The 72089-nt window shown below is 35.2% G+C and overlaps 3 protein-coding genes across 3 annotated transcripts in view; 2 read left to right on the forward strand and 1 right to left on the reverse strand.

Moving 5' to 3' along the window:
* Positions 1-5257: 5257 nt before the first annotated feature.
* Positions 5258-13686, reverse strand: LOC131867422 (replication protein A 70 kDa DNA-binding subunit E-like). Its single transcript, XM_059215512.1, has 7 exons — positions 13575-13686; positions 13305-13367; positions 13004-13066; positions 12575-12713; positions 12487-12493; positions 12299-12355; positions 5258-6361 (listed from the first exon to the last, which is right to left on the reverse strand). Exons 1-7 carry the CDS (start codon positions 13684-13686, stop codon positions 5258-5260), a joined length of 1545 nt encoding a protein of 514 aa, XP_059071495.1.
* Positions 13687-27311: 13625 nt separating this feature from the next.
* Positions 27312-28390, forward strand: LOC131867423 (flavonoid 3'-monooxygenase CYP75B3-like). The gene is made up of 3 exons (XM_059215513.1): positions 27312-27676; positions 27757-27817; positions 28022-28390. The coding sequence occupies exons 1-3, from the start codon at positions 27312-27314 to the stop codon at positions 28388-28390; spliced, it is 795 nt and encodes a 264-aa protein (XP_059071496.1).
* Positions 28391-70415: 42025 nt separating this feature from the next.
* LOC131076235 (cytochrome P450 750A1-like) overlaps positions 70416-72089 on the forward strand; it is a 1751-nt gene continuing 77 nt past the window's right edge. Inside the window, exons 1-2 of the mRNA XM_058013310.2 lie at positions 70416-71375; positions 71473-72089. The exon at positions 71473-72089 is cut by the window's right edge and continues 77 nt beyond it. Coding sequence (XP_057869293.2) covers positions 70416-71375; positions 71473-72084 — 1572 coding nt within the window. The 3' untranslated portion in view covers positions 72085-72089. The remainder of the gene's footprint in view (positions 71376-71472) is intronic.

Here is a 72089-nt window from a genome sequence, read left to right on the forward strand (position 1 = left end):
AAGTAGTTTGGAAGCTGTATCATAGACAATTTGTTTGATTTGACCCAAAGCACCATTTACAAGGCCAACTTCTATCCATAAATTTGCAATAAGCATAATTTCATGGTCTATATAAAGAAGAATTTCAAATGCTAGTTGTTCTTCTTGGTGTGCCTGCTTATCTCTTTGATGCGCAATGATTGATGTTGCACGCGAAATGGGTGAGTGCAATTGTGTTAACATTTTTATGTTGTGTGCACTTGAAGCTACATTTGTTGCAAACAAATGCTTTTGTTGGCTAAAGTGATTATTCTCATCAAGTGTCAAAGCATGGGTTGATCGCAACTGCAGGGATTCCCAGTCTGTTTGCAATGGTGTTGAGTTGTGGATATTAAGCAATATTTCATGAAATCTTATCTGTGAAGAACTTGTGCCTTGTTGACGAAATGGAATATCCAAGGTCAAAACAGTATTGAATGTGTGCCATAGAGCCAGTGTCATTGAGTGAGATGTATATAATGGCCTATCCATAACTAGGGGAAGCTGTGCAAGATCACCAACCAAAATGACTGAGATACCTGCAAATGATTCATGTTGTCTGTTGGGAAAAGCTTCTCACAATCTTTTATCAATCTTAATGGGTAATTGAGGGCCAACAAAGCTCATTTCATCTATTAAAATGTAATGTAAGTGTTTGCATTACTCTTGAAACATTAATAGGGAATGGCCTGTTAAGGGTTTGTATTCTTGAATGGGTATACAGAGGGCAACATGGATTGTGGTTGCTTGGATATTATATGTGGAGATACCTGTTGGTGCTAGTACAAGCAAAGGGTATTGTGCATGTTCTAAATTTGAATTTAACTGTCTGCGTATGCAGTCAATAAGAAATGATTTTCCTGTGCTTGTTGTGCCTTGAATGATTAATCATAATGGTGAAGAATGTAGGTTCTATTCAACATGAGTTTTAATAATATCAAGTGCAATAATTTGGTTTTGTGCAAGCTCATAGTTAGTAGGTGCATTTAAATGCGGGTTGGCAAGATTGTGGGGTGCTTGGCTTTTCTCTGTAAAAATAAAGTGAGATTCTTTTGAATGTAGTGGTTCATGAGGCATAGAAGCAGTCCAATCAAATTGTAGATCAAAATCACGTTTGCCAAGCATTTGAAGAGCAACAATGTCAAAGTTGTTTGATGCTCCCACTTGTGACAAGAACTCCCATTTGTACAGATCTTCATGAGTTGATTGACAAATATCTTCTGGTTGTAGCTCTTCACCATTTTCTGTGGTAATGTGTTCTTCAAAACCATTTACATGCCACCGGATGTATTCTGTACTTTGAAGATCTTGCCAATTTATGATAATTTCTTCAACTGAGTTCCCTATATGTAGAGGAATGATTCGAAATGGTTTGTAAAGAAGCAATTCACTCCAACAGAAACTTTCAAAACTGTTGTCCTCTTCTAAAGCTAAAGATTTGTGTTGTGGGTAGACATTTACAATTATGGGTAGCTTTATTTTCATCCATTTACATGATTTATGTTGCTCAGAGTATGTATATAGCTGGGCTAAACAAAGCAGAGTCAGGTTTGCTAATTTTGATGGTCGTTTCATTTAGTTTGAGATGTAAGATATTGAGGTTTGAGATTCTTCATCACAATTAGCTATGTGTTGAAAGATTATTTTACCAACATTGAGTGTTACAAATTGGCGTGTTCAAGATATCAATGGGAGTTTAAGCAGCATGTGACAAGTTTCTTGTGCGCTAATGTCCCTATCAGCAACAATTCCCATGAGCAGTCTTTGGTATGCTAAGAGTATTGTATCATCTGAATCTATTGATTCAACTATATGTTTCAAGATATCAATATAACTTTCTGATTTTTGTTTAGTTTTGGATGCGTACTTTGAGATATATTGTAGAACTACTTTTTTGGAGCAGACAGGCTGACAGTCAACACTAGCCCTCCATATGGCGAGCATTGTTGGGTTGTGTACATTCAGACAATTATCATTCCTTGTTGGTTTGTATGATGGGTTATTGTTGTGGTCTAATATCAATGAGGATTTGGGTTGTTCGGGCCAAGGAGCTTTGTACCAGCACTGAAGGGTTGAGATTTTTTTCCTCAAGCAGGTATACTCTGAACACTTTGTGTGCCATTGAACAACATTGAGTAACTCAGTATAATAAGTGCAAGGATTCGACTTGGATATGATCTCTGTATCTGCAAGACATGGATCTGAAATTGCAGGCATATATTGCATGTTCAAGCGAGCTTCTTCAAGATGTGGATTCCATGTTGTGATGTACTGGTCAAAGAAGTGTTTAACTGATTGGATACTTGCATGATCTGACCAGTCAAGGTTATCAATATTTGGTGGTTTTGGCAACCAAAGAAAGCCATGTATATGTGCAAATCCTCGGTGTTGCCATTGATATCTATACCAGTGGTCAATGGTTTTTAGTTCTTTGATAATGACTTCATCACGAAAGATTTGAAATCTTAAGTGCAAGTATAAAGCTACAATGTGGGGATTATTGACTAAATTTTCAGTAAATTGTCTTATGTTGTTGGGTATAGTAGCTGACTTTGTTTTTGGCAATAACTTATGCAAGTCTGGCCATTTTGTAATAGTTAAACTTAAGGTGAAGAACAATGTAGGTGCACCTAACTGTTCTATCATTGATGTAAGGTCACATCGGGACTCGCTCCAAAATGCTCATGTACCATGCAATGAGGCTGCATATCGCATGATATGATTTGGTAATTCACTTGACGGTGTCTTTTGTAAGTATTCCTTTAGGCCATGAAGATTGTGTGGAAGACTATCTTGTAGATTAGTCTTAATGAAGACAACAGCTGATTGCTGGGATCGATGTCTCATCATAAGATTGTAGATATAATATCTAAAGTGAACATGTTGCCCAAATCTTTGATCAAAATATTTGATCAGGTGCAAAGCATATTCATGTAAATGTACTTGCCTTGTTCTTTGTTGTAGTGGTAAAGCTATTCTAGAAGGGAATAGTTTTGGGAATGCCATGGAAAGGAGGCCCTCGGTATTGTATTCATTGATAGGTGATGTACTAATTTGTGGCCAAGGAACAACGTTGTTGTTGTTGTTATCTAGAGGGAGGATGTTTTTTATTGCATCAAGTTTTGGTATTGATGATGGTAATTGTGGGATAAATGAGGAACTATTCTCCCTGATTTGTTCTTCATTGTTAATATTCAGCAGAGTGGAAGTATCTTGAACAAGATCTTCTTGCAGGGAATCCATTGAATGCAATAGCTGTGTAATGTCAGTGGTTTGCTCTGGCAATAGATGCACTGCATCTGGATCAATGACTACATCATTGTAGTATTGATCATGTTTCATTTTGTAAGCCAATGCATTCATCACATGAAATCTATTCACATAACAGTCATAAGTTAATCCTTGCAAATTGGTTCTACGGACAATTAGAATTTCTAATTGCTTAATATGGTGAGGTAATGTTATTGCAATTTCAGAAATATCTTGTGGGAAGTTTATTGTATGGCCAGAATATTTGTATTTCCCTCCCCTTGCATGTGTTACTTGTAAAATAGGGGCAATTCTTGATATGAGCATTTCTTCTACTTGAGAGAGACACTTTAAAATAGAAGGTTGCTCACCTGGGTCCATATTGTTTGATAATGAGAAGTGGTGCAGGCCTTTTTCACCATAACATCTCATACACATAAGTAAGTGATTGAATTTTTTAATAGTCATGCCCACATACATTTCTTTGCAAATAGAACATGGCTGTGTGACCTCGAACATATCAATCTTTTTGCGGAAATTAGACAACATATTTTGAAATGAAGCAGTCTTCACAGCAAGTTCAGGAGCAGTAGAATATGTTTGATTGAGATTAATTTTCTCAAGATCATGGTTTTATGTTTCTAATAACTTTCCTGAGTTATTGCAAGGTGTATGTAGTGCATGATGTCTTAGTTGTCGTTTCTTGGAGATATTGGCTCTGTTCTTTGCATAGTAAGTTCTATTTGTCTGGCTTCTCTTCAATTTGATAGGATCAATTTCTTGAGGGCACGGCTGGATAGATATCTAATATTTCAAAGAGAGCAGAGGTATGTCATAATTTTCATAATTGAAGGTAGTTAACTTAGGACTATGTATCAAGAATGTATGAGAATTGAAAATTGCTCCATCTATGGTAATGTGATTTTAGAGGATTTATTTTGTATGTAAAGTGCTTTTGTTGTGTTTATTTTTTGCTCTCGTTCACTCAACTTATATGTACACATATTTATATACTTGTAAATGACTTTACTTGAAATGTATGGGTTCTTAAAAGTCATAAATTGACTTTCTAGTATTGTTCTGCGTACACTTGTTGTTGTTAGCAACTTGGTTTTTCAAAAGTAGCATTGTAATATAGGTATGCATAGATATAGTAATTTTTGATACATACACACATGTATATATACATATGAATTAAATATTCAAAGTGCTGCATACAAACATATGCACATATATAACTACACATGTATATATCAAAAAAACTAAGACTATGAATAATTATAGTATATATATATATATATATATATATATATATATATATATATATATATATATATATATATATATATATATATATATATATATCAGTGTATATATGTACAATTGTTTGTTGTTCTTAGTTGTTTGTTGTTTTTAAAAGAATCATTCTAATATAGGTATGCACAAATATAGTAATTTCTGATACATATAGATGTATGCACACATATACACATGTATATATACATATCATTTAAAAATTCAAAGTTTTGTATATGAGCATATGCACATATATAACTACACATGTGTCTAGCAAAAAGACTATAACTATGAATACTTATATATAGTTATGTACATATATAAGTATAGTTGTATATCTACGGAATTCTATAAGTATGAATAATTCTAGTGTTGTATAATTATACAAATAGATATTAGTCCAGAAAAAAATGATATACGTGCATATATGTATAAATTTTCTGCAAACAACATAGAGTTCAGCACATTTAAAAGTAATGAGTATGAGTGCAAATAACTTATGTCAGGAGGAAAAACTTTCAAAGAGATAAGAGGTAGATGTAAGAAATGTGCATATACATTTTTCTAGAGGCAGCCTTATGTTCGTAAAATGTAATTGTTTGTATATGTAAAACTATTAAATATGTAAATTAGCTAATGGTATAATTGTATTGTAAACTGAAAGTTTAATAATTAGAAAAGATGTGTTATAATTCTAAGTCCGTGTACTTAGGTGGCCAATTTCTGCAAGTAGTGCATGACACTCAGCTTTGAAATCAAGAGGAGCGACTTTATTGACTATCACTTTCATCTTTGATTCTGAATTATATGTCTCAGTGGAAACCAACAGTGTGAATGAATAGTGATGTGACAGTAGTCTCTTAAACACCGAGGAAGGTGTCTCTATTGTTGTTGCATCATTTTGTAGTGCACAAAGTTGTTTTGCAGTTTTGTGTAGCAAGTGAATGCTACCCTCATCAAATGCAGTGGCCCATAGAGTACTTGTGGCATCTTGTAACTTTAGTGGCAAGAGGTAACTATAATTATAGTCTTGCATAGTCATTTGACATCTAGAGAAGAACCAAGAATCATCAACTTGCTGTGTACATTTTTTCTTGCAAGGCCGTCCATTGACTATTAGTGGACAGGATGCGTAATAGAAATTTTGGTCAGTTACATTTACAAAGCGTAGACCAGCTAGCAAAGGTGTCTGAATTGTTTCTGGTTTGATGCTCATCTGATCACGGATTGAAGAAATAGTCATTCTAGTATATTTTCCATCTATGTGGATAGTTTTTGCAACAAATGGTACAGCAACCAAAGGGTCCTTTCCTCTTAATATTAGAAGCTCTGCTTCTGGAAAAGTTGGGTTGATATGTAATGTGGTTGCAGCTGTTATGTTTATAAGCTTCCCATTGAAATAGCCAGCACAAGCATTACGCAAAGCAAGGATAACCACACTATCATTGGTCAACATATTTTTCAATTCTAGGCCTTTTTGTTCTGCCATTGGACCCCATAGGTTGATGTCAATTGTTGAATCAAATAGATCATTAATTTTCACAACATGTTTCTGTGTTTGACTGCCATCTATCCTGTGTATTGGAATGATATCTCCAACATATAGAACAAGGCCAATTATGTCAACCAATGTGTTATTTTTTAGATGAAACAATTCATTAATGGGCGTGAAAGGAGGACCTTGTTGATCTGCTTGTTCTTCATTGGTGTAGCATTTCAGTATTGATGCATTAGACAAGGTGATTTCTAAATGATTGTTTAGTTTTTTATACCTTGCATTTTCCTCCTTAATAGATCCCTTTGAAATAATATAATTTTAACCTATGTCCACACAGTTAAAGTGTAACTTAGCTATCTCATCAAAACATGTAATTCTAATTTCAGAACCTTCACAATCAACAATGTCAAAGCTAAACACATGGCCATTTTTTGTGGCTGTGCTTTATGCCTTAATAGGGCGTTTATGAGTAACTCTCCCTTTGATTGTCCATTTATTTTGGTATGGATTCAAAGTTTTGATAGGGCTTATATTTTCAGAAGTTGTCGTTTGCGGGGATGGCAATTCAGTGATAAATTGAAGAGATCATTTAGATGTTGATGGTCTATCCTCAAACATCATTTCTAGTTGTTGTTCTTTGAATGGGTATACCAGTTTACCAAAGAACAGGCAATCACTTTGTTTCACTTCGAGACTAAGTATTACAATAGTCCCATGAAAACAAAAGACTTCTTTTTAAATTACTGTTGATTATACATAAACAAAATTAAAAAAAGATGAAACATATTGTATTTGATAACCATAGTTGATTTCCTACCTTGTGTTCCATATGTATCGGCATGTATAACTTGATAACTGGACTATTGTGCCTATTTTTAGAATATCTGAATCTACCAGAGTAGCATATTTAGAAGGCAAGATTGCCAACTGCATGTATTTCCATTAGATAACACTAATTTATGTCTGTTAGTATCATCTGTGTTGTTCTGCATTTTCTGAAATGACAAAACTTGTAGCAATGTTGAAGGAAGGTCATCCCCAGCATTGATAGATTGAATTGCAAAAGGGGTAGGGACATACTCTTGGGTTTTTGCCTACAAAAAATAATATGAATATAGAAGATTTAGTTTTAACGGCAAGCAGCTCATATATTTGCTTACTTGTTAACGTAAAGCTTGTGTTAGTAAACTCTGTAATCAAGCTATGTTATCTATAGAGTATGCATTTACTTTTGCACTATGCTATGAAAAAAGGATGCATGTAGTAATGAAAAGGATGGCATGGAAAAGAGAGATGAATTGTCCAAAAAAAGAGCATAAAAGCTTTGTATTTTGAAAAGATTTGATAATTTAGCTTACCAAATTATCAGTAGTGGAGTGGTCTATCGATTCAGAGGTGGCTGCTGAAGATGTCATTATGCATATATACCTTTTGAGAATTAAAAGTAAATTATAAGCATGATGAATTGTAGATCTTATATCAGAATACAATCACAACATGATGTAAGCTTATCAAAGGTATATATGCACAAGCAGAGCAAAATTAACTGAGCATAGAGTAACGTTGTTACAATTTAATTTTTGTTTCAAATGGTAATGAATTGATCATAATGTGATTGAAACATGCAATAAAAATGATAATTGGTCATATGCTGATAAGCTTAAAAAACATAAAGTATGACATCATGATTTACATATTTGAGAGCATATTGACAAAATATGAGTTCATCTCATCAAAGACCTTTGAAAATATGGGATGCTTCTATCTGTTTTGAATATTAACCAAAATATGAATGTAACTTTTCAAACATTGAATAATTACAACAACACAGGATCAATCCAAGCAACCCATCCAAGCTCGTTATCAGTCCATTTAAATACTTTGTCTCCCAATGTGAAAATAATCGTTGGATCACCTAATTGTTTAGTACTTGGTATTGGTAGAGGTGCTAATTCAATACTATGTATGGTTGTTATAGCACTACAAGATGTAGAGAGGTTGACTATTGTTTGGTTTGGTGATTTATGTTCGTAGTGGTCAATTATCTTTCTGAGGTTTCTCTTTAACTTGTTGCTTTCTCGCAACATGCTTTCAATTACATTGTTGATGTTCTCTGTTGCTTTCAATCTTCTATCCATTTCAAAATTTGATTGTGTTAGTGTGGCTATTTTCTGTTGGAATGACAGAGTGGAAATGCATTACTAAAAAAACTGAACATACAAGAATAATATAGTAAATCTTTAAGTACATCACATTTTTTTTTTGTGAATCATAATGAATTTACTATTAGCTAATTATAAAAAACTTGTAATAATTAGGTCAATACTTTAAGTTTTGTAAATTGACTAATGAGTCAACTTACAAAGCTTTCACTCTGCAAGACAAGTGCTTAGTTGCATTTATTTTAGAGTATGTGTATATATATATATCCATGTGTATATATACAGCTATACATGTCTATATCAATGTACATACACGTATACATATACATCTATATCTATATATATACATGGATATATATTTAAGTATGGGCATGAATGCTTTCACTCTGCAAGGTAAGTATTCAATTTTATTGTTTGAAGGATCTATGACATGAATACAATAACAAAATTAAATACACTTGTGGACTTGGCTGGCGAGGAAAACATTAAAGACAACATCACTTCAAAAATGAGAATTTATTATTAGTAAACTAAAGAACGTAACTATGTTATGTAATAAGGTGGTCACAAAATTAGAATTATAGACATCAATTGCAATATATTAATGTTCTAAATATGGAACATTTGTTAGTGGTTATTTATCTTGGAGATTAAAAGCCTTCATGTGCACAAAGTCAGTTATCTGATTTGTGTGACTCTGACCAAATATTTTGTGAAGCAACGTTGTGTTTAATGTTTTCTTGTGCGTGATGTATAATCCTGCTATGAAAACACTTTTGATTTGTGTGCATTTTGTTGTAGGTTAAAAGGGTTTTACTTTGTGTTGATGTGTGCCTTGCTTGTGGTCGTCTTCGTGCATGCGCTCTGTTTTCGAAGCGACGCTATCTTTAATGATTTCATCCCTGAGGCTATGCATGAATGTCGATGTTCTTTATGGCTGCTTTCAACCCTAAAATCTAATCTATTTTGTTGTTGTTGGCAATATTTCACTCTGCAATTTTCGCTCTGGAAATTTTCGCATAAGGTTGTTAGGTTTTGTTCTCGTTGTGACTGTTTTACTGGGCTTCTTTGTGAGTTTGACTGCGTGAATGGTTTGAATTTGCAAGGTAAGGTTTCATTTTATTTAAATGTCTCCATCTACTTGCAGGGTTGTTGCTTTGTTTCTGTTGTTTAATTGTTTGTGCGGGTGGCTACTTCCAGTTTGCAAGGCATTTTCGAGGCTGCTCTGCCAGTTTCAGGTCGTGAATGGTTTGAATTTGCAATGCAAATTCTGGTTATATTTATATTCTTTTTCATTTTGTAATGCATTTGTTTGGAATCTGTTGTGAAAATTTTTGCAAATAGCTTTCATTTTATTTAAATTTATTTTTGTTTTGTAATGCATTTTTTTTATATTCTGCTTATTTTCTCCTCCCGTGTGCTTGTAGGGTTGTGGCTTTGTTTATGTTGTTTAACTGTTTGTGGGTATGGCTACTTCCAGTTTAATTGTTGTAGGCAATATTTTGTTCTGCAAATTTTCGCATGAGGTTGTATATAGTCATGGAGTTAGGTTTTGTTCTGGTTGTGACTGTTTTATTGGGTTTCTTTATGAGGTTCACACCATGAATGGTTTGAATTTGCAAGGTAAGCTTTGGTTTTATTTAAATTCTTTTTTGTTTTGTAATGCATTTTTTAATAGTCTGCTTATTTTCTCCTTCCGTGTCCTTGCAAGGTTGTCACTTATGCATTTTTTTATAGTGTGCTTTTTTTTTTGCGTGTTGCACTTGCAGGGTTCTTAGTTTGTTATGGGTGCTTGAAACTATAAAATATAATTTCTTTTGTTGTTGTAAGTATTTTGCTCTATAAATTTTCTTGTAACATTCGATTTAGTTGTCGAGTTAGGTTTTCTTTTGGCTGTGAGTGTTTACTTGATGGGGTTTGTAAGCTGCTCACTGCAACGTAACTATTTTCTTGTTGTTGTAAGTATTTTACTGGACAAGGTAACTGTTTACTAACGTTTGTGTTGCATTGGTGTTAATTTACAATGGTATATATGTGATTACTATTGTGTGCACATGAAGGCTTTTATTCAATAAGATAAATTGATATATATATGTACATCATGTGTATATATATGGACATGTATATATATAATTACATTTGTATATACATGCATACATGTATATATATATATATAGAAGTGTTGGTACTATAAAAATTCCTTTATGCTTGCAGGCTTACTACTTTGTTTATGTTATTTAACTATTTGTGGACATGACTACTTTCAGACTACAATACAGAGTGCCCTATGTATATATACATACACACATGTCTATATGTACATACATGCATATATATGCATACATGTGTGTATTTATATACATGTATACATGCCTATATATATATATGTGTGTGTGTGTGTGTGTGTGTGTGTGTGTACATATGTGTATGTACATATACATATATCAGCATTACAAAGCATTCTAAGAAAAACAATTATATATACTTTGTTTATGTTATTTAACTGTTTGTGGACGTGACTACTTTCAGACTACAACGTAGACATGTATCAACAAATCCTACACACTTTAGAATGGAGTTATTAAAATAGAGATTTAATAAAACCCTATATATATATACATATATATATATACATATGGGTATGCACATATACATATATCAGCACTACAAAGCATTCTAAGGAAAACAATTATAGAAATACTTTGTTTATGTTATTTAATTGTTTGTGGACGTGACTACTTTGAGACTACAACGCAGACTTGTATCAATAAATCCTACACACTTTAGAACATAGTTATTAAAATAGAGATTTAATAAAACCCCATATACATATACATACACACGTGTATATATACATACATGCATATATATATGCGTACATGCGTGTATTTATATACATGTATACATGCGTATACAAACATGTATATATATATACATATGTGTATGTACATATACATATATCAGCACTACAATGCATTCTAAGAAAAAAAATTATATATATATATATGTACATCATGTGTATATATATGTACATGTATATATATACGTACATGTGTATATGCATACATATATATATATATATATATATATATATATATATATATATATATATATATATATATATATATATATATATATATGCACAGGCTCGGGGACAAAATCATTAAAGACAACAGTGTTTCAGAAACAGAGCACATGCATGGAGACGACCACAAGAAAGGCACACGTCACCACGTGGGCCACGCAATGAACACGAACGTACTGGAGGGAGAACACTGAGGGAAAGACATTCTGGTGGTCGCCGGATTGTCTTACACTTTTCCGGTGGCTTTCTCCTACTAAAATCCTATCGGCTTAATAAACGTTACAGCCTTCAGAATGGAATTGCATATGCATAATATATGTGTGCATGTGTGTATATATATAGATGTATACATGTGTATACATACATGTATATATATATGTACATATACATATACATATATCAGGACTACATATATATTCAGGCTGAGGAAAAATTATAACCAAATTTCTCTACAACAAGATCATTTACTTTATACATGCCTATGCATATATGTAAGTAGTCAAGACAACAAATAGTTAAATAATATAAACAAAGTGACAACCCTGCAAGTACACCATGCTAAAAAAATAAACACCCTATAAAATAAAGCACTACAAATTTGGAAAACTTGAAATTCAATACTGAACGTTTGGTGAAAATTTTCATAGCAAAATATTCTTGAGAACAACAAAAGAAATTACATTTTAGGGTTGCAAGCGGCCATAAAGAACATTGGCATTAGTGAAGACAATAAAAATATTTACAGAATCCAAAACCAAACTAAAATTCTTTTAACCTAGACCAAAATTTAATCGGCAACAGAATGGTCAAAACCTAAATACCTGTCAAAGTGAACAGATACGTTGTAGACAAAAATTAATCACCTCCACAAATAGTTAAATAATGTAACCAAAGTAACAACCCTGCAAGCACGCCATGGCCAAAAATAAGGATGCTATCAAATAATGCATTACGAATTTTGAAAACTTAAAAAATAAACTAAACAAGTACCTGGCAACCTAAAACCGTTAACGGTGAGAACCTCAGAAACAAGCCCAACAAAACAGTCTGCATTGGTGCACATCACCAGGGATGAAAAGATTAAAACAAATTAAGAAACTTAAATCAATAAATATCTGCAAACAGCAAAACCCAACTAAAACCCTTTTAACCCACAACAAAATGCACAAAATACCAACCTTGCAACTACACCAAACCGGGAAATAAGCAGACTATAAAAAAATGCATTACAAAACAAAAAAGAATCTAACTAAAACCAAAACATACCTTGCAAATTCAAACCATTCACTCAGAGCCACAACAAAACCTAACTCGACAACTATATGCAAAGTTATGCGAAAATGCCTTGCAAACTGGAAGCAGTCACGCCCACCAACAGTTAAATAACATAGACAAAGCAACAACCCTGCAAGCACACGGAAGGAGAAAATAAGCAGACTATAAAAAAAATGCATTACAAAACCCAAAAAAATTTAAATAAAACCAAAGCTTACCTTAAACATTCAAACCATTCATGGTGTGAAGCTCACAAAGGAGCCCAATAAAACAATCACAACCAGAACAAAACCTAACTCGACGACTATATGCAACCTTATGCAAAAATTTGCAGACCAAAATATTTCCGACAACAATAAAACAAATTACATTTTAGGGTTCCAAGCGGCCATAAAGAATCTAAATAAAACGGGAACCTACCTTGCAAATTCAAACCATTCACGGCATGAAACTCAAAAAGCAACATCGAAAATCCCTTGCAAACTGGAAGTAGTCACACCCACAAACAGTTAAACAACATAAACAAACAAATAACCCTACAATCACACAGAAGTAGAAAATAAGCAGAGTATACATTTAATCCATTACAAAACCAAAACAAATTTAAATAAAGTTCTTATTGGCAATAAAATGGACACAACCAGAACAAAACCTAACTCCACCACTATATACAACCTCATAAAACAAATTAAATTTTAGGGTTGCAACCAGCCAAACTTACCTTGCAAATTCAAAGCATGCACGGCATGAAACTCACAAAGTAGCCTCGAAAATGCCTTCCAAACTAGAAGTAGCCATGGCCACAAATAGTTAAACAACATAAACAAAGCCACAACCCTGCAAGCACACGGTAGGAGAAAATAAGCAGAATATTAAAAAAATGCATTACAAAAAAAAAAAAAGTTTAAATAAAATGAAAGCTATTCACAAAAAATTTGCACAACAGATTCCAAAAAAATGCCTTCCAAACTGGAACTAGCCTCGAACTTACCTTGCAAATTCAAAGCATGCACAGCGTGAAACTCACAAAGCAACCTCGAAAATGCCTTCCAAACTGGAAGTAGCCACAGCCACAAATAGTTAAACAACATAAACAAAGCCATGACCCTGCAAGCAGACGGAAGGAGAAAATAAGCAGATGATAAACAAAATGCATTACAAAAGAAAAACACATTTAAATAAAATGAAACCTTACCTTGCAAATTCAAACCATTCACGTTGTCAAACTCACAAAGAAGCTAACAACCTTATGCAAAAATTTCTAGAGTGAAAATTGCAGAGTGAAATATTACTGACAACAACAAAACAAATTAGATTTTAGGGTTGCAAGCAGCCATAAAGAATGTCGACATTCGTGCACAGCCTCAGGGATGAAATCATTAAAGACAGTGTCACTTCAGAAACAGAGCACACGCACGAAGATAACCGCAATCGAGGCACATGTCAACACGTGGGCCAGACAATGAACACACAGGCACCAGAGGGATAACGTCGGCGACAAGACATTTCGGCAGCCGTCAAAATGTCTTGCAATTTTCTGGCTACTTTCGCCCACTAAAAGCCTATCGGCTTAATTAATTAAGGTTATCACTTGTTAACAAGTAACTTCCAACAAGATTTCCTAGAAACCACATATAGACCCGACACTCACTTGGAAGCCACTTCCCCTAATATACTCCTATGATCTAGGGTAGAAAACCAATTAGCAAAATATCTTATAATCATCTATAATGCATGATCCAATGATTCTCATAATACAAACTAAACCATAATTTGATTTTCCAAGAGCAATATAATTTCCAAGAAAGCATAGCATATGCAATATCAAAAAATTGATCCAAAAGACCAATAAATCATTCTAGAAAAAGCATCACAATAATCTCAAGTCCAAAAATCAAGTCCATGGTCTGACACAAACTGGCAAGAATAAAAAAAAATGTCGAAATAGCTCTGATACCAATTGATGAAATAGGGCAGACTGAGAGGGGGGGAGGGGGGGGGGGGCGTGAATCAGTTGTCTCAAAAAATCAAGCAACTTAAACTTATTCTCAAATCTGATAATCAAACATAAAAGAATAAATTAGCAACACATCATAATCACATATAACACCAAGATTTTTGACATGGAAACCCGGTTTAGGGAAAAACCACAGTGGGGATGAACCCACAAAATATGTATACTTTGTTAGAAGTATTACAATGGGGAATACGCATGCATTTAGGCACACTGCCTAGAGCTCATTACTCAAAATAAGAAGACTTACTGCCCAAGGAAGGCTCACTGCCTGTACAAACAATCATGGATCACATCCAGAAATAATGAATTCAGGAATAGCATCTCAATGCCTGGTTCAGTTCCATTGAAGCACAAAACAACTTTCCTCTTCACACTTCTTCTCTACCTTCAGAGCATGTATACATTCAACGCACATATACTCATCCACATCTACCACCCATACTCGAATACAAGGTTATTATATTTATTTATACATGACATCAACCTTGGAGAAATCATCAAGATCAACTCAACACTCACTACCTAAATACAAAAATACAACCATACTCAATGCAATATTACATGCAGACCAAGAAATGTTGGTCAAGACATAGCACAAACCCAAATCTTTCACCTCGAACATGTTACAACTCCAAAAACTATGCCTCGAACATCCACAAAATGCTACAAGCATACAATCGGCTAAGAACATGAATACTCCAGTATACTGAAGAAAAACATTAATTACGAGCTCAACAATCAATGCGGACCACCAACACAAAAGGCACATGATCTAGAAACATCTGCAAGCATCATGAATTACCATAGCAACATCCGCACAAACATAAATTACTAGAATCACCAACATCTTCATATTGAACCTTAGGAACACTAACTGCAATGACTGTCAACCTTGAAAAATCACTTGCAGACCTCCAAGCCACAAACCACTTGAATTGAGGACACACACCAACATCCCAAACATTCCTCCAAATCCACAGAACAAGATATTACAATGCGGAGCAATGCAGATCAAAATATTATCACTTTGTCACCACTGAACAACTAAAATACTAGCCACAACACAGATACCCATAACTCAATCAAATCTCCATGTGGACCTCTGAAAATTGAGTTCAATCAACTATAGACAACCCTCTATAAACCCTTTAATCCACAAACTCTGATCTTCATCATTTTGAACAAACTAACTCACTGAACTTTACTGCATCACTGTCACAGATAGAGAAATATGTTGACAACAATGACAACTTATCTCTCAAATATCTCTCAAGCATATATTTGCAACCTTCTTCCAACAATCTCCCCCTTTGGCATTGATGGCAACATATGATGAGAAGAGTTGACACAATCAATGACAAAGAATCAATAGCTCACCCTTAGACCTACTACATTTATTAACAGTTTTTCACATGACTCTCTTCCCCTCTGACATCAATGGAAAAGGCATATATTTTCAATGAAACCACAAAATTAATTATCTCACCCCGAGTCTAAACATCTGACTCACAAAATTGACTACTCCCCCTGAGTAGCAGCCACCAATCATCAATCTGGATTACAAGATAGGATTGTGAAATGAACCAGACTGATGCATCTCAATTCTAATCAGGAGGGGCAATCACCCCTAACTTCCCTCTAAGATAATCAAAAGTATCTTTAGGAAAACGCTTCAAGAAGATGTCTGCAATTTGTTCCTTAGTAGGCACATACTTCAATCTGACTTCCTTCTCATTTACCTTGTCTCTTTAAAAGTGAAACTTGATGGATATATGTTTAGTCTTTGAATGCAACACCGGATTCTTATAAATGTTCATTGCACTTGAATTGTCATAGTAGATAGCAATAGGTTCATCATACACTACTCTGATATCTTTCAGTTGCTTCATCCATACCACCTGAGTACATTTGTTTGTTGCAGCAATATATTTTCCCTTTGCAGTAGATAGAGAAATAGAATTTTGTTTTTTGCTCAACCATGAAACCAATCTTTTTCCCACTAAAAATACACCACCACTAGTACTCTTTTCATCATCCACATCTCTTGCCTAATCAGTGTTAGTAAAAGAACTCAAAGTAAAATCATCATCTTTAGGGTACCACAAACCAAAATCAACAGTTCCTTTCAAATATCTGAAATTTTTTTTTACAGCTAGAACATGAGACTCCTTAGGATTAGCTTGAAATCTAGCAACAAGACAAACTGCATTCATGATATCAGGTTTGGTCTTAGTCAAATGGAGCAATCCATGAATAATAGATCTGCATCTAGTCTAATTTTCCTGAGGGGAATCATCATCTTTAGTTAACTTACATCTAATCACCATAGGAGTAACAACTATCTTTAAATCTTCCAAACCAAACTTCTTCAACAACTCCTTTACATACTTGGATTGAGATATAAAGATTCATTTTTCTAAATGTGTGATTCGCAATCCCAAAAATAATTCCATCTCTCCAATCATAGACATTTCACATTCATTATGCATTTCATTAGCAAACTTTTTTCACAAACTATCATTTCCTCCAAAGATAATATCATCAACAAAAACTTCAACAATTAGAATATTATCATGATCAATCTTGAAGTACAGATTACTATCAGCAGTACCTTTATTAAATCCTAGCATCAATAGATACTTGTCCAATTTGGCATACCATGCTCTTGATGCATGCTTCAATCCATACAAACCTTTCTTCAACCTGCAAACCACATCTCCTTGATCAGTCAATTCAAATTCATCTAGTTTCTCAACATACACCTCTTCTTCCAACTCACCATTCAGGGTTGTTGACTTAACATCCATCTGATAGACTTTGAAATCCTTGTAAGAAGCAAAAGCAAGAAACAATCTTATAGCTTCAATCCTTGCCATAAGCGAAAAAGTTTCTTCAAAATCAATTCCTTCCATTTGTGAATATCCTTTACAAACAAGTCTTGTTTCATTTCTAACAACTTCACCTTTCTCATTCAATTTCTTCTGGAAGACCCATTTGGTTCCAATTACATATTTTTCCTTAGGTCTGGGAACAAGATCCCATGTATTATTTTGTTCGATGTGCTTCAATTCTTCTTCCTTTGTTTTTACCCAATGTTCATCATTACATGCTTCATTCACATCCTTAGGTTCAATCTTTGAAATCAAACAATACTCAACTTGATCTTTAGCAATTCTTCTTCTTTTTTGAACACCTTTATTTCTATCCCCTGTGATCTGACTTTTAGAATGATTCAGTCTTACATACCTAGGAGTCTTAGGATTTTCTTGAATTTGAGACTCTTGTATTTTTTCTTCAGCACTTGCACTAGTTCCTTCTCCTTGAGGCACTGGATTTACCAGAATAATCTAGACTAGATTTTGTGTTTGTGGCTGCTTCTCATTGTTTGCATTGTCATTCTGATCATTTGAATCATATCCACAAGGTTTGGATTCTCTCTCATTTTTTTCATCAACCTTAATATTTGCACTCTCAACAATCTTCCTCGGTATCTTATTATAACATCGATAGGCCTTGCTTTTGGTAGAATAACCAAGAAATATTCCTTCATCACATCTAGCGTCAAACTTTCCTAGATCTTCATCCTTTTGATATAACATTTGCTTCCAAAAATTCTAAAATATTTAACACTAGGAGCATGACCAAACCATAATTCTTAAGGATTCTTATAGGTATCATCTCTGATATGCACCCGGTTAAGAGTGTAAACAGTAGTACTCACAAATTCTCTCCGATAGAGATGCGAAAAATTTCCCTCCAACATCATTATCCTGGTAGTTTCTTGAATGGTTTTGTTCTTCCTTTCTACAACTCCATTTTGTTGAGGGGTTCTCGGAGCAGACAATTGTCTTCTTATCCCATGTTCTTAACAAAATGCATTGAACTCACCAGAAGTGAATTCAACACCTCTATCATATCTCAAACACTTTAGTTTCAAACCTGTCTCTGTCTCAACCATAGCCTTGAAAATCTTGAATTTGTCTAGAGCTTCAGACTTCTCCCTCAAGAAGGTAACCCACATCATCCTAGAATAGTCATCAATCAACAACATGAAATATTTGTCTCCTTGCAAAATTTTGACTCTAAAAGGACCACATAGATTAGTATGCACAATATCCAATAATCCACTTGAATAATGCTTCTTACTCTTGAAAGTAACTCTGGTTTGTTTTCCTAACTGACATTCCTTGCACATAGTGTTAGCAGGTTTCATCAACCTAGGAAGATCTCTCATAGCCTAAGTACAACTTATCTTAACAATGTTATCAAAATTCACATGACACGTTCTTCTATGCCACAACCAACTTTCATCTACCTGAGCAATCAAACATCTTTTGCTAGCACTATTTAAATGAAAGATATTACCTTTAGTCTTTGTACATGATGCAATCTTAATTCCGAAGCTACTCAAGATTCTACACTTTTCATTCTTGAATTTAAGATCATATCCCTTGTCAACCATCTGTCCAACACTCAAGATATTATGCTTTAGACCTTCTACATACAAGATATCATCAGTATTATACTTACCATCAAGAGAAATGGGTCCTCTACCATGGATTATACTAGCTTTGTCATCACCAAACTTCACAATGCCACCTTCATACTTTTGAAAACTCACAAACTTACTCTTATCACCTATCATATGGTGAGAGAATCCACTATCAATCACCCATTCATCTTTCTTGTCAACTTGTGCAGCCAAATCTCTTTCCGCATTCATGCAACTAGTAGACTTAGCAGGCATTGGATCATCTTCCTTGATAGCAATAAACATGCATTCATTATCACTCAAACCTCCTTTATCAAATTCATCATTTATCACACCTTTATTAGCAGCATAATAAAATCTCTTATAATATTTAGGTTTGTAAGGTTTTGACTTAGGAACTCTTTTTGAACACCTTGAGACAAAATGACCTATCTTATTGCAAGAAAAATATTTAAGAGGCAATTTTCCTTCATACTTACCAACACATTTGGGTAATATCTTGGCAATAAGGGCTTCAAGATCCTCAAGCTCTCACTCTTATTCTTCAATTTCCTTCCTTGCCTTCTCATATCTATACATTCCTCTTGAAGAACTTTCTCCTGAATCATATCTCTACTTATCCTTTCCAGAAACAGTAGCCTTGAATGCAGATTCTACCTTAGGAAGAGAATCACCAAACTCACTCAACTCAAAAGTTGAAAGCTTACTAATCAACATGTCCCTAGTTACATCTGTCACAGTTCTAATCTCCTTAAAGGCAATAACTTTGTGCTTGTAGGATATAGGTAAAGATCTGAGCACTTTAGCAACAATCTCTTATTCTTCCAACTTCCCATCAACACATCTGATATTGCACACCAGTTCATTCACCTTCTGCATGTAAAAAGTGATGTTCTCTTCTTCGCTCATCCTCAACATCTCATATTTTCCTTTTAGGATATGTAATTAGGAAATCTTCACATAACTATCACCTTCATACAAAGTTTTCAACTTCTTCCAGATCTCATGAGCAATCTGCAATTCCATAACATTTGTCCTCTCGGAATCAGTTAGAGAATTCAACAATGCTTCTTTAGCCCTAATATTGTATTCAACACTTTTTATCTCATCCGAAGTTGCAGGACCATTTGCAGGAATGGTATACTTTCTTTTAGTAATATCCTAGTCAGGTTCACCAATGCATCTTAGATGACACTCCATGTGACTCTTCCAAAGAGAGTAGGTACCATCAAATCTCGGACTGTCCTTCTTGTAAGTTGCCATCCCAAATCAGCTCAAGTGATTAAGCTTCTTTGGAGGAACCTACTCTGATACCAATTGATGAAATAGCTCTGATACCAATTAATGAAATAGTCTGATACCAATTGATGAAATAGGGAAGACAACTGAGAGGGGGGGTGAATTAGTTGTCTCAAAAACTCAAGCAACTTAAACTTATTCTCAGATCTGATAATCAAACATGAAAGCACAAGTCAAAAACACATCATAAACACACATAACACCAAGATTTTTGACATGAAAACCCGGTTAAGGGAAAAACCACAATGGGGATGAACCCACAAAATAGGTATACTCTGTTAGAAGTATTACAATGGGGAATCCACATGCATTCAGGCACACTGCCTAGAGCTCACTGCTCAAAATAAGAAGGCTTATTACCCAGTGAAGGCTCATTGCCTGGGGAAGGCTCACTGCCTATACAAAGATTCATGGATCACATCTGAATATAATGAACTATGAAATATCATCTTAATTCCTAGTTCAATTGCATTGAAGCACAAAACAACTTTACTCTTCACACTTCTTCTCTACCTTCAAAAGATGTATACATTACGCGCACATACACTCATCCACATCTATCGCCCACACTCAAATACAAGATTATTACATTATTTATACATGACATCAAACATTGGAGAAATCATCAAGGTTGGCTCAACACTCTCCACCTAAATACAAAAATACAACTATACTCAATGCAATATTACATGCGAACCAAGCAATGTGAGTCAAGACATAGCACAGATCCAAATCTTTCACCTCTAACACATTACACCTCCAAAAATTATGTCTCGAACATCTACAACACTCTACAAGCATCTGGTCGGCTAAGAACATGAAGAACACCAGTATACCAAAGAAAAACATTAATTATGAGCTCAACGATCAATGCGGACCACCAACAAAAAAGGCACACGATCCAGAAACATCCACAAGAATCATGAATTACCATAGCAACATCTGCACAAACACGAATTACTAGAATCACCAGCATCTTCAAACCAAACCTCAAGAACACTAACTGCAATGACTGTCAACCTTGAAAAACCACTTGCGTACCTCCAAACCATGAACCACTTGAATTGAGGACACACACTAATGTCCCAAACATTCCTCCAAATCCACAGAACAAGATATTACAATGTGGAGCAATGTAGATCAAAATACTATCACTCTATCACCATTAAACAACTGAAAAACCAGCCACAACATAGATACCCATAACTCAATCAAATCTCCATGTGGACCTATGCAAATTGATTTGAATCAACTAAAGACAACCCTCTACAAACCCTTTAATCCGCAAACGCTTATCTTCATCATGTTGAACAAACTAACTCACTGAACTTCACTGCATCACTATCATAGACAAAGAAATATATTGACACCAATGACAACACATCTCTCAAATATCTCTCAAGCACATATTTGTTGTTGTCTTCCAACAAAAATAACCCAGAAATGCAAAAAAGCACATATAACATAGAATAGCACATATAACACAGTGGTGCATATTACACAGTAATGTGTATAACATGAATTAGTGCATATATAACACAAAGTCACGCATTTATAACACAAAATGGTGCATATATAACACGAAATGACACACTTATAACACAGTCCAACACTTTTATTACACAGTATGGTGCATTTCTTACACATGTTAGTGTGTACGTTGTGTGTTTTAGCGCATATAACAAATAAAATAGTGCACATGAAAAATAAGATAGCACACACATAAAAAGATACTATGCATACAGAAATTCAATGCAAGCATAGGGCTCACTCGAATTCCACCTCCGAAAACAAAGAGACAATAATTAAAAATAATAATTCCTACATAAAACTTCCAATTAATCAATAAAGCTAAATTTTTAAAAAAAAGAATAAATAATTAATTAGCAATTAAATATAAAAGCTCCAAATAAAATAACCAACTAAAATCCCATTTAAATATAAAATCTCTAAATAAAATAAATAAATGAATAACAAATAAATTTGCGAAGGACTCCAGCAAATTATTCCAATTAAAATAATTTATTTAATATCATTAAACTCACAATGAATATTATTTATTAATGACACAATTAAACTTATAACATTATTAAGGATACCGTTGATGGAGATTTTGAAATCGCAACTCCTACCTAGTTCTCCCGCCTACACCCCTGTTGTTTCTCTCCCCACCAAATCGGATCAGGCTACGGCTGATCCTGAGCGCGCTAGTCCATCTTGGGCGTCAGTGGCCACTGATGGATCTTGCCTCGACTCTACTCAGGTTTCGAGGATTCCATCTTCATTTTTTCACAGAGGGGATGGATTAGGGTTTATCGTTGTCTCATGCGCCACCTTTATCAATGTGAATGAGGAGTCTGAATAGGAAATAGAGAACAATGTGATGATTTTTACAGAGCATAGTATTATCTATAGATTCAAGGGTATCTGGCCCAGCCTCTCAGAGTTGTATAAATGGATCTCCCAGCACAGGAATCTTGTCATTTCTAGTACTGTTCACATTTTCCCTATGGCTAAAGGTTTCTTTGTTGCTGCATTTGGGAATGCAAAGGATAGTAGAAAAATCCTATGTCAAATTTTTTTCTATGAGAAAGATAAAATGTCATTTTTGGCCAAACCTTAAAACTCTGATTTTAACCCCCTTTCTGAGAAGTTCAACAAAATTCCATTTTGGATTAGAGTTCCTTACCTTCCTCTCCATTTGTGGGTTGATTCTCTCTTTCAATAAATTGTTGATGCTATTGGGAGCTTCATTATGGTGGATAATGACTCCTTTGGGCTTTACCATACTACTTTTGCTCGCATTATGGTTGAGCTAGATGTTTGTAAGGGACTGCTAGCTGAGATTGCCATTAATTCCTCTTCTGGCAGCTGGGTCCAATCTTTGGATTATGAAGGTATTCATTTCAGGAGTCGTAGATGCTTTAAAACCAGCCATGTGGCTTAGAATTGTGGACCTGAGAAGAAAAATCCTATAGCCTCATGGTGGTTGGGGGCTTCTTGTCGGCATTACACGATTAAGAAATCTTCAGATACTTCTAAAGAGTCATTGGGTGTTGGATTTTCTACTTTGGCTGGCTTGAATTCTTTATTGGCAATGAATTCTTCGGACGCCACTACAGATGTCCCTATGATTAAAGATCTTGTTATACAGGTTGATGTTGTCTCTTCTGCTGAAAATGGTTTGTTGTCTCTTACCCCGCCAACTTCTTCGCAATGTGTTGGCACAACTTCTTCCCCATCTATTGGTTATGATCTTGTGCCCACGACAGTTGTTGTTCCTTCTTTAGACACTCTTTTTTCCAGTCCAAAAGGATCGGTGTTGGGCCCTTCGGATTGGTCAGTTGTGATAGCTAAAGTTAAAGATGGATGGATTGTTGTAAAGGGGAATCATTCAAAGATGTTCAAGCCTTCTTTTGATATGACTCTTCGTTCCCACAAGGCCAATTGCAAATCTTGAGGGCCCTTATAGTTGGTTGTTTGGGCTGGTTTTGTTGGCCCTTTCTTTGTATGGGTTGCATGTTGTCTTTAGGGGCAGTCCCTAATTTTTTTTTTGTTCTATCTAGTTGGTCTTTCAATGCTTTATCTATTTTATAATCTAATGTAAAGGGTTTCGGGGCCCCTTCAAAACCTTCTTTTAACTTAATCAAAAAATTATAACATTATTAATAAATTAATTACCACAATATAACCAACCCATATAATAATTAAATAAATGGCACATGACAACTTAACCAAAGTACTAGAACTGACAAGGTATCGACTAGGCCTAGAATGTGATAGGACATTGTATCATTCTCCATTATCAAATTTCCATTGGGATTAGAGACACGCCTAGACCTGTGAAGCCAGGTGGAATCGATGTCTAGTACGTGGAATCCTACATAACACCAAACATCTATGCACAACATATATATATATATATATATATATATCAACATATATATATATATAATACAGTCACGAAGTAGACACACTAGTGGTAAGAGAATCGCAACATCACACCCCACTCGCAATGAGTGGCATGACATCATCTCATCCACGTACATACAATGCATCATAATGAAGACACAACATCAATAACATCAAGATCATCATCATATCCAATATAATCATGAGGTAAAGTTAACACATAATATCATAAGTAAACATAAACCACTGAATATGCATAAATATCCAAATATAAATCTCAACATCAACACAGTCCATAATATATCATCATCCATATAAAGCATAATGTATCATTTGTCAACATGTAATAACTATCATCTACATGTAACATGATCAAAACCATAAGCATCTACTAAGAGTATTATAGACGTATCTCAACAAGTCCATGAATTTCTAACAATGCATCAAAATAAAAGTGTATCAAGGAAGGACACTACATTCTACTATTGAACTTGCATATTTGGAAATTGCTACAGTATTTGCTGATATTATTTTTATTGTTGTAACAATTGTTGGTAAATTTGGTTTTTCTGGATATTCATTTATTGTTGGGCTAGGATTTTACTCACTTGGGGAACCAAGATATTCATAGTATTTGCAGCAACTTTAGGGTTAACAGATACATGATTATGCCTCAGTGCCTGAACATTTTGATGATTCAACTAAAGTATTGGATGAATTTATGGAAAAGAGACAATGGGCACATCAATCGATGAAGACACAGTAGGGATGGATACATTTGTGGTCCTATGAGTCACATTCGAGGGTTGTGTATTTTCACTAGTTAATAAATCAGCAATAAGGGATCCACTAACATTATTGGGACTAGGCTTTGGTGACAATAAAGGCTTATCACAAATTAAGGTGTAAGAAGTCGAGTTCGCCAAAATGTAATGGGTGAAAATTAGAGTTTCACCATAAAATGTAATAAAACCACTAATTTTATTTAATTTTCCATTACATTAGGGAAGAATGGAATTTGGTAGAATCTAAGCCTAATAAACCAAGATTCTAATCAAATTCTAGGCCTCCTAAATGGGGTTCTTCATTTCCTAAGATTGAATTAAATTTGAATTATTTAAAGATTAGGGTAAATTGGTGAGTTACTGAAGCAATTTGATAGAAACAGTAAGTTATAGTCATCATATGTAGCCACAAACCTAGATCTGAGAAGAAGATGAAAGTTCAAATTTGTCCTAAAAAAATTGGCCTGATTTGTTAGGGCCATGGTGGTGGTCACCTTGGTCCAAATTTTTCAATTCTCAAAAGGTGAACCTGTTCATCTTTGTGAACCATGTCGATCCTATGAAACGCGGCTTTGTATTTGTTCCTGCACATAGTTAAAAATGGAGAATTATTGGGAATAGGGGTTTGCCTTAGGTCAAACCTCAATTTTGGAATTAACCATGAAATTGAATTGAAAATGTAAATGAAGTACTGCAGTAAAATACTTTCCTTCTGAGGAAAAGGCTAAAATGAATGAAAACCTAATAATATACCTTTAATGAAGTTTTGTTTGTCTTGACAATGAATTAGGGTTTCATGTAGATAGTCTTCATAAGAAATAGAACATGAATGTTATCTCCAATGCTTGAATCTTTACTTCACTTCTGCTTCAATGCTTGATAGAATACTAATTGCAAGTGCTCACTTGAATTTGCTAGAGTGTAATTGAGATCTTGAATTCATTCGGTGATTGCTTATATTTGAAATGAGAGGTGTAGTCCTCCTTTTATATTTGCTGATGGAAAAACAAATTGAATTTCCAACATAAGCTGACACAGGATCTAGGTCCCCACCCAAATTAGGTGACCATTATGAGGCCCCAAGATGGGCCCTTTTTGAGAGGACCATAGCGTTGGGCATCATGGTGCTATAGATCAAGGCTCTAGGATCTTAGGGAGTTAGAAAAGATAGTAAATAAATGTGTTTGATACTTGGTCTGAGTTGAATTAGTTCTTTAATTAGGCCTTAGAGGAAAAATGCCAAAGTGGGGCCTAAATGAGGACAAAATTGTAGGTGAGTACAATTTAGGACACTACAACAATAAACACCAAAATATACTCACAATTAATGCATAAATAACCCAACTCAATCAAAAATAGAAATAAGAAACATAGTGTAATATAAAGTGTGACAAGAATACACACTTTAATGAAGCAACAAAAATCACCAGCATTCCAAAAAGTGGTCCTTGTCTCCTCAATCGACTAGGCGATGAAACAAAGAAATTATTTCTATGTTGGGTTGACCACACAAGAAGTTTGATTCATTTTAGAAAAACTTGATACGAAGTTTTCTCGGCTTCATAGCTTATACTATGTTACTTATATATACACATTCTATTACTACTAAGTCCATAAAAGATTAAATTGTTTGTTTTTTCCTGTGTCCAACAAACTACAATGTAATTGTTAGTATAAAACTTAGGCGATTAGCCAAATATCTAAAATTATCTTTTTCATAACATAAGATAAATTTAGGCAACAAGGAGATCTTTGGCCCTCTCCTCCACAATCCTTATCGTTGATTCTTCTTCTTAAATTGATCTTTTCATTAACCAACAAAATAGATTAGTTCCCTTGCAATTTGATAATGCAACCTGTATTTTTTATCCTTTTAAATGTATTAAATATTTTCTCTTTTTATGGTAATTAGTGAAAAGAAGGCTAATTGGAAAACAATGGAAATGGACATAAGAGAGAACATAGAAACTCAAAGTAGAGATAGCATGTGGATAGCCGTTGGGACCAAATATGTCTACACTAGGTGGGCTTTGTATAGATTTAGCGTGCAAAGCCAAAATACATCAAGATCGAGATTAGCCCCTAGACCATTTCCATGGCCTATTATTGGTAATCTGAAAAGACTACCCCATCGTGATCTTCATGAACTTGGTAAGAAATATGGGCCCATTATGATGTTGAAATTGGGTTTTGTTCCCCCTGTTGTGGTTTCTTTCTTCTACTATGGCCAAGGAGTTCTTGAAAACCCACGATAAGTTTATTGCCAACCGACCTCTTACTGCTGTAGGAAAATATATTGGCTATAATTTCAAAGATCTAATATTGTCTCTTTACGGGCCTTATTGGAGACACATGAGGAAGCTATGTGTGGTAGAATTGTTGAATACCAAAAGGATCGATTCCTTCAGATGTACACAAGAGGAAGAAATGCTTTTGGCTATTCATTCAGTGTGGGAGATGTCTAGGCAGGGTGAGAAACTTGTTAATCTCACCAACTTGTTTTCATCGTTTATGCAGGCAGTCATGTGGCGAATCCTTTTCGACACTAAAATTTTTTCTCATAGTCACGCTAAAGTGGGTGGTAATGGGTAAGAAATAAAGAAGCTTTCCTTAGAGGTTGTAGGTAAAGTAGGAGCTGTCAATATTGGGGACTTCATTCCTTACATAGACTAGATGGGTTTGCAAGGCGTGTAGCGGCAGCTGAAAAGGTACACAATTTGATCGCGCAAGTGATTAAAAAGATAATAGAGGCAAGGAGCAGAATATTGCTACTAAAGGCCTCATTGACGTGCTCTTAGAAATAGAAAGCCTTGATGGAAGGGCAATCACACAGGAAAATATTGAGGCCATTGTTTTTGTACGTATCTATTTTTTTTTTTAATTCATAATACAATCCCTAATATAACTTTTTCCAAGTTTGTTGGTCTAACAAGGCTATACAAATTCTACATGATATATTCTTGGCTGGAGTTGAAACGACGTCTGCTACAATAGAATGGGCAATGAGTGAGATTCTTAGAAACCCTGGTGTGGCTAAGAAAATGCAAGAGGAAATAGTGTCGGTGGTCGGCAGAGAAAGGACAGTATGTGAGCGTGATATAGGAAGCTTAGAGTACATGCAGTGTGTGGTGAAGGAGACGCTGAGGTTATATCCTGTGTTACCCTTGATTTTTCCGCACGAATCCACAAAAGACTGTACAGTTGGGGGATACTTCATTTGGGCTATTGGAAGAGACCCATCGTTGTGGGAAGATCCTCGGAATTCAAGCCAGAGAGATTTATGGACAAAAATGAATTTGTGAACAAACCTCCATAAAAAAATGACATTTAATTTGAAAATAATAAATATTTTATTATTTAAATAATATTTAAATATTAAAACTGTTATGAAGAATAAATTACATTTCTATAATATTGAGAGCTTCTTTTAAAAATTCTTCTCGTTTGATTTAATTTCATTTAAAATAAATTCATTACATTATATCATTTTTATTATTTATAGTCTAAAATTGTTTATCAATAAAAGTATTATCTTTATAATTATTGATAGACTTTTTTTATTTTTTATAGTTTTTAAATGACATGCAATTTTAAGTACAAGAAATGTCATTCTTATTGCATGACTTAATTCTAATACAACTAAATAATGGATACTAAAAATCCTCTATTCGGGCTATTAGAAGAGACCCATCCATCTGGGAAGATCACCTAGAATTCAATCTGGAGATATTTTATGAGCAAAAATGTTGATATTGTGAGAGATAAAGAGTTGCTTGATAAAGAGAGGGTGCCCAGGTGTAGCCATGGTTGATGTAACATTAACCATATTTTGGCTTAACTCATTCATTTCTTTGAGTGGAGCATGGATGGGGATTCGTATATGATGGAACTCTTTGAAGCCACCACATCAATGAGGTTTAGACTTCTCCATCTTGAATTATAGCTATCTACCAACCCTTAAATTTAATTAGAGTGCTCTAGAATACTTCATAATACTTATACTACTCATATAAGGTCTTTGTACCCTTATATAAGCTCTTTGTACCTTCTAGTCATGCTCTTGTGACCTAATATGTATGATTTCAGTTTTACATGTAGATAATTATGAGAATTGTCTATTTATTTGTTTAAGATATTATTATATAAAAGGAGTTGAGTCTAAACTTAATAATAAAATATAGAGTTACATGACAGCCAAGAACCAAAAGAGGTTGTAACATAAGGTCAAAAATATATAGATGGAGGAGATTGCATTTCTCAATTCAAACCATAGTAGCTAACAACAAAATATACTACTTTTTTAGTTGTACATAACATATATGTAGAGAGATAAAAAAAAAACATTACTTACAACACCAAACAACAGCATTATAAACTTTACATAAACCCGAGGGTTATATTTTCTCCTTAACCTTCAGGTAAAACTTGTTCTTTTGCAATGGCAATATTCTCTGGAACAACATAGGTATTTAATACAATGGAGCATTAGGAGATATCCAACTTGAGTGAGAAGGAAGTTGATAGAATGATAAATCATTGTATGTGTTCAATCTTCTTAGAGCACAATTCTTTATGGTGAATACAAAGAGCATTTTCCATGAACATTCAATTCTAGAATTGGAAACCGCTCTTAATGGCTTCAAAAATATAGATTTAAGCCTTATTCTTCTTTTAGAATGTTCACAAAACAAGACCCCCATCAATGATTACTTTAAGAAACCGCCCCCCCCCAAAAAAATATAAAGTCTTAATGAATATTAACTTTTTTGAAAAAATAAATAAACATTTTTATTGATGAATCTTTCATTTTTTTAAAGAAAAATATTAACTTTTTATAGGCAAATTTTTTAACATAAATTTTTTTTGATAGAAAACCTTGGCGAATCTTAGAAAATAATAAGAGTATGTACTAATTACTATTGCAAATACATTCTTCTTGTTGCAAGGTGTGCGCCCTTGGCCTCCTTATGTTGTACAGTGCAACACTTGGGTTTGTGACATGGCTTAACTACCTCCTATGGATTCTATAAGTCTATTGGTTGTATCGAGCATTAACAGGTCGATCTTTTGGTGCAACGAAAACCACACTTGTAACAAGTGGTATCAGAGCTTGGTCACAGGTTTAAACCCCTCACTTGCGCTGGGGGGGATTGTTGCAAGGTGTGCACCCTTGTTCTCCTTGTGTTGTGCAGTGCACCACTTGGGTTTGTGCCATGGCTTAACTGCCTCTTGTGGATTCTATAAATCTAGTGGTTGTATCAGACATTAATAGGTCGATCTTTTGGTGCAATGACAACCACACTTGTAACAGTTCTAGAAAACAAAAGACCTAAAATTTAATGTAAAATTTTTTTCCTATAAAAATAATTTTTTTTTTTTAAAACGAAAGATATGCTAATAAAAATGTTGCTTTAAGAAAATGGAACACATACAAAGATTTATCATTCTATCAACTTCCTTCTCACTCAAGTTGGATATCTCCTAGTGCTTCATAGCAATAAATATCTACAAATTGGAATGCTCATGGTAGTTGAAATTGCTTTTTAATTGTTGACCTCAATGGAAATCAACTGCCTAAAAACAATTTTGTGCCCCATGAGTATTAAAATTTTAGTATTAAAAATAATTTGTAGGTACAATTTACATCATGGAATACAATTATGGTCATTAGATTATATTTTAAATCAATGGTGGCAACTAAATATCGTTGATATAATCCTAAAGTAACTAATAATTATGATATATTATTGAAAAAATAATTTATATTTCTACAATAAATTAGAAAATTTTGGCAAATCTAACCTAATCATGTATCAAATATTGTGGCAAATCTTTGAGTTTAAAAATCTAACAAAATAAACTCTCTAGCGATTTAAATAAGGTTAAATAAAAAAATTAAAAGTGTGGTGATTTAGGTCACCTTAAAACTTGAACTATTAGCCAAATTTCAAAAAATAGTTGTTGAAACTTAGTAGCTTCGGTAAGATAAATGATTGAATGAGAGACTTCATTTATCTCTCATTTAATCATCTACCTTATCGATATAACTACAATTAAATATATAAACCTCATAATCAATAGCATTACTCATGTTGTGATTAGACTAGAATTATAACTACCATAGCTATCATATGATAGCATCAATTAAATGCTATCATATGATAACTATAATAGTTATCATTCTAAAAATGCATGTTAAATACCGATCATTTATTTGTTAACTTATCCCGATCATTGATCGGGCATCTATACTAATTCATGTTGCCCCGATCATTAATAGTTATCGGCACATTAAATATCGTGACCAATAGCTATCGGCATAACTCACGATAAAAGGAAATGACATGACCGATAGTTATCGGTGTTAACATATGCTAAGCGTGAATCTTAGTTGAAACTGTGTCTATGCACCGATCAAGACATGTCTTGATCGGGCATGTCTAAAAGACATGACCGATCAAGGCATGCCTTGATCGGTGAACCATAGGACTATAAATAAATGCAAATGGAGTGTTGAGGATGCATCGAAATTATTAATGTTATCTTCAGCAACTTGAGGCATAAGAAATAGAGAATATCAGTAAAGAATTAATAATATATAACACTTCAGACTTGAACATAAATTTGAGGATCATCAACATGGTATCAGAGCCACAATGATCAAACCCGAGGCATTCAAATTTGAGAAGTTCAAAACTAAAGATATAAACATCATATTTCCCATGGCTAACTTTATCAGATTTGAGGATAGACTTGAAGGAGGCGACAATTTCTCAGCATGGAAGTTCAAAATTAAAATGATTCTAAAAGAAAACAAGGTTGAGTCATTTATTAAAGTTGAATCTGAAGAACCAGACGATGAACCTGACAAATCAACATGGGTCGAGCGAAATGAAAAAGCTATGAAGATTATAGTCGATGGAGTAAGAATCACATCATGCCAATAATAACAAAACATGAAACTGCCTATCAGATGTTCAAATCACTCAAAAGTGCATTTGAAATAAATAATGCAAGTAGAACCCTGGCTCTAAAAAGAGAAATAAATCATATAAGTATGAACAAAGGGGAGTCAATCAATGCATACTTTATGCGGATATCATCCCTAAGGGTTGAAATAGCAATGCTTGGATATGAGATCCAGAGCAAAGAGCTAATGCTCATTGCTCTAGATTGGTTGTCTAGTACCTAGGAGACATTTGTCCAAGGCATCAGTGGAAGAGATAAATTTCCAAAATTTGATAGGCCAAGAGCAGATTGTCTTCAAGAAGAGTCAAGGCTAAATAAGAAGGGGATCAAACAAAATAATATAGATGAAGATCTCCATGTTTTAAATACCAACTCCAACAAGAAAAATAAGAAGAAACACTTCAAAAAGAGAAAGAACTGACATGACAAAAGATCATCTAAAAGAGACAACTCTCACATTCAATGCTTTAGGTGTGATCAATATGGACACTATGCAGCAAGATGTCTAGATAGAATCAAACAACAAGCTACATTTGCAAAAGTTAAAGGGGAAGAATATGACTCTGAGAAGAATGTATTCTACTCTTCTCTCTCCAGTCAAGTGTCCAATAAATCTAACACCTGGATCATTGACAGTGGGTCTTCAAGACACATCACTAGGTATAGAGAATTACTGGATTCCATGGTAGAAGAAACTGATGAGGAAGTAACCATTGGTGATGACTCTGCACATCCAGTGAAAGGCATCGGTACCTGCACCATTAAGCTGAAGACGGGCATGTCTCTTCAACTCACTGGAGTCCTATATGTTCCTGGCATCAAGAGGAACTTAATCTCCATATCCACACTTGAAGATGATGGGTACAGAATAGCATTCATGAATGGTAAAGTTCTAGTATGGCCATAGAACTCTTCCATCAAGAAGGCTACAACCCTAGGACATAGAAAAGGCTATTTATACAAGGTATGTATTGAATCTAACCTAGCCCTACTTCATGAGATTGTAGATTCAAATGAAATTTGGCATAGAAGATTAGGTCATTTAAAATTTCGTGCTTTATGTTCAATGGAAAAATTAGTAATTGATTTGCCTAAGTTAAAACAATACCATTCTGGTACATGTAAGGAGTGTGCCCTAGGCAAAAATACTAAGAGTTCCTTTCAAAATAGTTCTAGGAAAACAAGCAATGTTTTAGAGCTAGTTCACTCTGACCTATGTTGGCCAATGTTTGTACCATCATTAGGGGGGTTCCTTTACTATGTAATATTCATTGATGATTTCTCCAAGAAGACTTGGATCTATTTTCTTAAACGTAAGGAATTAGAAGAGATTCTCAAGAGATTTAAGGAATTCAAATCCCTCTCTAAAAACTCTTCCAAAAGAAAAATAAAAAACTTAAGGACTGATCATGGGAGGGAATACACTTCAGACATCTTTAGAGAATTTTGTAAAGCTGTTGGGATTAAGAGGGAGTTCACTGTCCCCTACAACCCCCAACAAAATGGGGTTGTTGAGAGAAAGAATAGAACCATTGTAGAGGCAACCAAAGTCATGCTTCTTGACAAAAACTTAGAAACACATCTTTGGGCGGAAGCCTCCAACATTGATGTATACATACAAAATAGATGTCCTCACTCCCACATTGAAGATAAAACCCCTGAAGAAGTTTTCACAGGTATAAAACCTGACATCACTCACTTTAGGATATTTGGATGGCCTGTTTATATTCATATACCTAAAGAGAAAAGAACTAAACTATAACCTTCTAAAAGAAAGGGAATCTTTGTTGGGTATAGTGAAACTTCTAAAGCCTATAGGATATTTGTACCTGAACATAGTAATATTGAACTCAGTAGAGATGTCATATTTGAAGAATACATAGCCTTCAAAAGGGCTAGATACTCTATTGAGTTAGAGACTTATGTTCCATCTTCAGACCTAGAAAAGGATCTTGTTCCTGAGGTTTAGAGGGAGTATTCAGAAGAGTATGGAAATCAAGTTCAAATTCCACTCCAGGAAAACCCTAAGAAAAGACCACTATGGGTGCACAAAACAATGGAAGATGCAAGGAATTTTGTAGATCCTTTGGGGACCTTTAGAGAAAGTAAGAGGCCCAAAGATTCACTAGCTATGTAGCCCTAATGAATGATCTCTCCAAAATAGAACCTTCTAATGTATCAGAAGCACTTAAAAACCAAGTATGGAAAGATTCCATGTTAGAAGAATATCAATCCATCTTAAACAATGATGTTTGGGAAATTGTTCCTAGACCAAAAGGAAAATCTGTTGTTTCATCCAAGTGACTATTCAAAATCAAACATGTTGTAGATGGTAGCATAGAGAAACATAATGCCATATTTGTAGCCAGAGGGTTCTCACACAAGGAGGGAATAGACTATGATGAAACTTTCACTCCAGTTGCTAGATACACCTCAGTCGGAGCAGTACTAGCTATTGTAGCAGCCAAAGGATGGAAATTCCATTAGATGGATGTAAAGACTACTTTCCTGAATGGGAAAATTAAGAAGGAAGTCTACTTAGAGAAGTCATAAGGGTTTGAGATCCACAATGCAAAATCACATGTGTGCAGATTAAAGAAAGCCCTATATGGACTAAAACAAGCCCCTCAGGCCTAGTATGAAAGAATTGATAGCTACCTCATGGGATTAGGATTCTCAAAAAATGACGTAGATCCAAATCTACACTTCAAACAAATCAAAGATGATATGTTGATATTGATCTTGTATGTTGATGATCTCTTAATTACGGGAGAAGGTTATCTTATTGATCAATGTAAGGAAGACCTTGAGAAAGAGTTTTATATGAAGGATTTAGGCCTTCTACATTACTTCCTTGGCTTGGAAGTTTGGCAAAACTCTGACAACATTGTGCTTAATCAAGGGAAGTACACCTTTTAGACATGTTGAAGAGATTTGGCATGATGAGCTGCAGACCAATGACTTCTCCCATGGAAACTAATCTTCACAAACTGAAGGAGGCAACAACAGATTCCCCATTGGTAGATCCTACACTCTACAGACAGATGATTGGATTCTTAATGTATGTAGTCAATACTAGACCTGATATCTGTTATCTAGTAAATGCCCTAAGTCAATTCATGTGTGAACCTAAGGAGATTCATCTTATGGCAGTAAAACATATAATGAGATATCTTCAAGGCACTCTCAACTATGAAGTCAAGTATGAGAATATTGATTTAAATGTACACGGGTTCATTGATTCAGATTGGGTTGGAAGTGTGACTGATAGGAAAAGCACCTCAGGGTGCTGCTTTAGTTTGGGTTCAGCTATGATATCTTGGATTAGCAAAAAACAGTCTTCAGTAGCTCAGAGCTCTACAGAGGTTGAATATATTGCAGCTTCCATGGCTGCGCAAGAAGTTTTATGGCTATGGAAGTTACTTATGGGATTATTCGGAGGACCAATGAAGCCTACTATAATTCATTGTGACAATCAGAGTTGTATAAAACTCTCTGTAAACCCTGTGTTCCATGATAGATCCAAACACATTGAGATCTCGTATCACTATGTGAGAGATATGGTGGATAGAAATGTGATTCAGTTACAATATATCAGTACAGGAGACCAGACAACAGACATACTGACCAAACCTCTAGCCAGAGTAAAAGTTGAACACTTCAGAAAAGGTCTTGGTATGATTGAGTCATAATCAGTTTTGTAATCTGTACTAATATATGAGATGTTTAATATGTGTAAACTTCTTTTGTTGTGATATGACTTTATGGGCTCCACCCCCTGTGTACAAATCTAAAAGGTGACGATCTTTTAGACTATGAACACTTGTATTAAACATTATGAGGTGACGATCTTATAATGTTGATATCATGTTGACTTGATATCACTCTGACTCATGGATGTGCCATGATGTGTTATGGTAGACATTATGTGACATAATGTCAGTGCACATGCCATAACCTAGATATAAGGGAATTTAACATTCCTAAGTATTTTATATCCAAGGTATCACATGCTATGTGATACTGATATCGCGTGTTATGTGATATCTATATCATGAGATGATGTGATATATTCCTGTGTCACTCATTAAGTGATGTTTTCATTTCATGAGCATATGTGATATGATCCTTTGTATTATGTAGTCATACAATACATTTTATTATAAGAAATATGATGCTTATTTCATGAGTCTATAATTATCTTCCCTAGCTAAGAGGAAGTGTTGAAACTTAGTAGTTTCGGTAAGATAAATGATTGAATGAGAGACTTCATTTATCTCTCATTCAATCATCTACCTTATCGATATAACTACAATTAAATATATAGACCTCATAATCGATAACATGACTCATGTTGTGATTAGACCAAAATTATAACTACCATAGCTATCATATGATAGCATCGATTAAATGCTATCGTATCATATGATAACTATAATAGTTATCATTCTAAAAATGCATGTTAAATACTGATCATTTATTTGTTAACTTATCCCAATCATTTATCGAGCATCTATACTAATTAATGTTGCCCCGATCATTAATAGTTATCGGCATATTAAATATCGTGACCGATAGCTATCGGCATAACTCACGATAAAAGGAAATGACGTGATCGATAGTTATCGGTGTTAACATATACTAAGCATGAATCTTAGTTGAAACGGTGTCTATGCACTGATCAAGACATGTCTTGATCGGGCATGTCTAAAAGACATGACCGATCAAGGCATGCCTTGATCAGTGAAGCATAGGACTATAAATAAATGCAAACGGAGTGCTGAGGATGCATCAAAATTATTAATGTTATCTTCAGCAACCTGAGACATAAGAAACAATGAATATCAGTAAAGAATTAATAATATATATAACTTCAGACTTGAACATAAATTTGAAGATCATCAACAATAGCCAATTGGTGAATATTAGCCACTAAAAAAGTCGTTGACCCCATCCCAAGCCTTACTAGAGAATAAATCATAATCTTTAATGGCATCATTTATTGTTTGGCATAAAATGTATTCTACTATGACAAACTCAATCACAATTTGCAATAGAGATTCATAAGACTGAACAAATTCATACAATTTGATAGAAAGACAAAAATTACCTAGTTGTTTAAAATAGTACTAGAGTTATTATTCATGTTGTTGTTTTTTGCGAAAGGCTGAAAGCCTATATATATTTATATTAAGAGATATAAAAGATTTACAAAAAAATACTTACAATAAGATTGTGATACAATTGTTGACAATGACATCTTCCTCAAATGATCTCATGAAGGCTTACTTCCTTTGGCTTGATAAGAGATCATTCTTCATGCTCATACCACTTTTCCCTACAGTGTAGCAGACTTTTATGTATTTTCCTTGTGCAAATGGCTTTTGATGATTTTTAACTTTTTAATGAAACCTCTGTATCTTTTGATGATTCAAGAACTGTGTCATGAAAATGTCACTGTTTATTCCATGAAAGAATATAACTATCTTGATTCTTATCAAAGGGTAGTCTCAAAAGTACAACAACCTCATTTTATTGATATGTTACTACATTTCACTATTTTGGTTGAGAAATCCGCCTTAGGTCTTCTTTCTTGGGACTGTAATTGCAAACACAATGAAACATCACTGTATTTTATCACTCATTGGCCCTTTGTGGATGTGCACTGTCATGAATATTATATTAGTGACTAAATATTTTGCTGTAGCAGGGCTATGACTGCTTTTGACAGTGAATATTTCACTATTCTTTGTATTACAACAGTCATGATATAGGGTTGCTCACTATGTTCTTTTCATCTTTTCTTTGACTGTGACTTATGGCTATTCTTGTTTGTCTCTATGTATTGGAATCATGGATAACTGCTGCTCATACTCTACTTTGACAATAGATAAGGTCATTGTAATGATTGTTGCTCTCTTATTATGCTTCTGTTAAAACCTCAGCCTTATTACAAATCACTCTATTATTTGTGTTTGATGATTCTTTGATTGTGATATCTCCTTGGATGATATTACAAGCTCCTTGTATTCACTACTTATAAGAAGTTTGACTTGGATTTATAAATACCATTGCCTTTTCATGCTTATACCGAGCAGTCTTTTCATTATCTGTTGTGTGTGAAGTCTCAATCTCAAAGGTTTCTATAACTATCCATGTCTTTGACAATACTCCTCTATTTTAGATGACTGCTTTATGGAATATTGTGACTATATTCTTATGCCTTTTGATGCCATAGCTCTGTTCTTACTCACTGCCATGTGTACTTATTGTGCCCTAGACTTCCTTTCATTGGTAAATGTCTTCTTTAGGGCTGCAAATGTTACTTAACAGTTCGTTGGTGCCTCTTTATATTATATATTCATTGTCATGCTGCTAATTAACCTTTTGAAGGCCATTGAATATGGGTTGGGATGTTGATTGACTGTGTCTACAACTCTCATTACTGTCATGGTGACTGTGTTTAGGTAACATGAAACCAATATGTCATTTGTCTACCATAAAATATCATGACTGTATTTTCAAATGTGCTTCTGGATTCAGCTGTGTAGAAATTTTTGCATCAACATTTCGTATCACACTCTGTGATTCATCATCATGATGAGAGAGCTGCAGGAGAATAAAATGTGTAAAAATGCAGACCAAAGCCATATAAAAAGGATGAGAGAGAGGGAAGAGTGACACCAATTCAAAAGGCAGCTCAAAAACCAAGGTAGAAAATTACAACTAGAACAACCAAAAAATCAAATACAAAGAAAACAAGAAGAAACTAAAAATAAAGGAAGGGAAAGAAAATAAAAAAGGGAAAGATAAATAAAAAGAAAGCACAAAAAAGAAAGAAACTGCCTAAAATAAAAAGAAAGTAAAAGAAAGAATACATACATACATATATATATATATATATATATATATATATATATATATATATATATATATATATATATATATATATATATATATATATATATATATATATATATATATATATATATATATATATATATATATATATATATATACATGTGTAAGTGTGTGTCTGAGTGAGAGTACATACATACACATATATATGTGTATATGTAAAAATAAACATGTAAGAATATATATATATATATTCACACTCATATATATATATATCTATGTATATATGTATGTATGTACATGTTTTATATATATATGTATATATGTATATATATATGTATACATATGTATATATATATCTATATATATATATACATGTATATATATATGTGTGTGTATATATGTATACACACACACACAAATATATATATATATATGTGTGTGTGTGTGTGTGTGTGTATGTGTATATATATACATGTATATATATATGTGTGTGTGTGTGTGTGTATACATGTATATATATACAAGTATATACATATACATGTATATATATGTATATACATGTATATACATATACATGTATATATATGTATATACATGTATATACATACATGTATGTATATATATATATATAGGTATATACATACATGTATATGAATATACTTGTATATACATACATGTATATGTATATACTTGTATATACATACATGTATAGATATATATACATGTACATGTATAGATATATATATACATGTATATATATATCTATACATGTATATATATATATATATATACATATACATGTATATATATATACATGTATATACATATACATGTATATGTATATACATGTATATATATATATAGATATACATGTATATGTATATACATGTATATGTATATACATGTATATATACATGTATATATATATATATATATCTATATATATATATATATATACATACATATATATGTATATGTATATATGTATATATGTGTGTGTGTATATATATGTATATATGTATATATGTGTATATATGTATGTATATATGTATATAGATATATTCATATACATATATGTATATATATGTATATGTATATATGTGTATATGTGTGTGTGTATGTATGTATGTATGTATGTATGTATGTATGTATAGATTTGTACATAATATATATGTGTGTGTGTGTGTGTGTGTGTTTATATATATGTATATGTGTATATATACATATATATATATATACATACATACATACATACATATATACATACATATATGTACATATATATGTGTGTGTGTGTGTGTGTATGTGTGTATATGTGTGTTTGTGTGTGTGTGTGTATTCTTACATACTTATTTTTACATACAAACATATATATGTGTGTGTGTGTATGTACTCTCACTCACAAGCTCACTCACACATGTATATGTATGTATGTATGTATATATGTATGTGTGTATGTATGTATGTATGTATGTATTCATGTATTCTTTCCTTTACTTTCTTTTTATTTTAGGTATTTTCTTTCTTTTTTGTGCTTTCTTCTTATTTATCTTTCCTCTTTTTTATTTTCTTTACATTCCTTTATTTTTAGTTTCTTCTTTTTTTCTTTGTATTTGATTTTCTTGTTGTTTTAGTTGAAATTTTCCACCTTGGTTTTTGAGCCCCCTTTGGAATTGGTGTCACTCTTCCCCCTCTCTCATCCTTTTTATATGGCTTTGGTCTACGTTTTTACACATTTTTTTCTTTTGCAGCTCTCTCATCCTGATGATGAATCATAGAGTGTGATTTGAAACGTTGATGCAAAAACTTCTACACAGTTGAATCCAGAAGCACATTTGAAATTAGCATGGACTGTGAAAAATCTCATCTCTCTAAACATGAATGTACTTTTAGGTTTGACATTCACTGTTCTATGGTATTCATGGCTTAATAGATGGCTTTGTTCATTGTATGAGGATTTGTTGCTCTGAAATTGAAACCTTATGTGGCATAAAACCCTATGGCTTTGATCGTATCCGCTGTCTGATTATTTTCTCATGCTCATGGCTTAGGGATGTGAATATGACTTGACTTCTTTCTCTCCATCTATAGTGATTGTTACTTCATGAAGGCGGTGTCAATAATGACTGTGGCTTTTGCTTATTGGTTTGTGTTAGATCAAGGGACTGTAAACTCTATTCTTTTAAAACAATGGCCATTTTTTATTTGATGCACCTTAAAATATCCTGTGCTTATACTGGATCACTATTTGTATTGTATCCTCATCCTTGTCCTCTAATGAATACTAAAAAATGCTCTAAGAGTTGAAGGTGTTTCTCTATTATATTAGGCTACTGTTGGCATTTTGATGATGTTTGTACTTAGTTGTGATTGTCATTGATTGACACACAGTTATTTGTTGTATGGGTTATTCTCAACCGGTAGTATGTGATGTATTGCTCAAACCAGTATTATATGCCAATGTATGCATAGTCTTTGTTTGTAGAAGACTATCGGTGTTTGTAGAAGGAGCTTACCGGTCAAAGCATGACCGAGGACCTCAAGCGGTACGAGGACCTCAAGCGGTACGAGGACCCCAAGGGCAGCCAATCTTTTTAAGATCGAAACACTATGTTCCAGTTTACCAGTATTTGTTTGTAAACCAGTAATCGGTATACTTTGTTTTGTTAACCGGCAAACTTGTAAAGTGTGATGAGTTATCATCCACCGACACCGATGTGGTGATTCTATGTCGTGTTACAATTGTGTCCAACTGCACTGTACCTAGAAAATTGTAATCTAATCTCATTGGACCAACATGAAATCAGATTCCTATATGAGGACATCATGTCTAGGGTTTTGAGTGTGGTGTGTAAGATTAGGTCTTTGCAAAAATGGTATCTTGTGACAGAGATTAAACATGTGAAGGACAGAAGACTAAAGTAATGCTGCAATTCATTAACAGAGAGAAATCAAGGATCTAACTAATCATTTTGTGCTACTTTGTAGATCACTTACTTGTTGATTACTAATCTCTTCGACAAGTCAGAAACCCTTAACCGGGTAGGATCAGTTAAGCCTGTTCTAAATCCTCTAACAAGGTGGTTCACAGTTGTGGATCTGAAATCCTTGAACAGGGTAGTCTTTAACAGGACTTATCTCCTAATAGAGATCGGGATTCCTAACAGGATCTATTCTAGTGAAGAACATTGTAGGCCTTAACCGGTCTGGTTTCTATTCTACATATAGTAGACTTGTGAGTTTTACTCATCGTGGTTTTTCCCATTTGGGTTTGCATGTCAAAAATATCTTGTGTTATGGTGATTGTGTTAGTGTGGGTGAATGATTTATTTTCTATTTGGCTTGTTTGTGTATTAACCAGTTTGTTGTTTAAAGGGCTATACCGGTCTACAGTAAAATTGCTTAAGTGTTTAGTAAGGTTTTTGTGTATACTAATTCACCCCCCCCCCCTCTTAGTATTCATGAATTGGTATCAGAGCCAACCTTTCTTTAAGTCTAGCTGCTTGAAAGGAGATATGGGGGAATACAGCATGAGGGAACTCACTCACCGTCTGGCTAAATCTGAGAGAACCTATGATGAACTTAAGGTCAAGTATAAAGCCTCTTTATCCAAAAGAAGAGAACTTGCTGAGCAAATGCTGGAAATTACTGAAAACAACTCTTCTGATGAAGTAGACATGGATGCCCTAGTTGAAGAAGTGGAGAAACTGAATGAGTCCAAAACTAACTTGAGGAGGCAGCTGGAAGCACTGACCATTAGGATGAGTCAAGAACTGGAAAACTGAAGAAAAGTTGAGGATCTAGTGAAGGACAAAGAGCACGAGATCTTTAAGTTGAATCAAGAAATTGGTACCATTATCGCTTATCTGCAAGAAGGTAAGGAAGAGAAAGAACAAATGCAAGCAGAACTCAATGTAGCAATTTCTCAGAATGAAACCCTAATAAATACCAATGAAGCTCTTTCCAAAGAACTTGCTGAGATGAAGGAGATACTTGCAAAGCTCAACTGGAGTGCTGCAAAATTGGACCAAAAGCTAGAATCAATGAAGCCATCAAGAGATACCACTGGACTTGGTTTCTTTGCAGAAGAGGAAGGTGAATCCTCTGGAACCAAGATTGATGCGCCAAAAGAGCAATCGGTACCTGAGAACAGCAGCAAAAGCAAAGGTAAGTCAAAGTTCAAACCTGTATGCTTTAACTATCATAAGGAAGGCCATACTGCCAATGTATGTAGGAGCAAGACTTATAATAATTTCCCTTACATGCAAAATAATGTGTATAACCACAAGGCTAGAACTGGTAGATTTAATGGTCGTTGTTATGCATGCAACAAGTTTGGGCATAGATCTTTTGAGTGCAGATCAGTTATGAACAACCTTGGAAGTTATGCACTAAGATCAAAAGAAGTTGTCCAACAACTTCTTATGAACTGGAACCCAAACCGGTATAGAACCTATGTTCAATGGTCAAATGGTTATGGAGAGACAAACAGTTGGTGTGCAACCTATGTGATCTGTCATGGTAGCGGTCACGCTGCTGCAACATGTAGGAGAAAGAATGGAAATGTGAACATCAGACCATGGAGAGCACCTCGTATGGTATGTTATCATTGTCACAAAAGAAATTATCGGTATTGGTTACCTGTCGATCGACATAAGAAATTCTAAGGAAAGATATGCACGAAAAATGCTCTCCTATCGTCAATTCTAAGGGATTATCAAGCAAGGAAGTATTTCAATTTCAGTTTGCAATACATTATAAGAAACACAGACAGAAGATTAAGATGAACCAGACAGAATAGCACCAGAGAAAGACACCAGATATACATGGGAAATCCCTTACAGGTAAAAAACCCACCACCAAAGAGAGATCACTTTATTCAGTAAACAACACGATTACAATAAAGTTATCAGATCCTATTTTCTGGACTCTGATCTCAAAACTCAGTTCTCACCACATGCAAACACATTGACTTGGCTACTTATAAAACCACCACCTCCACACTGCCTTCATGCACACCCTTCTTTGCACTGCTCATCGGTTACATCTCTAGAAACCACCATCTGTCCAACCAAACATTCCTCTGTCAGTTTGTATAATGGCCTTGGAACGTAACCATCGAGTAACAACCTGTCCATTCATGAACTCGTGGAAAATATATTATCCCACATTCATCCAGAAGTCGGGTCAGTTCGTATTCAAATACACCGACAGAAACATTCCAAGTGTCCGCCTACTAGTCTTTTGGACTTCGGTCCGGGCGACCATCTGCAATCAGATGCTTCCTCATCGGCCATCGGAACCAACACTGAAAAGTTACCCTGATATCCGATCAGCAGTAAACGACTTCATTGGACTTCGGCGTAACTTTCATCTAGTCAACCCGATTGCCGAAGGCGACCTCATCGGGTATTGGTGTAGCGAACAACCAGTTGTCCTAATCTCTGATGATACCCTGATCATCGAAGGCAATTCCATCAGGTCATTAGGAAGACAACCAAACAGCTATTCTGATCGTCCGATCTTCCTTGATCTCTTTCTACGCTCTGCCACGTGGCACCCCCTGATTGGCTCCGGGGTCCCTGCCCTGCCACCTTAGCACAACCTCACTAATTGCTTGGAATGAAGCTCTTCTTTGTCACTGGGTCCCACCATGGTCACCAAGTCACAAGGAATAAACTTTGTACATCTTGCTATAGCGGTATAGAAACAATTGTCTAATCATCCTAGACTTGCTCACTTGTTAAGTTGCCTGATCTTCTCTCTTGTCGGATCCCATCATTTGGTTGCCAAGCCGCGATGGATAACCTTCATGCATCTCATCATAGCGGTATAACGATAATCATTTGATCATCCCGGAATTGCTCACATGTTAACCAATCACATGAAGAAGGTTCCATCGGTCATCGACATAACTACGAACAAGCAATCCTCATCCCTGATAAACCAGTAGACGACTTCATCAAAGCGGTTCCAGACAGATTGGCCCTATCGACCATCGGCAACAGTACTGCAAAGTTACCTAGATCACCTTAAGCAACTTCATCGAATCATCGGCACATACCCTAAATTTTTTCCCTGATGAGTGATGCACTCCAAGTCAGAAGAAGTCCAACTCATTGGACATTGGCGTAGCTTCCAACTTATTCCACCGATTGCCGATGACAACCCAACCGCCAAAGGCAACTTCATCGGTTCATCGGCTAGAGTCCAATAGTGCTCCTCTGATAGATGAACCATGTGAAGGCAACTTCATCAAGTGATCGGGACAACATCCAACAGGCTACATTGGGACATCGGCAGAACTTCAATATGGCCAACCAGATAGGCAATGTTAACCCGATGACCACAAAAGCAGATTCGAACACTGCTTCCCGATAACCAAACAAGGAGGATACATCAGGTAGACCTAACCTGATACTTGTCTGCAACATGTTCATTGGCCATAGTTACACCGATAGGAAAATTTCACAACCCGATACCTTCCCACAAGTTGTTCTATCGGGGTAAGTTACATCGATCAACCCGAACACTAGTCAGGAGAATTCAAGGCATATTTCCTACAGAAATGAAGTGGTAAAAGGTAAAATTAGGGTTTGTACCCTAATGGTGATGCATTTATTATAGTAGGTAGGAGAACGTATAAAGGAGACTCCTGTACTCATTTTTTCTGACCTATTTTTGAAGAAGCAGTTGTCTAACTTGAGCAGCACAACAAAAGCGATCAATCTTGCATTTGAAGAAATCCAAAAAGAAATCTTGTGCAAGACCCAGTAGTCATTTCAAGCTATCTAGAGTGGAGGTTAGAGTGGTAAAGCAAGCTTTTGGAGAAGTGTATTGTGCTCGACATCGGCGAACCCTAGTTTGGAGTGATAAGGTATTTTTCGTCAAATCACTTTTATCATTCGAAATTATTTAGACATGGCTTCTACATCCAAAGTCTATTATGGTTCTTCCGCACCTGAGGAATCATCCAAATCTCTTAGGAAGAAGTTGAATTACAATGCCCTATCTCAAATTCCCCTCGGATTCATTCTCGAAGGGGATGTTTTTGGTTACATTGATTATAGACTGGAAGACCTAGGGTCTCTAGTGATTCACTCCCAGTTGAGATTGTTCTGTGGAGAAGATAAGAAGATTAAACTGGAGTACAGCATGATCGAGAAGAAGAATTTCCACAATATAGCATATTTTCTCGAGGAATTCATAGAAGATCATATAAGAATTATTCTTAGTAGGGTTCATGGTGACAAGATGTATCTTGAGCGAACTCATGATATCACACCAAAGGCAATCCATGTTGTGATTAGTTTCCGCAATATTGGATAAGTCCCTATTTTTCGTAAGATCACAAAAGCTAAAGTGGAAGAGCTCACCGGTTTTGTGAGTGAGAAATGAGAAATGACTATCAACACCATTAGAGATGACTTGGTGAAGTATGCATGCATGGTGATCGGGTATAGAGTATTTTATGCCAGCAGGATGAATTTTGTTCCTACAGCTACGATGCATGCCACTTATCAAAGGATCAAGGAAGATGTAGAGTACGACTTGTGTACCTGCATGCAAAAACAACTCATGGAGAATTTGAAATCCATCAAAGAGGACAAGGCACTAAGGTTCAAGTTCAGTCAACTACTTGTTGGGTTGTTTTTCTACTTTCAAGGGTATTTTCTGGGAGTTGGTGATGTTCAGTGGTCAAGTGACCTACCGATTACAAGACAAATCAAGGAGAGTCTACAAGCATTGGGATCTACTTATCTGGAGACTCTGAACATATTGATGAGTTCATATTGAAGATGAACCAGAGAACAAGGCTATCAAGTGACCTGGTTAAGAAGTATGAAGATGATATTTATTTCAGAATCAAAGTGGATCATTGCATAATGGAAGTGGTTGAGCCAACAAAAGAGAAAGTTGAGCCTATGGGCTATGAAGTGGTGAATGATATACTCATTGGGTATACCTCTACCCTACTTGCTTCACCACTTGATCCGAAGAAGAAGAGGACCAGTACCTACTCTGAGATGGTTAATCCTATTGAAGTAGAGGAAGAAGAAAGTTGTGCCATCGGCATCAGCACCAGTTACATCTGCTACCAATCCAAAAATGACCAAGAGGTCACTAGCCAAGAAGAAACCAAAGGCTATTCTGCCAAAGGTATTTGAGAGGAAGAGGAAAACCAAGAACGGAGCAAGGATTCAGAAGACATTAAATCAGAAGATCAAATGAAGAAGATGAGGCAATCTAGTAAGAAGACCAAGCTAACCAGTATTTTACCTATAACCCCTGCACCGGTAAATTTACACATTGCTTCTTACAAGCCTATGACACATTATCAAAGGACTATAAAGAATATTAGAAGGAAAATTCTTGATGATCTAAAAGATTATTTTAATGATCTTAATGATACTGAAAAGAAGGAGGTAGAGCAAGAACTCATTAAGAATTTATGTGATAATGATTGGTCTCCCATCGATATTAAACCTATAGTTTCTAATTCCTTGTATGATACTTTGGACAATAAATGGCGCATTGTCATTGAAAAGGAGCAAACAATTAGGGAGAAAATTTTTGCTCAATATTTCCCAGATGCTTCCAATTTTGAATTATTTGAGATTCTTGATTAGTACAAAGGCATCTTTTTCATGAGAAAGAGAAGACTTCAGTTACTTGGAGGTAAAATCTCTGAAGTAGAAAAGGACACTCATCTGCAGGCTCAAGAAGCTGTCAAGATGCAAAATGTATCTGAAGCAAATCTATAGGTTGAGCAAGTGTTTGACCTATCAAAATCAAATCTGGATGAAGTCTTCAATGATCAAGGAGAAAGAGTAGATGAGAAAAATGATCCTATCGATGTGGATGCATTAGATGCTGAAGGTACTAAACCGGAAGAAGCTGAGAAGGAGAAAGTAGAGGAGAAAGCATAGAAAGAGAAAGTGGAGAAGGAAAAAGTAGAGAAAGAGAAAGTGGAGAAGGAGTAAGTAGAGAAAGAGAAAGTGGAGAAAGAGAAAGTAGAGAAGGAGAAAGAAGAGAAAGAGAAAGCGGAGAAGAAAAAAGAGGAGAAGGAGAAAGAAGAGAAGAAGAAAGTGGAGAAGGAGAAAGCAGAGAAAGAGAAAGTGCAGAAGGAAAAAGTGGAGAAGAAGAAGAAGAGACAAGAGGAAATCAAAGAAAAGGAAGGTGGATAGACTTCTAAGATTCCCAAGGCAACCGGAGATCAAGTTCAAGCTAAACAGGTTGATCCCACCGGTCAGAGTGAATTGACTCTTGCCTATCTTACCAAATCTGTAGACGAAAATGAGCTACTTAGAAGTATTCAACTTTCTAAAGAAAGATTGGAGGAACTAAGAAAGAAGAAAGAAAAAGATGTTATTCAATTTGTTGTTGATACTCTTTCAAACTTAGTCCCCGATACTGATCTTTTCAATACCGATTCCTCACTGGCCCAGTTGAAGCTTCTATGCAGAATAGTGGGTGATCAAGTACAATCATTGGAAGATGTTGCCCAGGCTACTACAGAGAAAAATCATGAAAAGGCACTAAAAGTTCAATTTGTGAAGCAAATTGATGAAGACAGAGCCAAGCTGACCCACCAGAGAGATGATATTAGTCTAACAATGGCTGAAGGACATAAACTTTTTAGCAAAATCTGCCAGCCCAATCTATTTTGTGATGATGATATGGAGAAGAAAGGCCAACTCCAATTGGAATTAAAGCAGTATATGGAGACCTTCAAATTACCATATGATTCTATCATAGTGTATGGGCAAACCAAACTGACTCAAAAGCAACAGATTGCCAGGATTGATTCAGAGATCTGCAAGCGGACTTAAGATCTATAGAAGCTTCAGTTGCTTTTGTTACCTAAGTTGCAAATTCTTTAGAAGTGCTTTCTGAACATGGAAGCCATTATTGTCACTCAAGAAGAGTACTATGGATGCCATGGAGGAGTTATCATTCCAGATGAAGACTCAGAGTGAAATTGCTACCTCACTCCTAGATACTTGGTCTACAGACATGAAGGAATTTTTGAAAGACTTTAAATTAATTTTTGAGAAGTTTTACTCATTATTGTCATAAACATATACTCTGTTTCCATGTTATGCAATATGATTTTGGTAAATCTCCGTGGCATGTTTGCATTACTTTGTCATTGTTGGCAAAGGGGGAGTGGTATTGAATGAAAATTTTATGCAAATGGAAGTAGTACATACTTGTAATTTTGGAAAAGGGAGTAGTGTATATGCTTAGGGGGAGTAATTTTGATTATGGCATCATTTTTGTTTTGTAAGTACTTAGATGTCAAATTTTCCTAAGTGTTGCTATCAATGCCAAAGGGGGAGATTGTTGGCATTTTCATGATGTTTGTACTTAGTTGTGATTGTCATTGATGGACACACACTTATTTGTTGTATGAGTTATTCTCAACTGGTAGTATGTGATGTATTACTCAAACCAGTATTATATGCCAATGTATGCATAGTCTTTGTTTGTAGAAGACTATCGGTGTTTGTAGAAGGAGCTTACCCATCAAAGCATGACCGAGGACCTAAAGTTGCATGAGGACCTCAAGCAGTACGAGGACCCCAACTGGCAGCCAATCTTTTTAAGATCGGAACACTATGTTCTAGTTTACCAGTCTTTGTTTGTAAACCGATAATCGATATACTTTATTTTGTTAACCGACAAACTTGTAAAGTGTGATGAATTATCATCCACTGACACCAATGCGGTGATTCTGTGTCATGTTACAATTATGTCCAAATGCACTGTACCTAGGAAATTGTAATATAATCTCATTGGACCGACATGAAATCATATTCCTATATGAGGACATCATGTCTAGGGTTTTGAGTGTGGTGTGTAAGATGAGGTCTTTGCAAAAAAGGTATCTTGCGACAAAGATTAAACATGCGAAGGACAGAAGATTGAAGTAATGTTTCAATTCATTAATAGAGAGCAATCAAGGATATAACTAAGAATTTTGTGCTACTTTATAGATCACTTACTTTTTGATTACTAGTCTCTTCAACAAGTCAGAAACCCTTAACCAGGTAGGCTCAGTTAAGCCTGTTCTAAATCCTCTAACAAGGTGGTTCACAGTTGTGGATCTGAAATCCTTGAACAGGGTAGTCTTTAATAGGACTTATCTCATAACAGAGATCAGGGTTCCTAATAGGATCTGTTCTGGTGAAGAACATTGTAGGCCTTAACCAATTCTGGTTGCTATTCTGCGGATAGTAGACTTGTGAGTTGTACTCACCCTGGTTTTTCCATTTGGGTTTCCACATCAAAAATATCTTGTGTAATGGTGATTGTGTTATTGTGGTGAATTCTTTATTTTCTATTTGGCTTGTTTGTGTATTAACCGATTTTCTGTTTAAAGGGCTATACCGGTTTGTAGTAAAATTGCTTAAGTGTGTAGTAAGGTTTTTGAGTATACTAATTCACCCCCCCTCTTAGTATTCATCAACTACAACCCTTGATATTGGTATCAACAACCAAATACTCTATCTCAGAACTGTGACTCGTGACTGATTTGCAACATTATACCCTGACTTTATGATGCAATGACTATAATTATATGAAGGTTCTAGTAATGGTTATTTTGTGAAAAAATCCCCTTGAAGATCACTACTTTGATGCTAATTATTGCTGCTAGAGGTCTGTAATAGGCCCTTCTTTCTTTTTCTTTAAGTTCCTCCACTCTTGTGACTATTAATGACCTTCATAGACTCCCTGTGAGTGTATAACTGTCATGCACTATCACTACATTATGATCCTTTTTCCCCTTCTTCTTTCCACTATATTTTGAACCTCTATTTTTGCTCTCTAATCTAAGTCTGATCATGATTGCCCTAAGGTCTGGTGTTTAATGACTAGAGAGCTCTTGGATCTCACACCATTCCTTAAATTATTCTTATTGTTGTCTCCATGCTTCTAAGCTCAATCTTCCTTAGATTTAAAAATACCTTTGCCTCTGATCTTGGGGGTTATTCAAATTTAGAAGTTGTACCTGCATATGATGATGAGAGGAACTGATATTGTCTGGGACAATTATTATTGGAGCTGCAAGTTTTCCTTTGGTGGCAAAAGCAGCCTATAGATCAAATGGAAATGGTCATACTAGATTCATATTTCTATGAGAAGTTAGTATTTCCCTCTTAAAGGATATCCAAGTTTACTCTAATTGTATACTACCATCATTTATACCCAAATGGATACTCCTTTGCCACAATCTCTGCTAACAGTGGAAATTGATCTAATTGGACATTTTCATCTGATAAGATCACTTCTTCCTTATTGCATCCCATATTTGCTAAATAGTTAGCTAGCATGTTCCCTTCTCAATAAGTATGCGAAATTTGGAAAGAGTCAAACTTATCTAATAAATCCCAAGCATTTTGAAGCACGTATCTAAGTTTCTAATTGTGACATGATCTCTCTTTACATGCATTAATAATTATGAGAGAATCCCCTTCTACATGAATATGAGAAATATCAAGACGTTTGGCAAGAGATAAACCATGCAAGAGAGCCCAATCTTCTGCCATATTATTTGAACCTAGTGGTAAAGCTACTATTTTCGTTGCTTTAATTAGCCTTGTTGAATCATGGATACAAACTCTAGCACCAAATACCCCAATATTTCCCTGGGAAGCGCCATCAAAGTTCATTTTCAAAAACAAAGGAGCAGGAGGTAACCACTTAATTGAATTTCTGATGACTTTAGCCTTTGGTGTAGTCTTAAGGGAACCTTTAAATGGCAAACTAATACTTTTCCAAGTTTTTAAGATAAAATCATCCCATGAAGTAAAAATAGAAGAGAAATTTTTGGAGTTTTGAACGTGTGCATTTACGGATTCTGAAACCGATTTGTCAATTATAACTTGAACATCTTGAATTGAAGAAGAGACTTGAACCTGAATATGTGTTTGGTACGCTCCTACCAAATGGATCAAAGAACAGCAGTTGGTATGATGTGTCAAATACATGTGAAAAAGGACTCTTTATACAACAATGGTCATGCTTGAAACAGATCCCAAACTAGATTAGGTAAAGGAGTAAAGAAGTCTAGTTTTAGTAACATAAATTACCAACATTTTTGAGCAAATGGACATTGGAGAAACAAGTGATCAGCATCCTCTATCTATTCATTACACAAAACACAAGTAAAAGAATTTTCAATATGCAGTCTAGAAAGTTTGTCACTTGTAAGGACCCTTTTTTCAAGACAAGCCAAGAAAAGCTACCTACCTTTGGTAAAATCATACTACTCCAACAAAAAGAGTAAGCCCTCTATGTTTGCATATGTGTATCTTCTATAATAATTGCTTCATAACCTAGTTTAACTAAGTATTTCCCATCCTTTGAAGGTGCCCAGATGATTTTATCTTTTTCCTTTGAAATGAAAACTACTCTCTCTGCAAGAATTTGATGCAGTAGATTCTTTTTCTCCATAGATAACTATAGATTGGTGAAGTCTTTCCATATAGCTCTGCATGTTTCTAATTAAACTAAGCATACATAGCCAATCAGTATCTCACCCCATGTTTGAGTTAACACTGGGATAGCATTTTGTAATTCATTGTCAATTTTTAGAGGTGGAAGACCATTCCAGTATTCATTCCAAAAATTAACATTTTCCCCATTGTGAACCTCCCAAGAGATGTAAGATGTCACTATTTCTCTAGAAGACATCATGAAATTCTACATAGCCGAGCCAAGAGGAGGGTTGGAAATAGTGAATAAGCTGGATGGATTTTGAGAGTCAAGATACTTGGCTTGTATTATCTTACACCAATTTGAATCAGCCTTGGAATACATATGCCATACTAATTTTCCTCCAAATGCTAAATTTCTCTTGGACATATCATGTAGACCAACTCCTCTTGATATTTTAGGTAGGGACATACCTTGGAGGGAAATTAAAGGAATTTTCTTTGCATCATTCATATTTCCTCTCCATAGAAAGTTCTAGATTAGTTTTCCAATTTGTTCAGTTATTGATTTACGAACTTTGAGGACAACAATAAAATAATTGGGAATTACTTCTAGCACTATTTTGATTAATAAAATATGACCTGAAAATGAAAGCCACCTAGCTTTCCACAAAGAGATTCTAGATTTCAACCTTTCTATCACATTGGAGCAATAGGATGACTTATTTTTGCCCATGAAGAATGGAATTCCCAAATAGGTACAAGGAAAATCTTCACTTTGAAAGCCTAAAATGTTGATGATCTACCTTTTGATATATGCTCTTGTGTTTAATACATATACCTTTGATTTCTAAGGATTGATCTTTTGCCTAGAGATCAACGAATACAGATCTAAAACTTGTTTAATTTGTTTAGCTTCTTGGAGATTAGCTTTGCCAAATAGGAGAGTGTCATCTGCAAAAAGTGAATGTGATATAGCAATGTCAGTGTGAGGGATATGTATACCTTTCCAAAGACCTTGTGAGTGTCTGATTCTGATTGATTTGCTCAAGGCTTCTACCATTATAATGAAAATAAATGGTGTTCAAGAGGGTCCCCTTGTCTGACTCCTTGAGTAGCAGAGAAAAATCTTGTTGGCGTCCCATTAATAATGATGAAGAACTTGGTTCCTACAAGGTAGGGTAGTATCCATTTGCACCACTTATTGCAGATGCCAAACCTTTTTAGGACCTTCATTAGAAAATTCCAATTTACCATGTCATATGCTTTCATCATGTCGAGTTTTACAATGCATGTTGGTAAATGGTTCTCTTTAATGGAATGAAGGCCTTCATGTGCAACAAGTGTCCCTTCGAGAGTCTCTCTTCTTGGTACAAAATTTCCTTGCTCGGGAGAAATGAGTTTAGGAATGAGACCTTGAAGATGTAGAAATATAGCCTTTGTAAATATCTTATAAATAGTGTTGCACAATTAAACGGGCCTAAATTTTGTAAATGTCTTGGGTTGTTTTGATTTTGGCAAGAGTGCAATATTTGTGAAATTAAATGGCTCAATATTGGTCCATGTTTTTGAGATTCTTCAAGAGCTAAAAGGAGATCCAAGCCCAAAAGATCCCAAATTCGCTTAAAAAAGAGAGTTGTGAAACCATCTGGACCTGGAGCTTTGCCTGAAAGAAAGGAGAATACTACCTTTCTTATTTCTTCCAAAGTGAAGGGTTTCTTTAGTGATGCATTATCTGCCTAAGAAATAATATTGGGAATTATATCCAGCAGTGCTTGTTCGTCCTACTTATTGTGTGTTAAATTTTTTTAAGGTGGACCTAGCCGATTTGTGAAGAATTTAACCCCCTCATTCTGAATCTCCTTGGAATTGACTAATTTTTTTCCTGATAAGCAGCCTTGAATTGAAAACATTGACTGAGATGCTCTTTTAGTTTGGGCAAAAACATGAAAAAGCTTGTTATTTCAGTCTCCATCATGAAGCCATAGTTCTCTATACCACATTTTATCAAATTTAAATGATGTTTTGTGATCTACCTTCTAAGACAACTCTGAAATATTTAAAGAGATTGCATAATGATTTGAGTTGAAGAGAGGTAGGATTTCTGAGGATAATTCATAAGAAGCTAGCAGCTAATTATGTGATACCAAAAACCTATCAAGGGGCTTTGTTGTTTGCAACAAATCCTTCCTCCTATTAGTCCATGTGAACTTACCTTTCTCAGGCACAATATCTTCTAGAGCATTATCTAATATGAAAAATCTGAAATCATCCATAGAATTTTGAGGGTGACTTATTCCTCCTTATTTCTCATGCATAGAGACGATGGCATTAAAGTCTCCTACCAATATAAAATTTTCAATGCCCAATCCATGAATGACATCCGTCAATGTTTCCCATAAATTCATCTTATCATTTGTTGAGGATGGACCATAAATATTGAATATAGAAAATCTTAGATCAAAGCTCACTATTGTCATATGTTGCCAGTTATTTGCACAATTATATGATTCGATAGATAAAAAATTTGGGTTCCACAAAGTGGTTAAGCCTCTCAAGGCTCCTTGAGATGGAACATGAACTGGTTTCCATTTAGCCCACTTCATCACTGAGGACTCCTAGGTTTGTTGTGACAATTTGGATTCTTGTAGTAGTATGATATCTTCCCCACAAACATCCAGTTGACATTTGATTTGGGCATGTTTATTAGAGGAATTGATGCCTCTGACATTCTAGGATAAAATCTTCATTGTACCTGAGGAGAGCAGCATGCCCTCCTCATTCTTTTGCTAAATGAGAAGTTTCTGTCTCTTGGCCCAGTTTGTTGTTGCATCAAAAGATCGATCTGTCAATGCCCAATACAAACTGCAGAGATATGGATCACACAGGAGGTGGTTAGTCCCTTGTCATGAATCCCAAGGGGAGCACTGACTATTTTGCCAATAATCTCCCCCTTAGCGTTACCCGAGGGGATTCAAACCTGTGACCCAACACTCTTATACCATTTGTTAGCCCAGTTTGTCGCTACGTCAAATGACCGATTTCTCAACGCCCGATACAAACTATAGAGATAAGGATCGCATGGGAGGCGGTTAGTCCCTTGTCACAAATCCCAAGGGGAGTGCTGACCATTTTGCCAACAACTTCCAGCATAGTCAGAACTCCTTCTTCAATTTCTTCTTTCAATTTAGTCATCTTTGTCTTTCTCCCTCTCTTGGCTGGATTTTTCTTGACCTAACTTTGAGACGAGGGAGATTGTGCAAGCGATAATGTCTGAGAATAATCAAACTGAGGTTGTGATTAAAAATCTACTCATACATTGTTTTCCTATGAGGCTACAATCTCAAACATATTGTATTCCTATGAGAATTCCTGACTGAGAGGAGGTTGTGACGCTTCAAATTGAGGAGAGATAGGAATTGAGTCTTTAGAAGCATTTTGTTATCAATTTCATCAAAGAGATCAGAACCTACTATGAAAAGAAGTTTCTTAGCCAATTCCTCAAGATTGTTTGGGAAATTACCTTTTTTAACAGGGGCTACCTTGCCAATATCCTCACACTCCTCTGAACAATTTTGTTTGGTTGGCAAAAGGGATCAGGTCTTTATTATGATGTTGCTGAAGGAGAAAAGCCAAGTTAGTATAACAATTCCTAGCCAGCCTTAAAGTGAAGCAAAAAAGTGCTTTAGGAATCACCAAACGATTAAGAATGATATCCATGTACTTTACCAAAAAGGAAGGAGAGACTTGAGAAGCATTGTTTTTGAAGTCCTTGAAACTTATAGGGAAGAACAATTTGTTCTGGTAGGAAGAAAATACAGAATTATCCATTGAACCTATAAAAGGGTCATAGGATTGAATATTCATTTGTTGCTCATAAGTCTTTGTATCACTTACAGGTCCTTTCATTACACACACGTAACTTCCCACCATACCCGTAATTGGTTGAAGCTCTGTAGAAGCTTGATCAACTCTCTATAAGGTGTGTTGTCCTTTATGAGACTCGGATTCTGATAGGAAGTCCTTTTTGGTCTTAGGAAGAGGCGAATGTTTCAAACTCTATGTTGGGTCAGCCTGAGGGTACAGTGTTGTATCATGGTTGAAGTCATGACATATCCCACATACATTTTGAGAATCTTCTACTAGAATTTGTTGATCCCATTTACCAAATTTGGAAGATAACTGCATTTGGGTAGGAACTTTTTTATCTATGTCAAGTAGAATATAGACTCTAACCAGTTTGGAAGGATTCTTAAAAAAGGCCATGTCATGTTTGATGAAAATCCCAATTTGATTTGTCATAATTTCGATCAAATTAAGTTCTTTGTATCCTAAAGCAAGGGATTTCAGTTCAACCCAAAAGGGGACAAATCTAGTTTGGAAGTGGGCAGATGTAAAGTTAGGCGTCCAAGGTTGCATGCACAAACCAGAACCTTCCAAGATCCCGCTATGAGAACTTGAATTAAAAAACACCAAAAATAACCCTTCTGATTGATCTAGATAAAATAAACAATAAATCCTTAAGAACATCTAAGCCTAGGGTAAAATCCCATAACTTACAAATTAGTGCATGCTGCCGTAGATCCTATATTTGAGTCTGAAGTTGTTCCTTAGGGAAGGATATAGAGATAGAGCCTTGTTTATTTAACCCTTTCCTTGTGTTGTGAGAAAGAACCACATCAACCTTTTTCATTCTTCTTGCATCTCCATTGGAGATTAGGCTTTGGTGTTTTCCCTCGACCAGATATTTTGCTGCCTTTATCCTTTTCAGTCTTCCTTCTACATTTCTTTTGAGGAGGAAAGGATTTACGCTCTACATCACCAGGCTTATCCAGGTTAGCTTTTGGATAGAAGGGAGCCCTATTGAGCTAAAGACACACATTATCTTCCACTGCAGTTGTAGAAGGAACAGAAGACTCCGCATGGGGGTCTTTCTAAGCCGCTTTAGGGTAATAAAGAGGAACCCTAACCTCCTCATTACCATTATGTTGTGAAGACCCATACTTCCTATCATTTGTTTCATGATGTTTAAGCATATTTCGTGACTGATCTGGATTCCTGTGTGAGTTAAAATCTCTGGAGGCATTTAAAGTATAATCGTTCCAGAAACCCTACATGTGCCTCAGGTTGACTTTCCTCGTGGCAGATGTCAAAGACTTCTTGTTTATACTTCCTCAGATGCCTTTGATGTGTGCCAAAAGGTAACTAGGTGGGTTTTTTGACCTATGTATGGGAAATATTGACTGCTCAAACTGGTGAGTTCGCAAACGAAAAGTCTTGTCATTGTCTGCCAAGCGCCCAGAATAGTTCCCTTTTCTTGAATGATGTGGATTGTATTGCTCAAAACCCCTATACCCTTGCCATCATCTGTCATTGTACTACCCTCTGTAATCCATCTGTTGAAAATTTTGGAAATTTTTGCCTGCCCAGGGCCATCCGTCATTTCTGGTTCCCATTAGGGTGCTTAGATGTAAAGTTATTTTTAGTTTTAAATGTCACTTATTATTGATGTTAAAGTTATCTTTATTAATTATTTATGGGCTAACGTTGTTTATAAATAAAAGTATTATCTTTGTAGTTTTAAATTCATATAGCTATCTTATATACATCTATCTAATAAATGTTGAGATATCAATATGAAGCTATTTTATATATATAAAACATTTATCTAATAAATGTCTACAGATATAAATTTGAAGCATTTTATTTACATAAAAGTTATTTATTTTACTTTGGAACTATTTTATTTACTACATACAATGAGACAAAAATTATGTGTCATTTATTTTAGAAATATTAGGTTTATTATAAAATATTACCATTCTAATATGTAAGTGGCTATCAAATTTTAGATAAAAGATAAGAGCTTTTAACATGTTCATGTCATTACATTTCACAATTGGTTGTCATTATAGAATACCTCTCAACATTAATTTATATAGAATGTATGAGGATATGTGTATAAAACAATATGTAAAAAAATAAATGTATCATTAATTTAAATTTAATTTAATTTAATTTAATATTAAAATAATTAATAATAAGGCATAAATTATTATGTCAAGAGGCATAATTATAATGACATGGAAACGGTTCAATATAATGGCTTGAGTGTGTTTACAAAAACTATTAAGAAATGAACATTTATTTTAAATAATTAAAAACACAAATACAATGCCTTTCAATGGTGACGAAGTAAAGGAGCAGAAGAGTGCAAATCGCAGGTGGAAAAAATAATAAAAGTGAATCCCATTACTAAAGATGGTGCACAGGAGTTGGTGAGTCTTTGTTTTGGTCAAGGGATGGAGATGGTCATGGAGGACAATGGAAATAGGGTCACAAGGATTGCAGTAGGAAACATGAACATATCAATCTCTAAGGAAGTTGTGAATATTGTCATACTAGATCACTTTTTAGACATAAAGATTGAAAGAACAAAGAAATAGGTCATTATCACAAAATTCATAGGAATCTAGCCTACTATGGAGGAAATCAAATGGTGGGTGTCTCACATCTATGTTGGGATGGCACCTAAGATTAATTTCCTGGCACTAGGGTTCATTCAATTTTTTATTTAGACAAACCTTGATAGGGAGAAGGTCCTCAAAGGGGGTTCATTGGATGGGGCATTTTTGGAAGTGAAAATGAGGTGATCTCGAGTGGCAAGGTTTCCTATCAAATCTTGAAATTGTAAGGAATTGATATTATCAAGAACATGTGGCTCAAGTAAGGCTTTTTCCATGATTTCATTATGAACGAGTGATGTCGTAAGAAGCTTGAGGATGGAAATGTGAGCAGGATTTTTTCCAAGGTGATCGAGGATGTTATAATGAAATGTGGATGGAGTGGTGGAGGAAGAAGGGGGAGGAGGAGGATCCCCTTGTATAGTCACCCTTCCTCTGCAGGTGGTTACATTGCAATTAGAGGAAGGGGAAGATGCTACTTAGATAACAACTCTCCCTCTTTAAGGTGTGGTAGGATTATCAGCTCCCTTAATGGTAATGATGTTAATGTGATCATCAATTGCCTCTATTTGACCAGTGAATGAGTCAAAAGATGATATAGTATTGATGTAATCATAGGATACAGAATGAGCTGATGAGGCTTTTCGGCTATCATGCTTATGGAATGGATCCTTATAGATCTTAATATTTTCATTGGAAGTATTTGATTTGGCCTTTTCAACTTCAACCTCTCCTCTATCAATAAATCCTTGGTGTAATTCTTTAATTTCATACACTTTTTACTGTCAAGACCTTTAATGTGGTGCTATTCACAATATTCGTTGTCATTGTACGACACGGGTTTGGGTTGATTCTCATCATAGGATCGTGTGATAGGGTATTGAACTATGTTTTCCTTGACTAGCTATTGAAAAACAACATCAATAGATTAAGTGAGAGGTGTGTACTCATTCTTTTCTTAATTATTGGATCAAGGTCGTTTACAGGTGACAGAAATGTTAGTGTTGGTCTTGGTTTTATTTTATTGAGGTGGAGGATTGCAAGGTGGATTGGATTTGGGAGGTGTATTGGATGGTATGTAAATTGTTTGGACATGCCTAGCATCTGTCACACCATCATTTACCACATTCTTATTTTTGGCCCAAAAATTGGGCTTGTCATTAGAGGATGAAACTAGGGACTCCTTTTGATAATGTTTAATGGAACCTTGTTCTATTAATTCTCTTTCTAACCTAGTAAAGCTTTCTTAGTGACTTATTCAAAGTATTCAAGGCATTTTACACACAACTAGAAGGACATTTTGGGAACAAGGTTACAAATAAAATAAAAAATTGTATGCTTCAGAGATGTCCCGATGAAATATCTTAACAAGGTGATTCCATCTTTGTAAAAAGTTGGAAAAGGTTTCTCCATTTCTTTGTTTGGTATTACATAAGTCCATCATTGATGCATCATTCTCAATATTGCATCTATAGAGGACCATAAATTTTTCAGCTAGGTTAGAAAATGAAGTAAATGATCCATGTGGCAAGTTTGAGAACCATGTGAGACCAAGGCCCCCTAGACTCTTTGGGAAAAGTCTTGTTAGGTAGACGTCACTATAAGAGACCTCTTAACAAGCAAAGAACTCCTTGAACTTTTCTTGAGGGTCTCCCTTTCCTTTATATTTGACAAATTCTAGAATTTCAAAGCTGGGAAGGTAGGGAGCCACAAAAATTGATTTATCAAAAGGATAAGGACAAATTTCTTCAAATGTATAAGCTTTATTTTGATGTCCATCCTTTAGTCTCTTCAGTAAATTTTTCATGTCTTGGATCTCTTTTTCCAAATCAATAAGTTTACCTGGTCATTAGGTTGTTTATGGTGAAGGGGACGATATTCATGGTATTGATTGGATGTAGGTGGATGGTAGCGAGAGGTTGGGGGAATGCTAGAACCAATGTATTGGTATGTTGATGTAGTGGCATGTATGGTAGTAGCAAATATGGTATTAGGAGGTTAGGATAATTGAGTGGTGCGTGAAGACTTTTGCGAATGAAATTTAGCCATATTGTTTAAAGATACGAAGGCAACTAAGGACAATGTTCATGCATACTGTAATATGAGAAATATAGACTATCATCATTAAGTATGGCATTAATTTGATGATATAACTATCCTAGGAACTATATTCTTTTTTTTTTGGTCTTAGTTTATGGTGATTATCACTGCACTTAACTAGAGTTGTAGTTCCACACAATTTACTTCTAATTTCTATGAATTATTTTCAATAGAAAAAGAAAGGGAGTATATGCATAATGTTGCATACCTCTTATATCAAACTCATCTATTTTGTTATGGCAAAGGACTGAATGTAATATATATAAATTGAAACGAAGAACTAGCCCTAATTATGCTCAAATTTCATCCTTCATTAGTTCATATACCCATATCCACAAGACCCCTAGTCCTTAACTATAGTTATGACTTTTTTCAAACCAAATTTGAAGGGGGCCCTATTATCCATATTGTCTTGATTACCAAACAACAAATTATACTTAAATATTTGAGCCAACAACAACATCCAAACACTCTTTTCCATTGAAAATACATTTCCCCTTTCCATAAACAAATACAAACAAATATAAACACAATTGGGTGTCTGAAAAGCTAATAATAAAGTTGAAATAGAAATTCTCCTCCAAATCTATAGCAAAGCTAAAAAATTAATTGTTTATAATAGAGCATATATGAATATACAGACCATATGAACATATAAAAAAATAGTTTGGTACTTCGTCAACCCCTTCTCAACTTCCTACATGCACAATTAGATATTTAAGATTGATGGTTAGAGGCAATTAGCAAAGTTGTGAGAAATATTACACTTCAACCTTGTCTAACCATTGAGGCCTAGTTTCTACACGGTTTGAGAGGACAATACAATAGTGAAATAAGTTTTTATAGCTTTATTTTATCCTTTCTCCATGCCCAATATTGAAGAAAAAAATTATTCCAAACCCAACAAGGAGAAAATGAAAATAGCCAAAATGGAAGAGCACTAAAAGGACATGTGGGTTTCAAAAATTCATTTTATCAACATATTACATTTGTATGTATTGGCATGTCTACAACTATCACAGCTATATTCTTTCTTTGTCCAGTATAAGAATACTTATCTTTTTCTACAATACTTGTAATTGTCATTCTATATTTTGACAATCTATCTCTTCTAGTAATTTGCATCTTTTTCTTGACAATCAACAACAAATTCAATCCAATCAAATTAGAGAAAATTATTTTTAATAAACTTTAGCCCTAAATAATGTGCACTTTTCTCAATTAAACATAAGTGTTGAAACAGATTAAGCAAAACTTTGAACTATGATTTTCTAAATGAATATGGATTAATTATTGTTTAAATTTTTTTGTCTTTGTCTTAGTTCTAAATAGGAACTAATAATTAATATTAATAGTATTTATTATGTATGTTCTCCCAAGTTTTCATGATCGATCTTTAATAATTTATATGTTCCTTATGTTCTTCCAATAATAATAAGTAAAAGAATATTTTAAGTGTTCTATGCCATACATGTGAGATTTCAACTTTGTATCGACATTGATGAAAATACAAAGTTTTTAATTTAGTTGTTTAAAGTATTATTGGTGTTATTCAATCAGTCATGTTATTGGTTAATTTTTTAGATGGTTATTAATATTAATATTATAATTTAAAAGTTAAATTAAATGTAAGTTTTTTTATAAGTTAACTAATAATGAAAATGCTAAAAGAATAATAATAATTTTAGATAAGGAAATCAAATATTTTATTAGAATATATATTAAAATGACAATTATTAAATTTTTACTATTTTATATTTTATATTAATTTGATTAAAATAAAAAAAATTAAAGAAATTTTATTTAAATTTAAAAAATAGAAAAAATTATATTACATTTCGTCCAACCAATTTTAAGTAATCTTCTTTTCATCAAATTTCTATATAAAAAAGTGGTATAAAAGGGTATCTTCATTTAACTTAGTTGATTGATTTGTCTTCCTTTGAGGCTATCTAGAAGCCCTTAAATTTAAAACTATATTTTCCATCACCTTGTGAAACATGTGTACATGTAGGCTGTCACATGTCTTTTACTCCTTTATAGCTCTCCCATGTTCTAATGGGTTCTCAAAGGAAAGGGTTAGGGTTTCATAGAGGATTTGTAGGAGAGAAATCGAAGGTTTGTCCGATCTTGAAAGAGGCTCTAGTAGATTCTTCTCAATTGATTGATTTGTCAGATGAGGTGGAAGAGGATATCAACCTTTGGCAGAGGCTAGCGGTGATTTGTAGATTTGAGGGCAAGCGGTTAGAGAGAAGCAGAATCAAACAATGGGTTGTTTCCAATTGGCATCACCAAGTGGTCATAAAGTTTATCTCGAAGGGGTTTTTTGTGGTTATTTTTGTAGAAGAGGCGGTCAGAGACAATATTTTATCCCAGAAGAATTGGTTTTTCGGGGATCTTCCTTTGTAGTTGCAGTCATGGAATCCTAACTTTGATCCGACTCCGTTGGCAATCTATGAGAAGCCGATTTGAATAAGACTATATAATCTTCCAATAGAATATTGGGGGGAATCATGTCTGGAGAAGATTGGAACATATTTGGGTACCTTACTGGAGATAAATGAGAACATTGTGGAGGAGAACTCCTACTTGTACGCCAGGATGAAACTCGTGGCGGTAAAACAAATACCTTCACAAATCTGGTAGAAATCGGCAGATAGGAATTGGGCTCAGGGCATAGAAGTCGAGTCTATTATGGTGTGATGTGATAGATTTGGATTCAAAAACCATTCTACTACAGAATGTATAATCTTAGTTAGAAGGAAAAATAGAAGATTTGAAAAAACTTGGAGGCGGGTAGAGAAGCCCTGTAGTTCTAAAACGGTGTATTCCATGAACACATTGTAGACTCAAACAGATGAGATTCTAATCATTCCAGAGAAGGATAGGATTGTATCTTTGGAGAGTGACTATAAGGCAGAGTGCTCGGTTCCCATCTCAAAATCTTCCCCTCATAAGAGTCCATTGTAAGTTGGGGATGGAGTGGCTGGTAAAGAATTGATTATTCATAAAGGCTTATCAGATACTGAGTTTGAGTACGATCTAAGCTCAAATGAGGACTATGTTCTAGAGGATGTACTAGATAACATAAACCCTAGGAGCATCAGCAAATTGGCTAATGTATTGTTGGGTAAATCCAAAGGTGCGAAAGGTAGAAGGAGCCACAAGCAACTTAGGGAACATTGGGTGAAGGAGAAAGGGATAATCAGTGTACTTGATTTTACGAAGAATCCAAGGGAGGTAAAACCTCCCTTGGATGTCAATGAAGATTACCACTTGGAATGTCAGGGGTCTGTCGGCCCCTGACAAGAAACGCTTGGTTAAGCGATTGTTAGAAAATATTTCTAGTGACGTAGTATTGATTCAAGAAACCAAGCTCAATTTGGATGAGGCTCTTATCTTTCTACACTCATGTTCGAGATGAAAAGGGTTTTTTCAGGAAACTAGGGGGTCGGCAGGAGGTTTGGAGATTCTTTGGAATCCAAAATCTGTTAGTGTTTCTCAAAGGAAGAAATCTAAATTCTGGATGCTTTTCTTTGTAAGGATTTTGTCAGAAAATTTTACATTCCCTCTTAATAATATATATGTTCCTATCAACCCCGAAGATAAAGCTAAAGTATGGAAAGATATTACAGATAAATCTTCTATTATTGGCAAAGTTTGGTTGATCATAGAAGGAGACTTCAATACTATTCTATATTTAAGAGAAAAAAGTGGTGGTTTGATGAGATCCAATAGGACTATGGAGGTGTTCAGATATTTTGTCTCTTCAAATCAAGTGGTAGATGTAGCTCCTAAGAATGGCCTCTTCACAAGGACTAATAGGAGACCAGAGTTTACTCGAATCTCAAAGCGATTAGACAGGTTTCTAGTTGGCTTCATATGGTTGGAGGATTCTTTTGGAATTGATCCGAGTATCTTACCTATTTCTCTCTCTAATCATTACCTTCTCCAATTGACTTCATCCATGGGGAAGATCAATCCCAAAGGTAGCTTCAGGTTTCAAAGCATGTGGTGGAGGGATAAGGACTTCTTGGGCAATCTTAGAAGATGGTTTTCAGATAGCAATATCTTCTCAGGCACCCTTAGTTATTGTTTCATGAAGAGGTTGCAATTCATGAAGGAAAAAATTAAAATTTGGAATTAGGAGTCATTTAAAAATATATTTGTAGAAAAGATAAGATTGGAAGAGGAGCTTAAACTTCTCAATGAGAAGACTATTGAGGCAGGAATGTCCAACTTGGAGTTTGAATTAGAGAAAAAGTTGAAGGGGCAATTGGCAAGAGTGTTATGCAAGGAAGAAATTTATTGGAGGGATAAGTCGAGGGAGCTTTGGCTTGCGGCAGAAGATTCTAACTCCAAGTTTTCCATGCCTATGAGAAGAGCTCTCAATCAGATTGACTCAATACGGAACTCAAGAGGTGTTCGATGTTCTTCAGTGGAGGAGATTGAAAATGCAGTGATCTCACATTTTCAAGATGTGTTGGGTTCTTTTTTGGATCTTGGTCAAGATCAGTATGCAAAGTTGTTGGAGGAACCCGAAGTCTCTTAGGAAGATAATGAGCTCCTCACCAAGCCATATTCATTACAAGAGATAAAAGAACTCACTTTCTCCTTGCATCTAAATAAGGCCCTTGGGCCGGATGGGTTCATCGTAGAGTTGTTTCAACAATGCTGGGAGTTTATGGGGGAAGACATTTGGAAACTAGTAGAGGATTTTAGGAAGAAGGGCAAATTTGTGAAGGAAATCAATAATACAGTAATAGCACTAATCCCTAAGAGACAAGTCTATGAAACAATGGAAGACTTTCATCCAATATCATTATGCAACTCTATATATAAGATAATATCAAAACCTATGGCAATAAGATTGAAGAGTGTCCTTCACAAGTTTATCTCAGAGGAGTAGCATGGTTTTACACTAGGAAGAGAAATCACTGACAGTATTATATTGGCAGTAGAAGCAATCCATTCGATGCACAAAGACAAAAGGAAAGGTATGATTGTAAAATTAGATGTATGAAAAGCTTATGACCGGGTGGTTTGGGATTACTTGTTGTGTATCCTCAGTAAGTTTGGTTTTCACGATAGTTGGATTGCATGTATTAAGAAGTGTGTATCTTCTTTTTGTTTCTCTATTTTGGTCAATGGATCAGTATGTGGCTACTTCAAAGCCACCAACGATTTGAGATAGGGGGATCATTTGTCTCCCTCCCTGTTTGTCCTCATGGTAGAAGTGCTAGGAAGAAACATCAAGAGGTAATGTAACTTGGGGTCTTGGAAAGGTATCAGTGTGCACAAAGATTTGCCTCTTGTCTCTCACTCCCAATTTGTTGATGACACTATTTTATTTGGAGAGGCTTCGGAAGATGAATTAAGGGCTATCAAATGTACTTTGGAAGAGTATGAGGAAGGCTCTGGTCAAAGCATGAATAGGACCAAATCACAAGTTTTCTTTGTCAATGTCAATAAAAGACAACAAGAAAAAGTTGCAAACATTCTAGGATATCAGATTGGAGAATTCCCTTTGAAATACCTAGGCATTCCTCTTTTCATTGGCAAAAACTATAAAAATATGTGGGAAGACATTATCAACAATTGCCAAGCCAAATCAGCATTGTGGAAAAATAAATGGCTATCGTAAGCAGGCAAAATTCACATGATCAAATATGTATTATAAGCAGTTCCTATAATCTATATGTATTGTTTCAGATTATCTATTAGGGCAGCAAGAGCATTGGACGGACTCCTTAAGAAATTTCTTTGGGAAGGTTCTAAGAAGTTTAAGTGAATCCCTCTCATCAATTGGGATACAGCATGTCTTGTTAAGGAGGACGAAGGACCTAGATTAAGGAAAATGGATCTTAAAAACTTGGCATTAGGTGTGGATTTGTCTTGAAAGATGTACAAATTCCCTTAGAAGCCCTAGTGTAGAATTATTTCTCACAAATATCTAGATTCTAGAGCTCCAGAGAGGATATTCATAATTGCTAATGTCGAGTTGGGATCTCCTATTTGGAATTTTATTTGGGAGAGCGGGAGGCTTATCATGGAGCATTTTCATGGAGAATCGGTAATGGAAGGAAAGCAAGTTTTTGGTGGGACTCCTGGAATGGATATGTGGCCATCTTAGAACTCATTGTAGATAAGGAGTGGATTTAGTCAGTTGAATAGTTTATAGGAAGGTCAATAGAAAATTATATGGATCCTATAGTCAAGCATAATCAAGAAGTCCTTTGGAAGAAGGTCGGGTCATGGAATAAGGATAACCAAGCTTTGTTGGAAGAAATTCTTAGTAGCAAAAAATTAATCTTTTTTGATGATGATGACTCATTGATATGGAGTGCAGCCAAGTCGGGTGAATACAAGGCAAATTTGGGATATGCTTCTCAGAGAAAAAGATTGGTTTATGTGAATTGGCCATCATTACTCTGCTGGAACAAAAGAATTCTTCTAAAAGCAGGTGCATTTCTTTGGATCACTGTCCATGGGAGAATTTTAACTGGGGACAGACTGAGGACCATTGGTATCTCGGGTCCAAGCATATGCATTTTATGTAAAAACGAAGAGGAATCGGCAGAACATCTGCTCTATTGGTGTCCGGCTGCTTCAGCATATTGGGTGTAGCTGATGGACATACTTCAATGGCAATCAGTCAAGAATCAAAATCTGAAAGACTTCCTTCTCTCATGGCCAATTCATAGTAGAAATTCGAAATGGGGTGACCTTTGGATTATAGGGCAATCTATGGTAGTGTGGCACTTATGGAAAGAAAGAAATAGAAGGATTTTTAATGAAGAGGAGCTTAGTTTGGGGGACATCATTTACAAACTGAAAATGGGTATTGTGGAGGTGGTTTTGGTTAAGTTCAAAGAAAAGAAGGTTAAGATGTTTTTAGCCTGGGACAGAGACATGGAGAAGATATGGGAGTTGAAGGACAAATTAGGTTGTACTATTGTTGATAGAAGGAACAGATGGAAAGAGGTTATTTGGGATCCGCCCCCGGATGGTTGGTCTAAGCTGAAATTTGACAGAGCTAGTAGAGGGAACCCAAGGAAAGCTAGGTTAGGTATGGGGCAATTATAAGAAATGAAGCAGGTGTTATGAAATATGCCATCTCAGGACCCTTCGGGATGGCCTCTAACAATGAGGCAGAATTGAAAGCTCTAGAATCAAGTTTGAAACTGTGTGTGGACAAGGGGATTTCAAAAGTGATCATTGAAGGGGATTCGCAGGTGATTATAAATGGGATAAGTTGGTTGAGGTTTATCAATTGGAGACTAGCCTCCTGGATGTCATGAATTGCAGAATTGTTGAATAATTTGACAACATTCAAAATTTAGCATATACTTTGAGAAGGGAATAAGTCAGCAGACTGGTTGGTGAATGCAGGCATTGACAGTGGAGAAGTGAAAACAATTATTGAGGGAGATTATATCCATAACACATTCAAGGAAATTCTTGAGATAGACAAGTCAAGAAACAACCGTACAACAATAAGGTAGTGGATCCATGTAACAGAGGACATATGGAAGTGTGGTCGATATCGCTTGCTCAGGTTTAGCACTTCCCAAAGAAACCTCACGGATGGGTCAAGATCAGATTTGAATTTCATCGAGATTTCTACAGAAAAGGACAAGAGGAAAGCTATTTTAGATGGACTTGCTCAGAACGTATGAGAGTGGATGAATAAGGTTGCCGATGACTTGAAAAATCATGTCAGGGGTTTGTTCATGTGCAAAGGAGAACTGAGCGACCGGAATGGTAGAAGAATTCCCCAGAATAATCTAGAATACACTCATGCCTTTTATCCAAGCTGATCCCCCCTATTGTTCATAGCAGAAAATCATAAAAGGTGCAAAAGATACCAGGTAGGCTTTCGAGTTTTTTCTTCAGTCAGCAAAATGGTTTACTATTTTGGAGTGGCCTGCAAGTGTCGAGATGAGACTACTCGGGTTCAACATAGAAGACTCTTTAATTCTGATGAAAGAAATTTTATTGCCATTCAGAGTATGGTCGAAACAACTTTGGGAATAGGGGTTCATCTCTGTGATGGTCAAGTGTATGAGACTGTTGTATTCTCATTGGTCGATATCTTAGACTCAAAGGAGGTTTGTATTCAGAGGATAGTCGGCTTCATATGTGCAGGTGATGGACAAGATGTGGCAAATGCTATTCTGGATCTAGAGGATGACCAATGGGCTAGTTTCTTGAAGTTATACTTTAATCCAGATAATTTTTTATCCTCTAACTCTGAAGAGGACACAGAGTCTGAGGAGGCTGAGTCAGAGGACGAGGAGTCTAAGCGGGCAAAGGTAGAAAACAGAGGAAAAGGAATGTCATAGAGGAAGTCTAGGAGATTTATAGTGTGGGAGTTCTTAACGGCAACTTGGATCCTTTCCAAATATTGTTGGAGTCTGAAGACAATTGGCTTTCAAAATTTTCAGTGGAGACGGTGTTGGGTTTTGGAAATAACCTGGCTATTATTCTAAAATATATATAGGGTGGAATGTTCTTTTGTAAATGGGTGCTAATCATATGGGTTTATGTTTTTGCAATGGGCTTTTGTGTTTGCATTGGTAGTTTTTAAGGGTGATGATAGGAGTACCAGTGAGTGTATTGGATGTGAATAGGTAATGTTAGTGTGGTTTAGATAGTGGGTAGGGAGGATTGAGGGGCTGGATTTTTCTTTGTAATTCACAGTCGGGAAGTATTTGATGATCATTTAGTAAGGCTTTTTATCAATATAGGGAGTTATCCCCATAAAGATAGTGCTTGCCAAAACAAAACAAAAAAGCTCTCCCATGTTCTCTAGCTGCCTACTCCTATAATTAATAAGACAAAATCTCATATGAATTGATGTTATCAAATTGAAGTCTATACCTTTGAAATTTGTAATCATGGTCAATAATATGTATAAAGTCGATAAACCAAAATAAATTAAATACTGCCACTAAATGATAGTGTTAAATAGAAAATTTATTTGGTAGAGAAAAGCCAATCAATCCCCAAGAAAAAAATGTATTAAGAGGAACATTCTTGTGACTAAAGCTATTCAAAGCACATGTTCTTGACAATAATATGTATAAAGTTGATAAACCAAAATAAATAAAATACTACCACTAAATGATAGTGTTAAATAAAAAAATTATTTGGTGGAGAAAAGTCAGTCAAACCCGAAGAAAAAAGCTGTCCAAAATACATGTTCTTGACAATAATATACCAAAATAAATAAAATACTACCACTAAATGATAGTGTGAAATAGAAAATTATTTATTTGGTACCAAAAAAATCATTCAAACTGAAGGAAAAAATGTATTAAAGAAAGGAACGTGCCTTTCACGTGTTCTTGACAATCTGATATTCAGCTGAAGAAAAAACAAGGCAAAAGAGATGCCAACAAAATTGGAGACGCAGAATGAATTTTCCACATCTTTGCTCGGTTATAAATTAGAGAACACAGAAAAACTTTCCTACATATTTGCTCAATATGGCTTCTATGGGCTTTCCTGAACCTTTGGACTCAATAAATATAATAAGAGAGTGTGCTTATGCTCCAGCAACAGCTACACTGTGTTCACTCATAATTTTCTTGTGGGTTTTGCACAGATTTAGTGTGAAAAGGAAGAATACATTGGGATCGAGATTGCCCCGAGGACCGTTTGCATGGCCCATTATTGGAAATCTGAACCAGCTGAAAAGGCTTCCTCATCGTGATCTTCATGAACTTAGTAAGAAATATGGGCCCATTATGATGTTGAAATTGGGCTCTGTTCGCACTGTTTTGGTTTCTTCTTCTGCCATGGCAAAAGAGTTCTTGAAAACCCACGATAAGGTTTTTGCCAGCCGACCTGTTTCTGCTGTAGGAAAATACATTGGCTATAATAGCAAGGATCTGATTTTTGTACCTCACGGGGCTTATTGGAGACACATGAGAAAGCTGTGCGTGGTGGAATTGCTGAATACCAAAAGGATCGATTCCTTCAGATGTGTACGAGAGCAAGAAATGCTTCTCACTGTTCGTTCAATGTGGGAGATGTCTGGGAAGGGTGGGAAGCTTGTTAATCTCACCATGTTCTTTTCATCGTTTTCGCAGGCAGTCATGTGGCGAATCCTTTCGGGAACCAAAATTTCATTTCACGGTGACGCTCATGGCGAAGAGATAAAGAAGATGGTATCAGAGGTGACAGCTGTAGTAGGGAGTATCAATATCGGGGACTTCATTCCTTACTTAGGCTGGCTGGACTTGCAAGGAGTAGAGCGGCGCATGAAAAAAGTACACAACTCCATGGACCAAGTGATTAGTAAAATAATAGAGGAGCACCAGCAGCGCAGGAGGGAGTTCCACAAGGAGCATGAGCAGCAGCCTGACATCATTGACGTGCTCTTGGAAATGGAGAGTCTCGATGGAATGCCAATCACAAAGGAAAACATTAAAGCCATTGTTTTTGTACGTATTCACTTCTTATTTATAATAAACTTCCCATTATTGATTTCTTTTTGGTTTTAACTGGCATTTAAAGAAAAAAATTGTATAAATTTTCCAGGATATGTTCGTGGCTGGAACTGAAACGACGTCTACTACGTTAGAATGGGCAATGAGTGAGATTCTTAGAAACCCTAGCGTGGCCAAGAAAATGCAAGAGGAAATAGAATCAGTGGTCGGCAGAGAGAGGGCTGTAAGTGAGCGTGACATAGGAAGCATGGAGTACGTGCAGTGTGTGGTGAAGGAGACACTGAGGTTATATCCGGCGTTACCCTTGCTTCTTCCGCACGAATCCACACAAGATTGTGCAGTTGGGGGATACTTCATTCCTGAGAGAAGCAGGCTCATCGTCAATGCTTGGGCTATTGGAAGAGACCCATCCTTGTGGGAAGATCCTCTGGAATTCAAGCCAGAGAGATTTATGGGTAAAAAAGTTGATGTTGTGAGAGACAAGGATTATTTTGATATGTTGCCATTTGGAGCAGGAAGGAGAGGATGTCCAGGCGCAGCCATGGCTGATGTAACCATGAACCTTGTTTTGGCTCAGCTCGTTCATTACTTTGAATGGAGCGTGGAAGGAGATCTGGATATGACGGAAGTCTTTGGAGTCACCACGCCCAGGAGTGTTCACCTTCTCGCTCGTCCTGCCTTAAGGCTACCTACCTGCCCTTGAATTTA

Source organism: Cryptomeria japonica, unplaced genomic scaffold (genome assembly GCF_030272615.1).
Source record: "Cryptomeria japonica unplaced genomic scaffold, Sugi_1.0 HiC_scaffold_171, whole genome shotgun sequence".
In the NCBI taxonomy this organism is placed as follows: Eukaryota; Viridiplantae; Streptophyta; class Pinopsida; order Cupressales; family Cupressaceae; genus Cryptomeria; species Cryptomeria japonica.

Bases quoted from the DNA above. Each gene is read 5' to 3' on its own strand.
- LOC131867423 (XM_059215513.1), top strand. From the start codon at position 27,312: ATGGCCAAGGAGTTCTTGAAAACCCACGATAAGTTTATTGCCAACCGA. The intron at 27,677-27,756 runs GTAAGAAATAAA...TTCCTTACATAG, and splicing joins GCTAAAGTGGGTGGTAATGG to ACTAGATGGGTTTGCAAGGC. The intron at 27,818-28,021 runs GTGATTAAAAAG...TGGTCTAACAAG, and splicing joins TACACAATTTGATCGCGCAA to GCTATACAAATTCTACATGA.
- LOC131867422 (XM_059215512.1), bottom strand. From the start codon at position 13,686: ATGGCTTTGTTTATGTTGTTTAACTATTTGTGGCTGTGGCTACTTCCA. The intron at 13,368-13,574 runs GTAAGTTCGAGG...GGCTACTTCTAG, and splicing joins GCATGCTTTGAATTTGCAAG to TTTGGAAGGCATTTTCGAGG. The intron at 6,362-12,298 runs GTACTTGTTTAG...ATTATTTCAAAG, and splicing joins TAACGGTTTTAGGTTGCCAG to GGATCTATTAAGGAGGAAAA.